Consider the following 72,089-nt stretch of genomic DNA (forward strand, 5'->3'; position numbering starts at 1 on the left):
CGAGTTTTAGGAAACTGTCTTCTTCTAGTTTGTAAGTTCCTGTGGTATTATTTTGTCTCCAGCTATAAATAATTTCATTAAATCAACAGCCGGCCGGTGTGGCCGAGCGGTTCCAGGCGCTACAGTCTGGAACCGCGCGACCACTGCGGTCGCAGGTTCGAATCCTGCCTCGGGCATGGATGCGTGTGGTGTCCTTAGGTTAGTTAGGTTTAAGTAGTTCTAAGTTGTAGGGGACTGATGACCTGAGAAGTTAAGTCCCATAGTGCTCAGAGCCATTTGAGCCATTAAATCAACTCAGCTTCAGGCGCTTCTCCTTTTCTCATACAGTGAATGGCATTGCTTCCAGAATGTCGTTATTTTCGTTATTAAGTATATCTGTCCCTGATTCATCTTCTGCAAGTATCTAAAGCAATCTTGGAATGCCCGCACAGGTTTCTGATTTGTTGTAACAGTGACGTCTGTCACCTGATGTATCACGTCTACAAAAGTTGTTTCTACTTCATCATCCTCTTACACTGATCAGCCAGACCATTATGACCACCTTCCTAATAGCCGTTATCTCCATTTTTGGCACAGATAACAGCAGCGACGCATCGTGGCGTGGAATCAGTGGGGCCTTCGTGGGTCGCTGGAGGGAGCAGGCACCATGTCTGCGCACACGCACACACACACACACACACACACACACACTAGTCACCCAATTTCTTTAAATTCCGGGGAGTGGTCTATGAGTTCCGAGACCACGGTCAATCACATCCCAGATGTGTCTGATCGGGCTCAGATCTGTCGAATTGGGAGGTCAGAACATCAGTTAGAACTCGCCACTGTGTTCTTCAAATTACTCCACGACACTCCTAGATTCACAACACGCCGCAATATCTTGTTGAAAAATCCCAGTGCTGTCGGATCACAAGATCGTCATGAAGGGGTGTAAGTGGTCTGCAACCAGGGCACGACACCCCTTGGTCGTCATGGTGGCCTGCACGAGCTCCACTGGACCCATGCGTGTCCATGTGAATGTACCCCAGAGCATAATGTAGACGCCGCCATCTTGTCTCCGTCCCGTAGTACAGTTATCAAGAGGTTCTTTCCCTGGAAGACGACAGATTCACGCCCTTCCATCGGCGTAATCAGGCCGTGCAAAGCTCTGCCACTGAGAGGAGGAGGAGGAGATTAGTGTTTAACGTCCCGTCGACAACGAAGTCATTAGAGACGGAGCGCAAGCTCGGGTGAGGGAAGGATGAGGAAGGAAATCGGCCGTGCCCTTTCAAAGGAACCATCCCGGTATTTGCCTGAAGCGATTTAGGGAAATCACGGAAAACCTAAATCAGGATGGCCGGAGACGGGATTGAACCGTCGTCCTCCCGAATGCTAGTCCAGAGTGCTAACCTCTGCCACTGTGTCATCGTCCAGTACCAATGGTCACGTGTCAATTTCAGTCGTAATTGCCGATGTCGTGGTATTAACGTTGGCACATGCGTGGGTCGTCAGCTGCGGAGGCCCATGCCGTTGATCTCTGCTGATTCTTCCCCCTTTCAGGGGCAGTTTCCCACCTCAAGGGCAAGAGAGTGCTCCGAACCTCTGTCCGCCCCTCCGCCCTCTTGGACAAGGCTGTTGGCGGGATGACTGAGATTTCTTATGTCGGATGTCTTTGGTCGCCATTACTGATTATTTTTATTCAAAATTTAATGAGCGGCGGGGTTCGAACCCGGGACCATGGACGTTTTGTTTACTAATCAAAGAGGACACCCATAGCCCACTATAAATTACAAAATGGTTTAGGACCGCACATTTTAAGCGAATTCTTTATTATTTGATAAAATTTGGCCCTTTGCAACTCCATTTTATATTTCTTTTTCTTGTAGGATGCCTTAAAAGGAAACACATCCAACAAATTTTGGTAATGTATGGCCGTCACATCCGAAATTACCCACTGTAGCCGGCCGTTGTGGCCGAGCGGTTCTAGCTGCTTCAGTCCGAAACCGCGCTGCTGCTACGTCGCAGGTTCGAATCCTGCCTCGGGCATGGATGTGTGTGATGTCCTTAGGTTAGTTAGGATTACGTAGTTCGAACTCTAGGGGACTGATGACCTCAGATGTTAAGTCCCATAGTGCTTAGAGCCATTTGAACCATTTTTTACCCACTGAAGAATTCTTCCTTAGTCTTTCCCCTACAATCACATTCTTCTTATTCTTATTCGTCTTAGGTCTCTAACAGTCAGGTTAGTAAGCAGCAGTACGCGTGGCATTTCTGTCTTCGGCTTTCCTCTTGAGTGCGCTATAGATGGTGGAACTGGTACCCTCTGTGAACTGGTTGATGTATTCTAGACTTGGTCTGCCTCTTGTATTTTTCCCTTCTGCTGTCCCTTCAATGAATCTTTTAATGATACCATCAAGTCTCAGCAAATGGCCGATCCACGTGTCCATTTTGCGTTCGATTATCTTCAGGAGACAAGGATTCTGTTCTTCTACTCTGTGTAGCACCTCTTCCTTTGATATCTTTTCTACCCAGAAAATCTTGAGCATTGTGCAGTAACACCACATCTAGAAGGCTGTTATCTTGTGCTTTTCCGTTTCTCCGAGTGTCCATGTTTCACTCCCGTGTAGCAGCACATGTTTTGCCTGAGATGTTTGTCTATGGTGCTGGATGTGGGAACGGTTCTTCTCTTGTTAAAAGCAGCTTCTGCCTGATGGATTCGGCTTGCGGTATCCTTTCTTGACCTTCTGTCTAATTTTATTTTACTCCCTGGGTAGCCAAAGGATTCAATGGTCTCCAGTCGCACATCGTTAAGTGATCATTGGGCAGTGGTGTTTTGTCTGTTCACCACAGAGATTTACATATTATAGGAAGATGGTTCAAATGTCTCTGAGCACTATGGGACTCAACTGCTGAGGTCATTAGTCCCCTGGAACTTAGAACTAGTTAAACCTAACTAACCTAAGGACATCACAAACATCCATGCCCGAGGCAGGATTAAAACCTGCGACCGTAGCGGTCTCGCGGTTCCAGACTGCAGCGCCTTTAACCGCACGGCCACTTCGGCCGGCTTTATAGGAAGAGCTGAGGGTGGTTTCGAATTGGGCCAGCAACGCTTCTAAATGTTCTGTATTTTCACTTAACACTGTGATATCATCGGTAAAACTCAGCATGTTTATTTTTTTATCATGAATTTTAATTGTTGCTATGGCTCCTAGTTTCTCCCTAGCTTCCTCTACTGCCTTTTGAATGTATCCACAGACAGGAGGAGGTGAACAGCCGTGTCGTTCACCCTGCTTGGTAGTCGTTTGATGTCCAGACTTTACCACAGCCACCTCTTCTGTATACAGTCTCTGCATTATTCTTCTGTCGTTATGCTTTAATTAAATCTCTCAGCATCTTTAAATGCGAATACATTTGTCGCGACCCTTCTTTAGTCGTAAGCTGAGTATTGCTTCTCGTGTGCATACACCTCGTCTAACGTGAAACTGTTCTTCCGTTATCACTGTATCTGTCCTGACTTGTATCCTCCTTAGAATAACGGAGGTCAAGATCTTCGAGGTGTCTGTTACCAGACGGAGAGTCCTACACATCTCTCTGCAAGCGCTTTCGTTAGTATTGACACTTTGTACGTTTTTAAAGTGCGTTGGGATCTCCCCGGCTTCATACCGGGTGATCAAATAGTCAGTATAAATTTGAAAACGTAATAAACCACGGAATAATGTAGATAGAGAGGTAAAAATTGACACACATGCTTGGAATGACATGGGGTTTTATTAGAACCAAAATAAAAACAAAGTTCACAAAATGTCCGACAGCAAAACGTCGGTGACTGCACATGACAATCGTGTATAAAAGGAGCTGTAATGAGAGAGAGAATCAGATGCGGCAGCAGTCGCAGCATGTTGACGTTACCTGAAAAGGCGCTTTTAGTGAAGCTGTGTTATCAGAATGGGGAATGTGCTAGTTCAGCGTTACGATCCTATCGCCATGGGAAGGGGATTCGAACGGATAAAGGTCCATTGACAAATGCAGCTTTGGCGAGAATGATTTCGAAGTTCGAAGCCACGGGTTGTTTAGACGATAGACTCCGTAGTGGCCGACCGAGCACAAGGCGTAATGCTGCTGAGACAGTTTAGGAAGAAATGGAGACTGTAGCGGGTTCGTCTATGCACGGGGAAGTCAGCGCTCGTGCAGTCACACGTCGCACCAGCATTCCATACACTACTGTTTGGTTGGCACTTAGGCGTACTCTCGATGCAATCCGTACAAAATCCATCGGCATCATGAACTGTTACCTGGCGATTTATTGAAGCGGAGGGCATTTGCGGTGTGGCCGTTGCAAACGTTGGCGGAAGATGACGATTGGTTGAGTAACGTGTTGTGGACCGACGAAGCTCATTTCACGCTCCGAGGGTCTGACAACGCCCACAACTGCAGAATTTGGACTATCGAAAATCCTAGAACTGTCGTGGAAACTCCATTGCACGACGAGAAAGTCACGGTACTGGTTGGATTTACCACATCTACCGTTATCGGGCCTTTCTTCTTCGAGGAAATCCGTGATTCTGGTTTTGTAACTGTTACCGTGACGGGTGAGAGGTACGCCGATATGTTACAGAATCGCATCATCCCCAGCCTGGCTGATAAACACCTGCTGGAACGTACGATGTTTACGCAGGATGGCGCTCCACCCCATATTGCTAGACGCGTGAAAGATCTCTTGCGCTCGTCGTTTGGTGATGATCGTGTGCTCAGCCGACACTTTCGTCATGCTTGGCCTCCCAAGTCCCCAGACCTGAGTCCGTGCGATTATTGGCTTTGGGGTTACCTGAAGTCGAAAGTGTATCGTGATCGACCGACATCTCTAGGGATGCTGAAAGACAACATCCGACGCCAACGCCTCACCATAACTCCGGACATGCTTTACAGTGCTGTTCACAACATTTTTCCTCGACTGTAGCTATTGTTGAGGAAAGATGGTGGACATATTGACCATTTCCTATAAAGAACATCATCTTTGCTTTGTCTTACTTTGTTATGCTAATTATTGTTATTCTAATCAGATGAAGCGCCATCTGTCGGACATTTTTTGAACTTTTGCATTTTTTTGGTTCTAATAAAACCCCATGTCATTCCAAGCATGTGTGTCAATTTGTACCTCTCTATCTACATCAATCCGTGATTTATTCAGTTTTCAAATTCATACTGACTTTTTGATCACCCGGTATATAACTTAAATATGGAACAGTTCTTCGAGTAGCTGTTCCGCAGAGGCATTGATGGGCTATGCTGGTATATCATCAACTCCAGTAGCTTTCCCAGATTTTAGCTACCTGCGCAAGATATAACTTCCCTCTTAGTCTGGATCGATGTCCCCAGCGTTCTCCAGTGCCACATCTTCATTATCTCCTGAATGCAGTTTTCCAAGGTATTGTTTCCACCTTCCTACTACATCTTTCTGGTCATATAATACTATTCTGTCCTCATTTTACACTCAATTTTATTTGTCTGTTTTCGAAGAACATCCCCATTAAAGTTCCAATATTCTCCTATAATAAGATTTGCTGGTCGTTACCAGCTTCTTTAACTCTTCGTAGAGGTCTCCCACCTCCCTATGGCAGTACGAGCAAGTTGAAACATTCACTTGAATGACTTTTACATAGTATTTTTAAACAAATATTTCTGTAATGTCTGATATTACTTCAATATCTGTGAAACTTTTTCCATATTTAGAATAAAGCCTATATCCAAATTCCGTTTCGGCTATGTTCCCCCATAGCAAGACAAACGCACTTTCTTTCATTCCATTTTCTTTCCATTTTTCGCTTCTGTTGCAACAACACTACGATAACCCATTTTTATATTATCTATTTCCCATTCGAATACTATTAATTACTGGAGCATAGATTTTCGCAATTTATTGCCCCTACTGAAAAGTACGAGAAACATAAGAACAAAAATTCACCTAAAAACTTGAGAATAAAAAAAAAGTTTTTCCTCTAGCAGTAAAATTAAAAATACATGGAGCAAGTTACATCAAATTGTCCACTAGAGAAGTCTGGTGTTCTCAGACCCTCTCCACAGTTCTTAATAGATTACCTTTGTAACTTGGTAATCATGATCCAGAGCACTAACTGTACAGGAAACTGTAATCTCATAAGTATATTTATTAATGCTCCTTTTCCTGTGTATATGTGTAGAAAGATAGATTATTCTCAGAGAAAGGGATGAGAATATTTCACGACTTATTGTTAAGTTCTTCCAGAAAAGTCTACATCGGTCTGTTTCTCACACAAATTCGTCCCGTGCTCCAGTAGACTTTTGGCCTCGATTTTTGGACGAGTCAGCACGCCGATGACAAAACATACATTAAAAAATTGGAAGTATTCAAAACAAATATTATTTGTAGTATTTACAAGTTAGCAACACGTTACAGCCTCAGGATCCAAAGCATTAAGAAGAATCTTATTTATATGCGGGTTTACAGCCTCCAAATATTTCGGAGAAGGAAACATTACCCAATGTTGGCTGTATATTTATATCGTTTATCTGCTGTGCTATTGGTCAGTTTCTGTTGAACACATATACTGCAACATTACACAATGTCACACGAGATTTGGCATTCAAATCAAATTATCGATCCACGTATAAAGCCACACATGAACAACAGCTTGCTTCGTATCGAATACGATCGAAAGGACAGAAAATATGTTAAACTTGAGGACGAAGGTACCGTCCATGCGCTACAGAACCACGTCGTATCAGCGAACCACTACTAATACGATTAGTATTAGTTTCGGTTCGCGCGTGTTACGACACCTGGTTCTGTAGTGAACGAACAGGATGTTCATTCTTAAGTTACACGGTTCGGGATCTTTTACATATTAACTGTCCTTTAGATCGTATTCGATAGAGAGCATGCTGTTATTCATGCGTAGATTGAAATCTGATTTCCGTGCCATATCTCGTGAGACATGGTGCATAATATTAAAGTATATGTGCTTTGTAAGGAGGTGGTCATCGAAACTGGCCAATATCACAGCAAATAAGCGGTATACAGCCTGCTTCGATGGGTGGTACCGTGCTCGCCTCCCGTGCAGCGGGCTCTGGTTCGATTCCCGGTCGGGTTGGAGATTTTCTCCGCTCGTGGACTGGGTATCGTCCTCATAATCATTTCATCCTCATCACCGGCACGCAAGTCGCCCAATGTGGCGTCGACTGGTATAAGACTTGCACTTTGCTGCCGTACTTCCCGATTGGGGCCTCCCGGCCAACAATGCCATACGCTCATTTCATTTCATACAGCCTACAGTGGACAATGTCTTCTTTTACGAAATATTGTGAAGAACTCACATGTTTCAGCAACACAGACAACGGCACCGTCGAAGACAGAGCGGCGACCGCGAAGCAAAGAAGGAAGACTTCCTCGAATGGCTCAAATGGCTCTGAGCACTATGCGACTTAACTTCTGAGGTCATCAGTCGCCTAGAACTTAGAACTAATTAAACCTAACTAACCTAAGGACATCACACACATCCATGCCTGAGGCAGGATTCGAACCTGCGACCGTAGCGGTCACGCGGTTCCAGACTGAAGCGCCTTTAACCGCACGGCCACACCGGCCGGCGAAGACTTCCTCGTTTCTCCACCACTCGTGTTGTCAACTACCCACCAGTTTCCCTACATCCATTCAACTTTTATTACTTCTCAAGTCTTGAATCATTGGTTTGCTCGATTACATACGTTAGTCATTAAATCTACACACGCTGGAAACAAAGCCAATTTCTGTTTGTTGTTTACCGACAGAAGCTTCTCATTGGTACTGGATTCCTGCCCATGCATGGGTTAGGTAACCAATTCCAAATTGAACTGATTTCTATGCTTTGTTATTGGATCGTACCTACAGATTCTGCAAAGCTTTCTGTTCAATGGTTAAGCGAGTGTTCCATAAATGAATATCGTTTATATGTCTACTGTCACGTGATTGTTACGTGAGCTGAAGATAGTTTCGTATTGCGACAATTACAATTTTATAGCCGAAATTCGCTCACACATAATTCTCTCTGTAATAGTCGTTTAAAAGGATTCTTTTTCGGTTTGCATTACCAGTCAATGTTTCACGTCATGTCCATTGCCAGAGCCAAAAACATAAATGCACAACGAGGTATACACGTCGCCGGAGTCCTAGAAAGAAAGCTGGTTGTCGCCGATAATCTGTCCGTAATCGTAGTGGAGCTGACATTCATCAGCCTGCCTGTGGCAGGAGAGCGCTGTTTATGTGGGCTGAAAAACATGGAAAAGCGGCGATGGGGCTCCAACACTGTCATGGACTCGATGAGGTTAAGTAAATATCAGTGTGAAAGTCAACGTAAATGTGACCAGTTATTATGGATCAGGGGACACACTGCTATCTCATGTAACGAGATGGAGGACCACCTGGAGAAAAAGTGTGACTGACTGCCTGTCTTACTAAACTAGCCTTCCACATACAGACTATTTTGCTGGTTTAAGGAAAAAGGTCTGTTAAGAGAGATCACAGACGTGGGAGATCTCACAACAGTCCGAACGAAGACATTACGCCACAATACAGCCATGTATTCCGCGAAAAACTTGGTTCTGCCAAATAAAGCTAACTAGACGTCATACCGCTACTATATCGCTGCTATCCTTCACATCTTTATAGAATGAAAGTTCAGCCATTTCCCTACTGCGAAGCCCACTAAACTGAGATTGCAGTCATCAACCATGTGATACTAGGGTGTTCGAGCTATGACAGACAATGCCGCAAGCTTCCTAAGGCCTTGACCAGAGCAGGTATTCTGTGACGGGCCTGTCCCGACAGCTGTGTACAACGGATTATGTCAGTATTGTTTTTTGTTTTTTTTTACTTTATTGTTATTTTAAAGCCTGTACAAATCAGGTAGGCTGGCAGCGGCACACTACGCCGCTCTTCAGCCATAGCGTTTTACAAGAGTATAAAAAATGGTGAATGACAATGAACAAAATGACGGGCAAAAGAGAGAGGTCACAGAGACACAAAAAACACGGAGTCGTTCACATGTGACGATAACAACACTGAAAACACGTTGGCACGGCGCACAAAACACTGATGAATCCGACGGCACAAGTGAACGTAGTAGTGGGACGGCGGACACCAAAAACACTATACGACGTCACACACACGAGACACAGAAGGCGACGATGTCAGTATTGCACGGTTCCTGCAATAAGCTGATATCCAGTTATAAGCCCCACGCGAAGTATCCAGTGGGAGAAGTTGTGATATATGGACTTTATTGAATGTGGGAATGAAAAAAGTGTACTACGAAGTTTACCTGGTATTAATGTGATTTTTAATACTATTCTGTATATCATATATGTAGTTACTCACTGCTCTAAGCGCACTTTATCTGAAGCCTTGGGGGGCGTGGCCTGTGAAACGTGGCAGCGGCACTCGCAACGTTTCCAGGTGGCACCTCCCGTGACAAAACAACAGTGCGCTGCCCATCAAGATGCGATCGACCGATCGTTAAAGTTTCTAGGCGCTGCTGTCTGGAACCGCGAGACCGCTACGGTCGTAGGTTCGAATTCTGCCTCGGGTGTGGATGTGTGTGATGTCCTTAGGTTAGTTAGGTTTAAGTAGTTCTAAGTTCTAGGGGACTGATGACCTCAGATGTTAAGTCTCATAGTGCTCAGAGCCATTTGAACCATTTTGATCGTTAAATACTCTAGGAGCTGCAACATAACATACCTCTATTCCTCCAGATAGTCGGTACAGTTATTGAATATGACATGTGTGGTGTTGCTTGGCTAGACTGCAGAGAGATGTCGGCCTTGTCCATGCGTTGTTGAATGCAGGGGGCGTGTGTCTCTCTGCGTCGCTGCATACGCCCCTTTCTTCCACCCAGAGAGGGAGGAAGTGGCGGGAACGCGCATGACCTTCTTGGCGACCCTTACCTCTATCCTCAGCCCTTGCAGCTGTCGGTGGACAGCGATGAGTTTCTTCTCCATGGTGGCTCTCTCTTTCGCAATCGCTTCGTCGTCTTTGGCAGTGCGTGGCGAGTCACTTACCTCACCTTCGTGGCAGCGCGGCCCGCTTCCCTCTCTTGATAGGAGCCGCAGCTGGTAGTCTCGCGGTCGCCTTCTTGCTTCCCGAGCACGGGGTCCCGGGTTCGATTACCGGCGGGGTCAGGGATATTCACCTGCCTCGAGATGACTGGGTGTTTGTGTTGTCCTCATCATTTCATCATAATTCATGAAAGTGGCGAGATTGGACTGAGCAAAGGTTGGGGATTTGTACGGGCGCTGATAACCGCGCAGTTGATCGCCCAACAAATGAATCATCATCATCTCTTGATTGGGTAGGGAGTTGGGGGGGGGGGGGGGGAGGGAGGGAGGCGGTGCGGCCACCGAGTGTCCTGGGATCGTCTCTTCACATGCGGCGGCCTTCTTTTGATTCAGCCAGCTTTCGCGCATTTCAAAGGCCGGCTATGCCCCTGCAGGTCCTGACTCCATGTCCCATCTTTTGGCACTGGTAGCACTGCTGCGCTTTCTTCTTCGATTTCATGTTGCCGTCGAGATCGTTCTCGACAGCTTCCAGCAGGAACTTGAACATGGCAGACAACTTTCCTCGCTACTCCGTCCCGACATTTTGGTTAGCGAGAGAGAAGCAGCGATGAGATCCGAGCGAGGCTAGCAGCTGAATAAGGGTGGAGCTCCTCCACAGCCATACCGATGTGGTGACCATCACAAAAGTTCTACTGTCGCCTCCCTCTTGTTATTTACTAACCGAGGACGTCTTGGGATGTGGGGTCGTGGTGTTATCCGTACGTCTGGGTAGGATTACTCACTAATACGTTCGCATCAAGGAGGTAGGTAGTGGATGAAACGCGAACGAAGGGTAGCAGTTTGAAGGGTAGACGAGAAAATGCCAAGGCAAACGCCAGGGGTAGTAAGAGCAGTAGCGGTATTCTTACTATCTGCGAGAGGTCATGCAAGGGTGAGGCTGTTGTTAGTTTCGATATTGTGCAATATTCGGTACCGGTGTCACAGCTTAGGTTATCATAAACAGTGTCAGTGTTGTCGAGGAGGGATAGTGCTGGGTTGGGCACCTGTGTGTCTCCTGGGCCAGCTGCAGGTCTGTACCTGTAACAAGCCAACGTCGTTATATAAACGGTCGATTGGTCATAAATCGATTGCACTGTGTAAAGGTTTTTGTTGGGTTTGTCTGTGTTTCAGAGTGCAGTACGGCTTACCTGTGTTGCCGGTTGGTCCTCTGGTTTACAACAGGTAGTGCCAGGTAGGTTAGCTGTGCTGCAGGAGATCACCAGTATTTGCTATGTCTATGTGTTGCTGCTACCCACAGGTGTTTAATTGTCCCTAACTAGTGGTGGTTTTGGACGGTTATGTTTCCACCCATGGTTGTGATCGTAGTTTCCCAGATTAAGGATGAAAGGATAGTTCGAATGTTTCTTTTTCCTGTACAGTCGTGTGGGGAGTTTTTTGAACACACCTGTGAGAGTCTCAAGGATGTATTCACTGTGAAGGTCCGCGGTGCGTATGTATCGTAGAGCACTGTTTATAGTGTTTATAGGTTGTATACGTGGAAGCGACCTGGAGACACTGGTAGGTTTCAGATAGATTATATAATGGTACGACAGAGATTTAGGAACCAGGTTTTAAATTGTAAGACATTGCCAGGGGCATATGTGGACTGTGACCACAATCTATTGGTTATGAACTGTAGATTAAAACTGAAGAAACTGCAAAAAGGCGGGAATTTTAGGATATGGATGAACTGAAAGAACCAGAGGTTGTAGAGAGTTTCAGGGAGAGCATAAGGGAACAATGACAGGAATGGGGGAAAGAAATACAGTAGAAAAACAATGGGTAGCTTTGAGAAATGAAATAGTGAAGGCAGTAGAGGATCAATAGATAAAAATACGAGACTAGAAGAAATCATTGGGTAACAGAAGATATATTGAATTTAATTGATGAAAGGAGAAAATATAAAAATCCAGTAAATGGGGCAGACAAAAAGAAATACAAACGTCTCAAATGTGGCTAAGCAGGGATAGCTAGAAGACAAATGTAAGGATGTAGAGGCATCATTAGGGGTGAGACAGGTACGCCCTACAGGAAAATTAGAGACCGCTTGTATGAATATCAAGAGCTCAGGTGGGAAACCAGTTCTAAGCAAAGAAGGGTAGGCAGAAAGGTGGAAGGAGTATATAGAGGGTCTATACAAGAGCGATGTACTAGAGGACAATATTATGGAGATCGAAGAGGACGTAGATAAAGATAAAATTAGGGATATGATGCTGCGTGAGGAGTTTGACAGAGCACTGAAAGACCTGAGTCGAAACAAGACCCCAGGAGTAGACAACATTCCATTATAACTACTGAGAGCCTTGGGAGGGCCAACCATGATAAAACTCCACCATCTGGTGAGCAAGATATATGAGACAGGCGAAATACTCCCAGACTTCAAGAAGAATATAATAATTCCAACCCAAAGAAAGCAAGTGCTGACAGGTGAGAAAATTACCGAACTATCAGTTTAAAAAGTCACAGCTGCAAAATACTAACACGAATTCTTTAGAGACGAATGGAAAAACTGGTAGAGGTCGACCTCGGGGATGACCAGTCTCGATTCCGTAGAAATGTTGGAACACGTGAGGCAATATTGACTCTACGACTTATCTTAGAAGACAGGCAAGCCTACGTTTGTAGCATTTTTAGACTTAGAGAAAGCTTTCGACAATGTTTACTGGAATATTCTCTTTCAAATTCTGAAGGTGGCAGGGGTCAAATACAGGGACCGAAAGGCTATTTACAGTTTGTACGGAAACAAGATGGCAGTTATAAGAGTCGAGGGGCATGAAAGGGAAGTAATGGTTGGGAAGGGAGTGAGACAGGGTTGTAGCTTATTCGAGATGTTACTTAATCTATATATTGTGCAAGCAGTAAAACAAATAAAAGAAAAATTTGGAATATGAATTTAAATCAATGAAGAAGAAATAAACAATTTGAGATTTGCCGATGACACTGTAATTCTGTCAGAGATAGCAAAGGACTTGGAAGAACAGTTGAAGGGAATGGACAGTGTCTTGAAACGAAGATATAAGATGAACATCAACAAAATCAAATCGAGAATAATGGAATGTAGTCGAATTAAATCAGTTGATGCTGCCGGAATTAGGTTAGGAAATGGGACACTTAAAGTAGTAGATGAGTTTTGCTATTTGGACAGCAAAATAACTGATTATGGTAGAAGTAGGAAGGATATAAAATGTAAACTTGGCAATGGCAAGGAAAGCGTTTCTGAAGAAGAGACTTTGGTTAAGATCAATTATAGATTAAAGTGTCAGGAAATCTTGTGTGAAAGTATTTGTGTGTAGAGTAGCAATGTATGAAAGTGAAACATGGACGATAAATAGTTTAGCAAGAGGACAATAGGAACTTTCGAAATATGGTGCTACAGAAGACTGATGAAGATTAGATGGGTAGATCACGTAACTAACGAAGAGGCACTGAATAGAATTGGGGAGAAGGGGAATCTGTAGCATAACTTTACTAGAAGAAGGGATCGGTTGGTCGGACACGTTCTGAGGCATCAAGGGATCACGCATTTAGTACTGGAGGGCAGCGTGGAGGCTAGAAATCGTAGAGGGAGGCCAAGAGGTGAATACACTAACTAGATTCAGAAGGATGTAGGTTGCAGTAGGTACTTTTAGATGAAAAACTAGCAGGGGATAGAATACCGTTCAGAGCTGCATCAAACCAGTCTCTGGATTGATCACAACAACAATAACAATCCCTTGTGTTACCCGAGGAGTTCTGCTAGCCATCGTCTTTTCATCTACTTGATTCTCTGATGCCTTCACTATTTTATCTCTCAAGGGTACCATTTCTTCTTCTACTATTTCCTTTCCCCTGTTTTTGTTCCCTAACGCTCCCTCTGAAACTCTGTACAACTTCTGGTTCTTTCAGTCTGTACAGATCCTATCTCCTTAATTCCTACCTTTTTGTAGTTTCTTCCGTTTTAATCTACAGTTCAAAACTAATAAATTACGTTCACATTCCTCATCTTTCCCTGGAAATGTCTTACAATTTAAAATCTGGTTCCTAAATCTCTCTTACCATTGTATAATCAATCTGAAACCTTCCGGAGTCTCCAGATCTCTCCCAGGTAAACAAACGTCTTTCATGACTCTTAAAGCAATTGATAGTCGTGTTAAAAATTATACTGTGTATTCTACCAGATGGCTTCTTCTTTCATTTCTTTCTCCGAGTCCATATTCATTTACATTTGTCTCTCTCTATCTTTTACTGCTGTCGAATTTCAGTCCCCCAAGACTATTAAATCTTCCTTAACAATCTGAATAATTTCTTTGATCTCTTCATACTTTTCTTCAATCTCTCCATCATCTGCGGGGATAGTTGACATATAAGCTTGTACTACTGTGATGAGTGTGAGCTTCGTGTCTATTTTGGTTACGATAATGCGTTCCTTATGCTGGTCATAGTACCTTACCCGTGTTCGTATTTTTTATTCATTATTAAACCTACTCCTGCATTACTCCTGTTTGATCCGGAACCGCGGGACTGCTACGGTCGCAGGTTCGAATCCTGCCTCGGGCATGGGTGTGTGTGACGTCCTTAGGTTAGTTAGGTTTAAGTAGTTCTAAGTTCTAGGGGACTTATGACCTAAGATGTTGAGTCCCATAGTGCTCAGAGCCATTTTTTTACTCCTGTTTGATTTGTGTTTATAATCCTATATTCATCTAACCAGAAGTCCTGTTCTTCCTGCCACCAAACTTTACTAACTCCCATTATATCTAACTTTAACCTATCCATTTCTCTTTTTAATTTTCTAACCTATCTGCCCGAGTAAGGGATCTGACATTCCAGGCTCAGATCCGTAGGTCGCCAGTTTTGTTTCTTCTGATAATGACATACTCCTGATCAATCTCCGCCCGGATATCCTAATGCGGGACAATTTTATCTCACGAGTATTTTGCGCAAGAGGATTCCATCGGCATTTAACTCTACAACAGAGCAACATTCCCTCGGCAAAAATTAAGGGTGCGGTTTCCCCTTGCTTTCAGCCTTTCGCAAGTTCGTTTTGGTTGATATTACATGGCCCCTGCAACTACTGAAAAGGCTGCAGCCCTTCTTCAGGAATCACACGTTTGTCTGGCCTCACAAGAGTTAACTCCCCATTGTGGTTGCACCTTTGGTACGGTTATCTGTATCGCTGAGGGATGCAAGCCTCCCCACCAGCGGTAAAATCCTTGGTTCATGGGGAGTGGAGTGGAGGGCGTCCATCTATATAATACCAAAAATACGACGCTATCGGAGTGTGCTGAACTAAAGTCACAACACTGTCAAATAACAGGAGGACAGATCTATAGTATCTTTGATGGAGTTCATATTGTTGTTGTCCTCATTCTTATTGCTGTTCCCATTGCGATGAAATATTTTGGAAGATCTTTGTCGTATAGTACTGTGGTCAAAGCCTTCACCGTAATTTTGGTAGTTGGAGATTGACATTTGGCTAATATATGGGATATATGAGAGGACAATGATAAAGATCAGCCTCTTGCATTTGAAGAAAGCTCGTCAAAGTCAAGATAGATACGTTCTCAGAGTGACGTGGTGTGAGTCACTGGGTGAAATACTAAGGCCGTATGGCCCGATGTGCGCCACACTAGCTTTGATATCCTTGTCCAAGGTAGTGCAGGAGACGTGAAAGTTATTACCTGATGTGACCAATGACCAGGAGATCTTGATGTAAAAGCTGCAGAATATTTGCCATAGCGCTACAGCAACCATTACACACGTGACGTCCGCTTGCATGGTGCAAAGGAGAATATCCTGAAGAACACGAAAAACGGGTTTGACTGATGAAGTACGAATACGCAGGTGGCAACGACGGTTTTGAACAGGCTACTCGCGCTGTATATATGCTGATAAGCAAAATCATTACGACTACAGTCTGCTGCGAGATCTAATGTCGCCTAGTGCCGTGTGAGCACGTGACGCAGTTAGAACTGTCGATAGAAAGGGGGTCAGACTTGGCAGTGATGGCGGAAAATCATGAAGAATGTACTGGAGCTGCTCCCGCCACCACAATGGGGGAACACAGCAAGAAAGATACTAAGCACAGAGCAGAACACAGCTTTTGTTTTAGCTCTGGGAAAGCTTGCTCACACACTCCGCAACCCACCTCAAAGGAACTCGTTTTTACCCCAGAGGCTGTAACAGGAATGTACTTTGAGCCACATTGGAAATAAATTTGTCGCAATAATCATCCTCCCCCAAAAGGAATAGATGCTCGATAATGTAGGTAAGTTATTATGTGTGGTCCATGGCGTCGAAATTGTAGCTGCACCACCGCTAAGATGGGAAAAATGTTAGCTTTGGTGCAATATTTTTGAGCGCACAAGTAACAGCCAGGCGTGGGCCTGTTGACAGTAAGTTACGCTACCAGCGGTTGCGAAGTAGAATGGAAACCACAGGGCCCTAGAATCGCTGAAAAGAGGAAATGCAGCGGTTTGCATGGCGCAAGTTACAGGCAGAATGGGACCATTGGCCTACCTAGGTGTTACGAGTACATGACTCGAAGCAGTGCGTTAGCAAAACAGAGGTGCACAGCCGCGTATAAATAGGTGCCAGTTTTCTGACAAGGGCATTCAAGTGTGACAGATCTCCCAGGCGTGTCACACCACCGGCTACATGCAGCAGCAGATGGGGCGCAAGCGTTCCAGTCCACGGCCGGTCGCTGGTTCGACCCTGTCAGGCCACTGCAGGGTCCGCAGCCAGCCAGTGGCGGGCCATGCCAAGGCACGCTACTGTGGGCAGTCTTGTTAGCCCCAATACATGCTGGAGGCATCCTGAGGCGAGGGCCGCATATTCGGACATCGGATCGTGGGCACTCATTGTTGCCGCGATCTTAGCTATACTGCAGAGGAAGCACGCCACAAGAGCCTTGCAGCTTCCAACAAGCGGCGCTGAGGCAACAGGGGTGAAGACAGCTGAGTCAACTGCAGACGCATTCTGTTGTCATCAAAACTCCGTGGCCATATACGGCTGAAGCACAGCTGTGCGTTGCACTGGGCGCTCAGACAGTCGTTCTGCGCCAAGCCATTTCACAGACAGTGAAGTGGTGTCCTCAGCATTGCGGGACCCGATGATGCAGACCAAGAGGAATGGGGGCACTGTAGCTGGAAATAATAAATCACGTGGGAAACTCAGCTGAGTTTTAATACGACACATCCTGACAGCCCATCCTCTTAAGGCCATCAGTCCCTAAGCTTACACACTACTTAACCTAAATTATCCTAAGGACAAACACACACACCCATGCCTGAGGAAGGACTCAAACCTCAAACCTCCGCCGGGACCAGGCGCACAGTCCATGACTGCAGCACTTTAGACCGCTCAGATAATCCCGCGCAGCATCTCCTCTACAAAATGATGTTCTATCGACATATGGCTATCTTCGCCAAGGATACGTTACAGCGCAAGCCAGAAGCTTGCAGAGGAGAATAAAGAAGCTGAAGATTGTTTAGACGTTCCTACTGAGTTTTGCTGAAATCAGTAGCACTAGCCCAGAAATTTGTACAGTATGGAATATCAGCAATTCGTACGATGTTGCTGTGCCTGTGTTATTCCGAATTACGAGGCAACGTTCCTTCGGACATGCTCGTCATTTCATTAGACAGCTGATGGTTGTCCATGTTCGCAACTACGAATACATTTCGTGTATTCCATAATGGCTGTAGTCGTCGCAGTGCCTGTTCCTTTGGACATGCAGGCACGGTCGAAGGAACATTGCATCGTAATTCGGAATAACGCAGGCACTGAAATGTCGATTATTCGCCGACAGTGGGCAAGCAACTTTCAAGTAAAAAGTAAGGGAATATACATAATTGATGTACGAATACGGGTTGTAGACAAAGAGCTGACGTCATGTGGAAGTTTGTTACTGGCCGTGAGTTGCGCTCGAATAGTTAAATGTAAAGGAGACTGCTCGCGATAAGCGAGAAGTCCGGGTTCGATTCCCGATCTGCGACATGTTTTCACTGTCGTCGCACCATTATACAGCTGATGGTAGTCCATGTTCGCAACTGCGTACACATTTCACATATATCAGCAATTAGTTCTTGCAGATAACGTTGACAACGGCTGGTGCTTATAGCAACAAAATCCAAAAGCTGTATTCAGAAAAGATGTTTAGACTGTAAATTCAATGTTAGCTGTAGGTAAGCATGGTAACGGCCTTGCCCTAGTGGATACACCGGTTCCCTTGAGATCACCGACGTTAAGCGCTGTCGGGCGTGGTCGGCACTTGGATGGGTGATCCCGGGTTCGATTCCCGGCGGGGTCAGGGATTTTCTCTGCCTCGTGATGGCTGGGTGTTGTGTGCTGTCCTTAGGTTAGGTAGGTTTAAGTAGTTCTAAGTTCTAGGGGACTGATGACCACAGCAGTTGAGTCCCATAGTGCTCAGAGCCATTTGAACCATTTTTTGGATGGGTGACCATCCAGGCCGCCATGCGCTGTTGCCATTTTTCGGGGTGCACTTAGCCTCGTGATGCCAATAGAGGAGCTACTCGACCGAATAGTAGCGGCTTCGGTCAAGAATACCTTCATTACGACTGGGAGAGCGTTGTGCTGACCCCACGCCCTTCCTATGCGCATGCTTCTCTGAGGATGACACGGCGGTCGGATGGTCCCGATTGACCACTTGTGGCCTGTAGACGGAGTGGTGGTGTAGGTAAGCATATGCCAAGTCAGTTTTATAAAAGTGGTGTCAAGATGTCAGTTCAGAATGTAGATCCTTGCGATTGCAGAACACTACAGGAAGTAACGATGTGACATTATCCTTGTAGATGCACAGCTTACCCTAATTTTTTTTTGTAGGGCTGAATTACTCCAAATTTCAGGAATTTATTAAGTTCGGCTGTAACAGCATGTTTAAGCTCGAAAGTTACTGTCTGCGGGCTTAATATTTGGGGAGCTACTGCAGGTTTGAGAGAGGTGCGTGCAAGGACGTTATTGGCGCAACGTAACACAGAATCAAAAAAGTATTCATATTTTCGAAAGGACGATCGAAGATTCATAAACAGTATGGTGTCAGGCACCAAAATGACGGGGTCACAGGTAGTGAAATCAATGAGCGGAGAGATGTCTAGCCAAAGATGTTTGCAGTTGACGTTGTCCCGAGGACTATTAAGTCGAGAGAGCGTTCCAGTTGTTGCTAAACCCTCGTGCAGTAATCATGCCGTGTACAGGAATAGCTTCTTTGTTACATGTGATGAACTTGTCGGCTTATGGGTAATAGAGCGATTACACTGCCTGCTTAAAAGTATCCGGACACACATTAGTGGACATTAATATGACGGTTCGAGCCCGGTTGCGGACACTTTTGATATAATGTTGGAATGTCTTTGGAGGAATGGCAGTCCTTCCTTCCTCTAGACTCGAAACGAGAGTAGGTAGCGATGTTGGACGCTGGGATCTGGAGCGAAAACGACGTTCTAACTCATCCCAAGGGTTTCCAGTGTATTAAGGCCAGTATGTTTCAGGAATTTATTCATCACAAAACATTGCCTCACCTATGCCGCATTACGACAGGGTGCACTGTCGTACTGTTGCAAATAATTTTCCTCTACTGCATAAAATACACAGTGTTTTAAAATGAATTCATATCCTTCCGCACTTAGCGTTCTCTTAAGTGGAATAACGGCACCACGAAGAACACCCTCATACCGTAACACCACTGACTATTAAATTGTGTTTTCAAAAACTGAAAGTGTCAAAAAACTTAGCTGGTAACTAAATATCACCATTATTCAATTACAGATAAATATCCTGGATAATGACAAACATCAGTTTTTTATTTCCCATTCAATGAATTTTTCCAATATTCGCTTTTTTTTTATTTTTGTTACTGGTACATAATCACTAACCTACACTTTATCGAGATAATATTTTTAAAGATGATGAAATTAGTAGAGCAATATTAATATATTATATATAGGCCAAAAAATTTTGTTTGCAAGAGAACTAATGAAAAGAGTTAAGCAAGGTTTCTTATTTCTTATTAGGATCCCAGAACTCAATTCATTTAAAAGCAAATTGAGTTATATAAGATTAAATAAACTCTCTTAAGTAATACAATAAAACAAAGTAACTGAGAGTAAATGATTACTGCTTAGTTATGAACAATCTGATTTTTCTTAATTTGACATCACTACTTCTTTACAAGCTTGGAGGACGAGAGTCCAAATAACGTTAACTCTAATTCTTCCATTTCTTCGCCATTCATATCCTGAGTGGGATATATTCTTCCTTCATCAAAAGCCTGACTTCAGTTAAAAATGATAGGATACAAAGGCGCTGAAGCGGTCAGGATCACAAGAAGTCGGTGTCCCTCCCCCCCCACTCCCCACCCCCCCACCCCCCCCCCACCCAGCGACAACAACGCAAAGCGCTGAGGAACGTTGGCAGCAGTATTCGTTCCTACATGTATCGGCGTCCTCAGTAGCTTGCTTAATATTGATCACCTTCAAGGTGTGCAAGCAGTGACGAAATGACACGCTGTTTATTTTGTTCGTTAGACAGAAAAAAATCTTTTGCCGCGGTTACTGACTTCGTTTCATTAAGCATTACGGTTGGTGCAGTTCTTTCGATAATTCTCCGCAGTCACTTGATTTCGTGCCCTTGTCAGTTGTAACATCGTGGTATCCATCAAACACAATCGTGACGTTTCTGTCATACCAATGCTTGAAGCAACCTACATACCTTGTAGTTATGAAAGAAAATAGTTCTTTTGCCTCCCATGCCACTTTATGGAAGAGAAATCCATCTACAACGAACCCTCCGTTTTCGAAGGTTTTTGTCTCCCGTGTCACTTTACACAACTGAAATCCATCTACAATGAACTCTGCCTTTTCGAAGTCAACTGGGTCTTCAAAGGCATCAAACGACTTGTAAAACGCAGCTGAGTGCGTTTTCTACAAACTTACGTAGTCGGAGAAGTAGTGTACTGAAAAGTGAACGAACAAGAGTGGACATTAGAATAAACCTTTCAGCTGAAACCTATGTGATTTAGATATACTTCAATACTGGCAATAATTACTTACCAGCTAAGTTTTTTTGTCACTTTCTTTGTCTTTTTGAAAACACAATTTAACGCTGTTCAACTCCTCTCCTATAACAATTTGCGTAAAAGTGGGCAGTTCTCAGATGCTACATGGTTTATAGAGACAAAAGGAATATTTTTCGAAAAGTGTGAACAATTGCTATTTTCTGACGCAGTTTAATAAAACATCAAAGATTTGATGTTAAATACATGCAGGATTTAATGTTCTACATCTTCCGAAGATGTAGGAACCACATCGTGGCATTCGCTTCAGAAGTGTTCCAGAGATTCGACTGGCAGTAGACCGCTCCATTCGCACCATCAACAGAACAGTCTCTGCTAACGGTATACTACGTCTTACACATCGCTGGCAACGGGTTCTACACAACGCTGGTGACTACTCTGAAGGACAGTAACAGGTGCAAACATGTAACTCTTTTGTATCGGTTGTGAATAAATAGTTGCCACTATTTAAGTTCTAGCCCTCTTATATTCCGTACAGGTGAGACATTTTCTTGAAAGTCGCTTTCCTGGTGTTGGCAGATGAATACGGTATTTCAGTGCCTGTGTTATTCCGAATGACTATGTATAGTTCCTTCGGACATGCATGGATCGTCATTCAGAATAACACACGCACTACGATATCGTACGTATTTAAAAGATTATTTTCATGCATTTGAACTTGTGGATCAAGCACTTGGTACCCTTGAAAGTACCGATGCAGCCGTTCCCATAACATTTACCATTTCCTCTCGTCCTCCAGAAAGGATATGAGTGACGTGAATGGGACGACTTGCATCGGCTGATGCCGTTGCAGGAATGCCTATGGCGCCTGAAGCTACTCCTGCTAATGATTAAAAATAAGTACCATATGTTGTTGTTAACGATCCCCTTGCTTTTCAAAATATTGTAAATGCTGCTGATTCATGGTGATGCGTTCAAAAAAGGTGTAACTCGTACGCCACACAACAGAGCTCGCCACGTCGTCGCCAAATCTGAATTTTGACAGTTAGAACTTTATTACAGGAGCTCCGTCTCTGAGTCACTTAAACAACACCTACTGGACCTGCAATACCAGTCAATTATTTAAGTCCAGTCAACAGCCAGGATTCCCAACCGAAACGCAAACCCAAGTATCCACCTCGTCGGAGGCACAGAGAGATGCCAAGTCAACGTCGATAGTTAGTCCGTACGCGCAGTCCTTCCAGCATCCGTGGGGAAGTGAGCTGATCCGCGAGTAGCGTTGTTTACTATTGAGCATCTGGAGGCGTGGACACTGACGCACGGCGGATGTACACTCCTGGAAATGGAAAAAAGAACACATTGACACCGGTGTGTCAGACCCACCATACTTGCTCCGGAAACTGCGAGAGGGCTGTACAAGCAATGATCACACGCACGGCACAGCGGACACACCAGGAACCGCGGTGTTGGCCGTCGAATGGCGCTAGCTGCGCAGCATTTGTGCACCGCCGCCGTCAGTGTCAGCCAGTTTGTCGTGGCATACGGAGCTCCATCGCAGTCTTTAACACTGGTAGCATGCCGCGACAGTGTGGACGTGAACCGTATGTGCAGTTGACGGACTTTGAGCGAGGGCGTATAGTGGGCATGCGGGAGGCCGGGTGGACGTACCGCCGAATTGCTCAACACGTGGGGCGTGAGGTCTCCACAGTACATCGATGTTGTCGCCAGTGGTCGGCGGAAGGTGCACGTGCCCGTCGACCTGGGACCGGACCGCAGCGACGCACGGATGCACGCCAAGACCGTAGGATCCTACGCAGTGCCGTAGGGGACCGCACCGCCACTTCCCAGCAGATTAGGGACACTGTTGCTCCTGGGGTATCGGCGAGGACCATTCGCAACCGTCTCCATGAAGCTGGGCTACGGTCCTGCACACCGTTAGGCCGTCTTCCGCTCACGCCCCAACATCGTGCAGCCCGCCTCCAGTGGTGTCGCGACAGGCGTGAATGGAGGGACGAATGGAGACGTGTCGTCTTCAGCGATGAGAGTCGCTTCTGCCTTGGTGCCAATGCTGGTCGTATGCGTGTTTGGCGCCGTGCAAGTGAGCGCCACAATCAGGACTGCATACGACCGAGGCACACAGGGCCAACACCCGGCATCATGGTGTGGGGAGCGATCTCCTACACTGGCCGTACACCACTGGTGATCGTCGAGGGGACACTGAATAGTGCACGGTACATCCAAACCGTCATCGAACCCATCGTTCTACCATTCCTAGACCGGCAAGGGAACTTGCTGTTCCAACAGGACAATGCACGTCCGCATGTATCCCGTGCCACCCAACGTGCTCTAGAAGGTGTAAGTCAACTACCCTGGCCAGCAAGATCTCCGGATCTGTCCCCCATTGAGCATGTTTGGGACTGGATGAAGCGTCGTCTCACGCGATCTGCACGTCCAGCACGAACGCTGGTCCAACTGAGGCGCCAGGTGGAAATGGCATGGCAAGCCGTTCCACAGGACTACATCCAGCACCTCTACGATCGTCTCCATGGGAGAATAGCAGCCTGCATTGCTGCGAAAGGTGGATATACACTGTACTAGTGCCGACATTGTGCATGCTCTGTTGCCTGTGTCTATGTGCCTGTGGTTCTGTCAGTGTGATCATGTGATGTATCTGACCCCAGGAATGTGTCAATAAAGTTTCCCCTTCCTGGGACAATGAATTCACGGTGTTCTTATTTCAATTTCCAGGAGTGTATAATGCAACGTTTCCTAGTGGCACCTCTCTTGGGAGACAACAGTGCACTGCGGTCGAAGCTGCGGCCAACTGTTCGTTAAATATTTTGCGACCTACGATGTAGCAGTCAATCCAGAGGGACAGCCAAAGCCTGGTAGCAGCACAGTGGAGCCGAGTCTGCAGTCAGTATCAAAGTATAGGAAATGTCATCAAGGCAGGAAGTGCGTCGGGCTGTAATACGCATTTCCCCATTATACGCGGTTAACTGCAAGCAGCCACTATGGCACTCTTGACCCTTGTGTCCCAACAAAATTTAAAAAAATATATATATTATTTTAAAACTGTTCAGAAAATTAAACTTTATTATCATCGTAAGCAATGTATACAAGAAGAAATCAGCAAACAGTAAACAATGAATTGTTTTAAGGATGTTATTTAACATTGGAATAAAATTTTTAAATTTTTCACAAGATTAAGCTTTATTATTGTAAAAATCATTTCAATCCATCTTGGCGTGGTAGAACAGCAACCTTCTATTGCCACTGTTTAAAAAACAGCCTGTAGGTTGCACAGAATTCTTTATTAACTTAACAACAACGCGTATCGCTCGGATAGGGCATCATCAGGTTTCTGAAAATGTAAGAGGACGATAACATTACAATAAACCCTTGCTCTTTTTTTGCTACGTTTTATTCGGTATCATGCCATGTTGACGGATGCTCTTTGGTCGAAAATTTCTGATTTTTTATCGTGTGTTATATTACGTTTCTCCATTAAATTTATTTGGTCGGTTTTTGAAGCCTGTTTTGCTTTTGTAGTAGTCCAGGATAGACAACGCCGGATTTATTGAAGTGTCGTCGTCCTCTTAAATTTTCAGATAACCTGACGATGCCCTATCCGGGAGAAACACGTTGTCCTTAAGTTAATAAAGAATATTGTGCAACATACGACTGTTCTTTTAAACAGCTTTAGTATTGAAGCAAGCAATGAAGAAATTGGCAAAAGTAAACAATCAATTGAGGCACAAGGGCACAAAACAGAGAAAGTTTTGAGAAAAATGTATTTTTATATATTATATATTTTGTATTATATATTTTTATATATTATATATATTATGTTTACGAAAACCATATTTATAGACAAATCACGTCTCATAGGTCTTAATTTTTTTAACCGTTCCTCAACGTCCTATACTGCCAAGAAAGAAATAATGTAGGCACTTCATTTTATGAAATACCAATCAGTCTCATAGGTCTGAAATGTTTTTTAACCAAATCTCCACATCCTAGAATGCGTATGAGAAAATAATACACCCACTTCATGTTATTAAATATAGAGTAATATTTCAAATTATATTTATTTGTAATGTTAATTCACAAACTTTCCATTTATAAACAAGTGACGACAGTGTCTTTTGGCAGATGTAAAGTTTTTGATTAATACTCACTACATTGGCTGTCAATTTCTTCGGCCTGCCTGGTCATGTTGGAAAATGAAAACTACTCACTCAGTAAATGCTGGAAGTCTCTACTTCGCCCAATAAAATCGTTCTCTCCTCGAAGATACCAATTTACAATTACGATACAGGTCATACACTGCTTGATGAAAAAAAAAGTGAAGCCCTCAGGAAACATGGCCGGATATCAATCTAACTTCGTACGCCGACACACCATCGGCTGGTGTATAAATGATTAGCATTACAGTTTTCTGTAATAAGCAGAACGGCCAACAGAGTGCGTCAGCGTTATTCATGTTTAGTGTTGTTGCCGCGCCTGGTGCGGTATATAACGGGCTTAAACAGTGTCAGACCTTGAGCAGTCACTGTGAAGGACACGGAGATGCAACCTTTTCTTTTGAGGCAGCGTTATCAGCACCTTACAGAGTCTGAAAGGTACGTCACTGTGTTTCTCCATGTCACCAGCTGGTCCAGTTGTAGCATATCCAGATTTGCAGGGTATTTGAGTCTGACCGTGGCTCGATAGCGGACTGCATTGGAACGTGAGGGCAGTCATACTCGTCGTCAGCATTTCAGGACAATCGTTTTGTGCGCCAAGCACATAGTAACTTCTTTCCGCACGAACCTGCCATGCAAGAACACACAATGAGCTCCCCGCAACGTTCTGTGTCATCCCGGACCATTTGTCGGAGACTAGCACCACTCGGGCTAGGGGGTTACCGACCTATGCGTTGGCTGTTCTTAATACCACACCAAAAACGGCTGCGTTTCAGAGGTGCGGTGACCTTTGAGGCAGGGACTGATCATGAAATGCGTCGCACTGTGTTGAGCGATAAACTGCGTTTCTGCACTACCCCAGATGACTATCGGCGTGTATACGAGGTGTGGCTAGAAAAAAACCGGACTAGTACTGGTGAAACAATAAAACGAATTCAATAAGGCTGAAAGTCGCGTGGCCTGTCACGTGACTCTCGCTCCGCCTACTGCTCGAGTTTCATCTGCCTCCTGCACTCAGTCTGTCCGTGGCGTCTGTTTTAAGTAGTTGACGTTTTGTCTGTGCGTCGGAAAATGTTGAGTGTACAGAAAGAACAGCGTGTTAACATCAAATTTTATTTCAAACTAGGAAAATCTGCAAGTGAAACGTTTGTAATGTTACAACAAGTGTACGGCGATGATTGTTTATCGCGAGCACAAGTGTTTGAGTGGTTTAAACGATTTAAAGATGGCCGCGAAGACACCAGTGATGACACTCGCACTGGCAGACCATTGTCAGCAAAAACTGATGCAAACATTGAAAAAATCGGTAAACTTGTTCGACAAGATCGCCGTTTAACAATCAGAGCAGTGTCTGAGTTAACAGGAGTTGACACGGAAAGTGTTAGGCAGATTCTTCATGAAAGTTTCAACATGAACAAAGTGTGTTCAAAAATGGTTCCAAAGTGTCTCACAATTGAACAGAAGGAACGCCGAAGAATGATTTGTTCTGACATCCTGGAAAACATTGAAAGTGATCCCACCTTCTTACAAAATGTTATTACTTGCGATGGTTTTTTACTTACGATCCCGAAACTAAACGCCAATCCTGGTTCTCCACGACAAAAAAAAGCACGAATGTCAAAATCGAAATTCAAGGCAATGATGATTGTTTTTTTTTTGACATCAAAGGGATTGTGCACATTGATTTGGTACCAGAGGGACAAACAGTGAATCGGCATTACTACATTAGCGTCCTGGCTACCCTACGTGAGCGAGTACGGAGAAAACGGAACGATTTCTGGAGAAAAAAGTCATGGATCCTTCACCAAGACAGTGCCCCAGCTCACAGTGCGTTGTCAGTGAAGACGTTTTTGGCAAAACACAACATTCCCATCTTAGATCATCCACCCTACTCACCTGATTTGGCCCCCTGTGACTTTTTTCTTTTCCCTAAAGTCAAGTCAGCTTTGAAAGGAACTAGATTTGAGACTGTTGAAGCAGTAAAAGAAAAAGCGACGGAAGTAAAGTATGGACTTACCGAAAATGATCTGCAGCATTGCTATGAACAGTGGAAAATTCGTATGGAGCGGTGTAGAGACCGAGGAGGAGAGTACATTGAAGGAGATAACATGAAATTGTAAATAATTGTAAATAAATGTTTTTTCCAGCATCAGTCCGGTTTTTTTTCTAGCCGCACCTCGTAGAGGCTGTTTGGAGAAAAGTTTCATTCTTCGAATGTTTTGGAGAGACACAGTGGTGTTACTCGGGTGTCTTGGTGTGGTAAACCACCGGGTACGACCTCAGGTTACGGCTGGTAGTGGCTGAGGGCTCTGACGGCACAGCTGTACTCCGCAGATATCGTGGATCCTCACGCCTTACTTCTCAGGCGACAGCATTTTGGTGACATTTTTCAACAGGATATTCCTTGTCAACGCACGGCACGTGCCTCTATGAACTGTCTTGCGTAATGCAGAGGACTCGTGGGGCCACCAAGATCGACAGACATGTTCCCAACAGAACACGTATGGGATCATCTCGGACGTCAAATCTGTCCCCGTGTCAATATCCACGATACCAAGGAGCACTTACAACAGTTGTGGGCCAGCTTCCCTCATGAGAGGATAAAGTGGCTCCATGACCCCTCTTCTTGCCCGGCAGCCTCGCGCAGCGGCTAAGTCCCGCTCAACGTCACCCGCCTTAGCCAGCAGTCTACAGTATATGCACACAGCAGCGGCTAAATGAAGACAGCCATGCATGAATACCCACCCACCTCCCCAGGGGTCGGAACCCCTGCAACCCACAGATTGATTATAAGATATAAACAATTAATTAAAAGATAAGAATTTTCAAATTAAACCAGAATTATACATTAAACAATAATATACCAGAATAACACAGAGAGCATCCCAGAGTGCCCCAGTGAGCTAAAACACCAAGAAGAATCGCTTCTCGGCTTTTGGCAAGATCAATGTGCAGTAGTGTATATTAAACAATTAAATAAATAAAGTATTACTAGACCCATGTTGGTGGCGTGCTGACTTCCTGCCACGCCGTTGTTGCTTGATAACAGACTACACAGGCAGCTGCATGCTCAGTCGACTTGTGGCAGCCGCACGAAGCACACAGCCATGCCTTACCATCGGAGAAGATACTACAGGAGGCAAAGGATGCCAATATATAAAACCGTGGACACTTTTGGTTTTGTTCCTAATAATGTTACCTTTCCACTTTTCTCCATAATTTCTCAGTAGTTTGAATACGGATGTTTTCAAACTTCAATATCCCCATCCGCTCCCAAGTAATTGCTCCTATGTCACAGCTGTCATATTTTCCCAATCATCAAACCAACAGCGGCATAATAACAGACATTCGAAATCTATAAAATCACCCTACCATTACAGTCTGTCTACATTTACGGCGCAAGCCCTCGTTACCATTATCACAAAATCGACGTAAGTCGTCTCCTCTCTTTTAAAGCACACTATATGAAATCGACTCACTATATTGTTAAACCACAAACTGGTTTACACGTATTCTAAGAAAGTCAGTTATTTACAGCTTGTTGAGTTCCAATTACTGCTGCGTCCACTTAGTCAATAAGTAATGCAACACTTTTTTAAGCAGATTGGCTTTATTCAAGATTCCAAAACACCATATTATTCCCCACTCCTGGCTACAAAACTGTGGTTTTCAGCATATCCCCGTTCTCTGCGATGGCTTCAGGCCACCTTACTGCGACGGCCTGTATGCTAGCATGGTACCACTCGAGGTCGATATCGGAGCCGACATTTAGCTGCATCATACCCTCTCCATCTTCCACATACTGCTTCCCGAGGAGTGTATCCTTCATTGGACCAAATAAATGGACGTCGGAAGTTGCGCGATCTGGGCTGTAGGGTTGATGAGGAAGAGCAGGCCAACGAAGTTTTGTGAGCTTCTCTCGTGTGCGAAGACTCTTGTGAGGCCTCGCGTTGACGTGTAGGAGAAGTAGTTCGTTACTACACTCCTGGAAATTGAAATAAGAACACCGTGAATTCATTGTCCCAGGAAGGGGAAACTTTATTGACACATTCCTGGGGTCAGATACATCACATGATCACACTGACAGAACCACAGGCACATAGACACAGGCAACAGAGCATGCACAATGTCGGCACTAGTACAGTGTATATCCACCTTTCGCAGCAATGCAGGCTGCTATTCTCCCATGGAGACGATCGTAGAGATGCTGGATGTAGTCCTGTGGAACGGCTTGCCATGCCATTTCCACCTGGCGCCTCAGTTGGACCAGCGTTCGTGCTGGACGTGCAGACCGCGTGAGACGACGCTTCATCCAGTCCCAAACATGCTCAATGGGGGACAGATCCGGAGATCTTGCTGGCCAAGGTAGTTGACTTACACCTTCTAGAGCACGTTGGGTGGCACGGGATACGTGCGGACGTGCATTGTCCTGTTGGAACAGCAAGTTCCCTTGCCGGTCTAGGAATGGTAGAACGATGGGTTCGATGACGGTTTGGATGTACCGTGCACTATTCAGTGTCCCCTCGACGATCACCAGTGGTGTACGGCCAGTGTAGGAGATCGCTCCCCACACCATGATGCCGGGTGTTGGCCCTGTGTGCCTCGGTCGTATGCAGTCCCGATTGTGGCGCTCACCTACACGGCGCCAAACACGCATACGACCATCATTGGCACCAAGGCAGAAGCGACTCTCATCGCTGAAGACGACACGTCTCCATTCGTCCCTCCATTCACGCCTGTCGCGACACCACTGGAGGCGGGCTGCACGATGTTGGGGCGTGAGCGGAAGACGGCCTAACGGTGTGCGGGACCGTAACCCAGCTTCATGGAGACGGTTGCGAATGGTCCTCGCCGATACCCCAGGAGCAACAGTGTCCCTAATTTGCTGGGAAGTGGCGGTGCGGTCCCCTACGGCACTGCGTAGGATCCTACGGTCTTGGCGTGCATCCGTGCATCGCTGCGGTCCGGTCCCAGGTCGACGGGCACGTGCACCTTCCTCCGACCACTGGCGACAACATCGATGTACTGTGGAGACCTCACGCCCCACGTGTTGAGCAATTCGGCGGTACGTCCACCCGGCCTCCCGCATGCCCACTATACGCCCTCGCTCAAAGTCCGTCAACTGCACATACGGTTCACGTCCACGCTGTCGCGGCATGCTACCAGTGTTAAAGACTGCGATGGAGCTCCGTATGCCACGGCAAACTGGCTGACACTGACGGCGGCGGTGCACAAATGCTGCGCAGCTAGCGCCATTCGACGGCCAACACCGCGGTTCCTGGTGTGTCCGCTGTGCCGTGCGTGTGATCATTGCTTGTACAGCCCTCTCGCAGTGTCCGGAGCAAGTATGGTGGGTCTGACACACCGGTGTCAATGTGTTCTTTTTTCCTTTTCCAGGAGTGTATTTTTGTAACGACGAACACTCTGAAGCCATTTCTTAACTTACTGAGAGTACCACAATACAATTCCGAGTTGATCGTTGCACCATGAGGGAGGACATCAATGAGAATAGCGAGATGTCCACCCATCTACGACCTCTCCTCCCAACAACACCTCGTCATCCCTACACACGCACGCAACTATATGCCATCCAGTCTTCTCCTGAGGCAGGCAAAAGATAAGGAAAGTTTACTTACAGATCTATGGAACTACTACGTGAGCAGTAAAGTTGTTTAAAGATGTTGACGTCTGGATCGATAACCGTAGCTAAAACTACCTTCCAGATTAAAGTTGGGTGCCGGACTGGGACTCAACCGCGAAACCTAGTCTCTCGCAGCCAAAGCCCTTATCGACTGAGCTATCCAGGCGCTAGTCACGACCCGTTATCACAGCTTCATTCCTGCCAGAACAACGTTCCTGTTTCCCAAACTTCACAGATGTTCTCCAAAATACAATGTTGGAGTAACGTTCTTGGAAGAAAAGGTACTGCGGAGAAATTTCTTATTTACGTACTGAAGCATGACTACAACTTACATTTTACATTTGCATATAGTAATGTTCTTCTGCTATAGTTTTGAAGAATGGTGAACGCAATGTATGCTCAAAGGGTGAAATATGTCTTCATGTAATATGATTACAATATAACAACTATCAGATTTTTTACGTCCTTGTTATGTAAAACATTGCTTCTTGCCGAATTTCAGGATTGCAGGTCAACGTGAAGTACATTTTAGTTTTAGACGAGTCAGTTTTCGAGTATCATAATACGTAACACAAATGACCAAACCATTTGACTGCATGGACTTAGAAACTTAGATGCTTTACTGTGAAAAGGGATCATAGACTTTAATATATGACATACATTTGAACTTGATACGCCAAGTTAGAAAGAAAAAATTGTATTAAAAGACGGACAGCTACAGACAGATAAAAATGAAAAGAAAAATATTTTTTCATCTGATATAATTACAGATGAAAAGTATTCGGATTTTGCGTTTACTTGATTTTACCCAAATTTCGTGGTTATAGGTGAGAAGAAGCACCCTATAGCTTTTGATGAGTTAGTTTTCGAGTTCCAAAATACCTGACATAAATGGTCGCAAATTTTCATTTCATTGACTCAGACGTTTACAATTTTTGCATCGACAAGAGACCATAAACTACAGTATGTTGCATAGATTTGAACTCGATAAGCCAAACTGTTCCAGAGAAAAAGAGGCTTAACAGAAAAGCAAAGAGACAGAGGAATAACAAAATTATAAAAAAATATTTTTCGTGGTATATAATTACAAATCATTTTCTGATTTTTCCCCTTTCTTGTATTGCAAAATTTTGCTTCTTGCCAAATTTCGTGATTCTATGTCAACGGGAAGCACCCTATTCGTTTTGATGAGTGAGTTTTCGAGTATCAAAATATATGACGTAAATGGCCGTATCTTTTGACTGAAGTACCTTAGAAGCTTAAAATTTTTACACGTTGACTTAAGTTGAAGCTTGATATGTCTACCCATTCTTGAGAAAATGGATTCGTAACAGTCGGAGAGACACAATGACACGTGGACAACAAAGCGATCGTATAAGGTTTCTGTTTTTACAGATTGACGCACGGAACCCTAAAAATATTGAAAGCATAATAAAGATAAAGAAATGTCAGTGAAAGGTACGTAAGATTTGCGAGTTCTGGGGAAGAATTCGTATGACCCAGATAAGGCTACCAACGGCTTGACGGGTATGCTCTGGAGGGTAGGTTTTGTGCCATTTCATTCATGCCAAGAAATTAACCATCCAGTCTTGCGGCTCTCTTTAGCGCAAGGAGAAGTTCGTTAAGCAATAATAACTATTGGGGATGAAGGAGATTTTAGCTGAATGAGCAATGTATTCCACCAGAGGTAAAAAGACAGAAGGAGACGAGAACCGTAGACTCGAAGTTGGCTTAATGAAGTAATTAACACCGGGCAGAAGGGGTGGGGGTAAGACCAGAATCCGCTTCCCTCGCCCTTCCTCCGACCCTTCAGCTACATTTCATTACGTCTGTTGCGAATGTCGGGTGCTCAGTCATTGTGTCGCTGTCTCCAACACCTAGTCGCTGGACCGGACGGAAAACTTTTCTTGGACCCTTCTTTTATGATGCGAATGTTATTTTGAGACACGACAGCCAGCTAGTCAGAGACACGAAATAATGCAGCGCAAGGTGATATTGTACTTGAGACTAAAGAAATCTCTGGCTGCGTTACTGCGTGACTACACCTTATTTGCAAATATTTATTGCTTTCTAAGTATCTGTGTGTAACACTCTATAGCAGACCAAACAGCCGGTAAGAAGACAGAATTATATTTTTGTAATTTGTAAAGCTGTATTTATCGCTATAGAATTCTCTGGAAACAGTAGTTGGATCACGAAGAACCGAAGTTCTGTGCAAGTCGGTACGAATTTAGTTTTGAAAATTGTGTCTGACGTACAGACAGTCTGACGAAAAGCAAATACAGAAATAACTAAAATAATCTTCACGAGCTATTAAAACAAGAAAGGGGTAGGTACAAAGTAACTGTACAAACACTGTATGAGTTTAATGTTTGCTTAGTAACAGACGTCATCTCTTGCACCCCTGCAAAATGTGACGAAAGCGAAGAGAGGAATATTTCAAACATATCCTAATATTTGTACCGAACAAAGTACCAGATGATACAAAAGAGAGAGGCCGAAATGGAACAAAAACATTCATTGCTGGAATACTCAATGTTTATCCAAAGCAAATGAGTTCAGAGGTTCCGTGCTGAAAGCTTACGGCACTTGGTTTTCTGTATTGTCAATACCGCAACCAGAACTGTAGTGGAACAGAAAATGAAGTAGCTGAATTTGGGCTGATCTGAAACAAGAATGAATACAAACAACTATCTGCAGATGAATTTCTTCTCATTTGCGTCGTGTTCCAGATCGTAAAACGGCTGTTAATGGAATTTCCTGTACATTTCTATCCTGGTGGAAGTAAAAAGGATTGCCTGTAACTGTGTTCTAGATACTTTTGACAACAGTATCATTTTGTTTCCTCATTTTCAGATAAATATTCCCATGATATTTTATGAATAAATATGCAAATGACCCTTATCAGTACCCCTAAAATTTTTCGTTAGTAGTGTATCTTACATTCCTTTTTTCTTCATTCGCTTTTGCATTATAAGTTAAAGACGGTTTAAGCAATGTTATGTTTCGTTGACGTACCTCGTAAACTTTCTCAAGCACAATACTTTATTGTCACTGCAACACTTCTTTGACTTCGTCACTTTTGACTATGCTTATATTATAATTTCACCTATGAGAAGAATCAGTTAGAACGTTGTTACATAAATGAGTTGCATGTATCGTAGCACCTCTATCCAGAAACGAGTTAACTTGTGCCACTGTAATATCTATAACCGTGTTATGTTTACTTGTAGCTCATTCTTTTTTGGTTTCTTCACAATGCATTTTTTACTTTCATGTAACGTTGTGGTTTCAAATGCATAAACTTATAAAGTTATTAACTGTTTACAAATATTTGATGCCAGTAAACCTCTTTGGTGATGGACATCTTTGTCAGACGAGCTACTCTGACCCTAAAGTCTGACTTTATTGTCCATTTACTCTGAGTTAGCATGTTTTTATGTACGAAGGTCATTTTAAAAGTACTGCACACTGTGAGATAAAATGGAAGGAAATAATTTATTATAGGAAGCACCTTTATAGGCCTTCAGTATAATCTCCATACTTGCTTGTAACAGCTTCCCAGTGTTTTGGCAATTTCTGTATTCCGTATAGGGAACTTCTATTGTTAAGCTGTCTGATTGCTCAGGGCACCTGACTGGAAGCTTTATCAATTGTATCAAAACGTTTACCAAGGAGTTTTCCAATTTGGGAAACAAATAAGTCTGGTGGGCTGATATCAGGATTGTGTTGTGGGTGGGGAAGTATCTCCCAGCAATATTTGTCGAGCTTTTCTCTCACTGGTAGGGCAACATGCAGCAGTGTTGCAAAATGACACCAGCTGCAAGCATGTTAGGCCTTTTTTGACGAATTTTCGGGGGCGAAACATTATCCAGAAACAATCTGTAGCACGCGGCTGTTACAGACGTCCGTTTATGACTCCATTCGTGGCATATGCAAAGATCATCATCAAAAAATGTTCAAATGTGTGTGAAAAGCTGCTAAGGTCATCAGTCCTTTAAGGTTACACACTACTTAACCTAAATTATCCTAAGGACAAACACATACACCCATGCCCGAGGAAGGACTCGAACCTCCGCCGGGACCAGCCGCACAGTCCATGACTGCAGCGCGCTAGACCGCTCGGCTAAACCCGCGCGGCGATCATCATCAGCTTCTCCTTTGAATGTTGGCCGCGGAATTTTTTCGGGCGTAGAGAGTCGGAACTTTTCCGCTGTGACGACTGAGACTTCAGTTCTAGCTCAAAATCTCTTATGCATGTTTCATCTAGCGGAACATTCCTTTCCAAAAACTATTCTCCTCCTGTTCGATGATGCTGAAGCAATTCTTCTGCGATTCTTTTGCTACCTGCTTACTGTCTTCACTCAGATCATGCGGAACCCATCTGGCAGCAACTTTTCTCATCTTTAACTTATGAGTTATGATTCTGTAATCTCAAGGGAAAGATATTCTGGCAACATATACTATTCCCTCACATGTCTTTCGTCGGTCTCCCCCTCAGAATGTCATTAAGAATAACGTGTGTGGTTTAGTCAGCTGCAGATGAGGGCCGTCCACTTCCTGGCTTGTCCTCAGTGCTTTTCCGACATCCACGAAACGAGCCACACCACTGCGACGCTGCGTTACGGTCCATCACGCTATTCCCACACACCTCTCTCAGAGTACTCTTAATTTCCTTCCGCTGGGTTCTTTCCACGTAGGCATTCGATTTTCATATAGGAGCGCTGGTCAGTAGGTGTAATCCGACATGACTCCGTTTCAGATTCCATTTTAAAACAGAATTACTCACTACACAGCCACACCAATCTACAAACACAAATACGACCGTCACTCGCTCACAGCTGTCATGAATTTCAACTTGATCGCACCACCGTACTGGTCACGCATACGCAGTGTGTAGGGCTTTTGAAATGACCCTGATATTTAGCAAGCTGCAAGTCTCGTTTCTGCTACTATTATTGTACGTTTTTCCAAGACGCGATTATTGAGACAAAGTATCTTCAGCATAAGAAATCTACTGTTTCTCTTTTTGCTTGCTATGTGAAAGGCAGTGTTGTAGTCGAACTTTGACATTAGCGTATGTTCCTCCAGCTTATCTATTCGTACCATAAACATTTTTTGTCTCTTCGAGATCCAAAACATTATAATCAGCTGTTTAATAGCGTGTTGGTCCAACTTTGGAAAGCAATACACGAACGATTCTGTGCGGAATGAATTCGGCAAGTGCTTACAAGGGAACCTCCCCATCGCACCCCCCTCAGATTTAGTTATAAGTTGGCACAGGGATAGGCCATGAAAAACTGAACACAGATCAATCGAGAAAACAGGAAGAAGTTGTATGGAACTATGAAAAAAATAAGCAAAATATACAAACTGAGTAGTCCGTGGCCAAGATAAGCCACATCGAGGTAATTGTACACTGATGAGCACCGTTGTCCCGTGGTTACCGCGAGCAGCTACGGAACGGAAGGTCCCTGGTTCAATCCTCCCTCGAGTGAAAAGTTTTAATTTTTTATTTTCAGACAATTATCAAAGTTCATGCACTCAGACATGATCAACTTCGCTCTCCAAAATTCCAGGACATGTTCAGATTTGCTTGGACACATGCAGGATTTGACGGTCTACACACGGAAAAACTTGAAAACGTCAAAAACGTATGCTTTGACAGAGCACAGGGAAAAATGTGCGACTGTGAAACTTGCATTCATTTGTTGCAGTTTATGTGACAAACTCTTATGTCTTCATCCCTTTTTTGGGAGTGATTATCACATCCACAAGAAAACCTAAATCGGGCAAGGTAGAAGAAACTTTTTACCCATTCGCCAAGTGTGCAAGTTAGGTGGGTCGACAACATATTCCTGTAATGTGAAGCACATGCCGTCAACAGTGTCGTATAGAATATTTCAGACGTGTTTTCCTGTGGAGGAATCGGTTGACCTATGAATTTGCGATCAAATGTTTTCGGTTCCTATTGGAGAGGCACGTCCTTTCGTCTACTAATCGCACGGTTTTGCGGTGCGGTCGCAAAACACAGATACTAAACTTATTACAGTGAACAGAGACGTCAATGAATGAACGGTCAGATCGTAACTTTGGGAAAATAAAGTAAGTAAAATTTTTACTCGAGGGAGGACTCGAACCAAGGGCCTCTCGTTCCGCAATTACTCACTCTAACCACGGGACCACGGCGCTCCTCAGCTTACACAGTCCTTGATGTTGCATATCTTACACTTGGACTACTCAGTTTGTATAATTTGCTTATTTTTTCATAGTTACACACAACTTCTTCCTGTTTTCTCGATTGATCTGTGTTCAGTTTTTCAAGGCCTATCCACTGTGTCAATTTATAACTAAATCTGAGGGGGGTGCGATGGGGAGATTCCCTTGTTAGTATGTTTCCGGAGGTACGTGGCACAGGTGGTTTGAATGCACCACCGGCCTCAGATCAGGAGAATATGGTGACCCAGACATCAAGTCCGCTATCATGATGCTCAAACCACTGCAGCAGCATTCTGGCCTATTGATAGCCTGAATGATGACATACCTTGATACGACCATCGGGCTGGTGCAACAAGAAAGTGATTCGCTCGAACTGGTGACACGTTTCCACTTCGGTCCAACCTCGATGATGATGTATCTGCTGCAGTCATAAATGACGATGTTCTTGTGTCACCTTAGTAACACGTAGTGTCGTCTACTACGAAGCCTCATGTTTAATAGTGTGCGCCGAACGGTGTGCCCCGAAACATTTGTGCCTGCACCTGTCGCCAGATCAGCCATAGATCGCCGCGTGTCCTGCTTTACAGAGGGGGACAAGCTTCCGACATCCACGTTCTGTGACGAGGTGTGCACTTCCAAAATCTTGTCACCTACTTCTGGTTTCGCCGTCCCTTAACCACTTTCTGTAGATACCCATGATAGTAGTACGAGAACAACTATCTAGAGTCGCTATTCCCTAGATCAGTGGTTCCGAACCTTTCTTACAAGGGAGCCTCCCCATCGCACCCCCCTCAGATTTAGTTATAAGTTGGCACAGTGGACAGGCCTTGAAAAACGGAACACAGATCAATCGAGAAAACAGGAAGAAGTTGTGTGGAACTACGGAAAAAATAAGTAAAATATACAAACTGAGTAGTCCATAATCAAGATAAGCAACATCAAGCATAGTGTCAGTTCAGGAGCGCCGTGGTCTCGTGGTTAGCGTGAACAACTGCGAAACGAGAGGTCCTTGGTTAAAGTCTACCCTCGGGTGAAAATTTTACTTTATTTGTTTTCGCAAAGTTATGATCTGTCAGTTCGTTCATTGACGTCTCTGTTCACTGTAATAAGTTTAGTGTCTGTGTTTTGCGACCGCACCGCAAAACCGTGCGATTAGTAGACGAAAGTACGTGCCTCTCCAATGGGAACCGAAAACATTTGATCGCAAGGTCATAGGTCAACCGATGCCTCCACAGGAAAACACATCTGATATATTCTATACGACACTGGTGACGGCATGTGCGTCACATGACAGGAATATGTTGCAGACCCACCTAACTTGTACACTTGGCGAATGGGTAAAAAGATTCTTCTACCTTGCCCGATTTAGGTTTTCTTGTGGATGTGATAATAACTCCCAAAAAAGTGATGAAAACATAAGAGTTTATCTCACAAACTGCAACAAATGAATGCAACAGTTTCACAGTCACACAGTTTTCCCTGTGCTCCGTCAAAACATATGTTTTAACGTTTTCCAATTTTTTCCGTGTGTCAAATCCTGCATATGTCCAAGCAAATCTGAACATCTCCTAGAATTTTCGAGAGCGAAGTTGATTGTGTGAGTGCCTGAACTTTGATAATTGACACACGTCAATTGCTAGAAAATAAAAAAGTTAAAGTTTTTACTCGAGGGAAGACTTGAACCGAGGTTCTCTCGTACCACAGTTTCTTACGCTAACCACGAGACCACGGCGCTCCTGAGATCACGTTGTCCTTGATGTGGCTTATGTTACACATCGACTACTCAATTTGTATATTTTGCTTATTTTTTTCATACTTCGACAAAACTTCTTCCTGTTTTCTCGATTGATCTGTGTTCAGTTTTTCAAGGCCTATCCACTGTGCCAACTTATAACTAAATCTGAGGGGGATGCGATGGGGAGGTTCCCTTGTTAGACCATTACCCCTGAGTGCAATTAGAAATTAACTAGTACTCTCCCATATTATCATCAACTTCAGCACCAGACTAAACTTTAGAATGAAAGACTTTTCTTGGAACACATTTATTTTTAAAAAGATGAAAGATGAATGATATTTAGTTTGTGTCTGTGTGTGTGAGAGAGAGAATGAGTGATGAAGGAATTCGTGGTGCATCGCTAGTGCTGAACACAACTACTTCTCAGTTAAGAAAGCTAACTATGCACAATGAGTGTAGACACTCGTTACAAAACATACTTCCTGCGCATTACTCTTCTCCTTTGCGGCACTTGAGTGACCTGCACACTCCAACCCCATTCAAAATCAAGCAAGTTTGGATGTGTGCGCTATACTTAGAGTTCGTAAATCACTGGGTTGCTGCACTCATTACTTCTGAACTGGCAGAAAGTGGAAGACCTCAGGCTGTTGATGCTTTGCTTCGTAACACAGCTATTAATAGTAACAGTAGTAGTAATAATAATAATAATAAGAATAAGAAGAAGAAGAAAAAGAAGAAGAAATTCACGATGTGCAAATACGCAGAGGTGCAAATATCGATCGGATCTTTATTTAACCAGAATAAAAATTAAATTCACACCCAAGAAGAAATTCAAAAGGAAAACACCGCTGATCCCAAAATTTGATCTACACAAAATCAAAGACTCCAAAATCAATGAAAAATGGGAAGAACAACACGTAGAAGACTGGGAGAAATTTCAAACTAAAATCGTCAGATCAACAAAAGAGCTGGTCCCTCTTCACAAACAACCAAAACACCCTTGGTGGACTCAATAATGCGAGAACGCACTAGCAGAAAGAAGAAAGGCATTTCAAAATTACAATTGTAGCAAATCAGAAGAAACACAGAAGGAATTTTTCGAAATGCGCAAACAGACTTCCAAGGTTTTAAGACAAATCAAATGAAAATATGTCCGTGAGCAACTGCATTCAATCAAAGAAGACTTCAAAACTACAATACGCCCGATTTCTTTAAGAGCTTCGCAATCCAGGTCAAAGGGTATTCACCACAAAACCTTTGCTTTCGAAAACAAGATGGTAAATTGGTCCTGAAAAATAACGAAAATTGACAAGTACTAGCCACATATTTTTCACAGCTTTTAAATTGTCTAGAAGCCAAAGAGACATTCCCGAACGTGCTGCCAGAACTCTCAACACAGAACTCGTCACCACCAACACAAGGAGTAATTTATGCTCACATCAAGAAACTTGAAATCAATAAAGCATCAGGGGAGGACGGAATTGTAGCAGAGCTCTTGAAGAATTCAGTCCCAAATTCACTCAAAGAAATTACTCAAATAATCCAAAACATCTGGCAAACCGAAAAAATGCCAGATGACTGGGAGATTGCTCTGATTCATTCACTACATAAAAAAGGTAATAAATCAGATGTAAACAGCTATAGAGGGATATATCTATTACCAGTCACCTACAAAATTCTATCAGCTTGTCTCTTGAGTAGAAGACAACAGCAATTAGAACCCGAAGTAGCAGAACAGCAAGCAGGATTCAGATTGAACAGATCATGTCCGGAACAAAGTTTCAACCTCAAAACCATACTCAAAGTGCGAGCTCTCAGAGGAAAACCTGTAGTATGGGCATTTGTAGATTTCAAAAATGCATACGATTCAACAGACAGGCCCTCACTATTCCAAATTTTAGAAGAGAGAAATAATAAAACAAACACTAATTGGTACGAAATCTAAAGTAACATTTATGGGGGAGATCTCAGAACCCTTCGACATTCAATCAGTTCTGATACAAGATGGACACTCTCCTATCCTATTCAACGTAGTTCTAGACAAAGTTATGGAAGAATCGGAGAAAGAACTCAAGAAATATGGGGTTTGGAAGTCAATCCGACTGGGCGTTGCCAAAAACAACATCTACATGCCATATCTTGCATTTGTGGACGATCTGGCGATACTAACAGAGGATGAGCAGACTGCAGTCAAACTGCTGGAAACGTTCAAAGAATGTGCAGAAAAAAACAGGTTCACAAATTTCATTTGAGAGAAGAGAATTTGTTTGTTCACGAACAGAAATTACAAGCTTGAAAACAAAATATTGTAAAATTAACAGGGTCCCATACTTTAAATACCTTGAAGAATTCATTGAACCGACAGGTACTGAAAACATCTCACAGCAACATTGCCAACCAAAAAACTAAAAAAGGATGAGGGTTAACGCATAACCGCTACAACAAAAAATAAATGTGAAGAGGGGCAAAAATTCGATTCTACAATACTGCCATAAAACCAGCAATCCTCTACGCAAGTGAAACACTAACCCTTAACAGAAAAAAACAACTTGAAGACGTCAAAACAGAAGAGAGAAAGATCATCAGGAAAACTCTGGGAGAAAGACATACCCAAGACGGTTATAAGCTAAAATCAATTAAAACAACAGAAAAGTTTTCAAACATCGAAATTGATGTTAAGAAAAGGCGAATGAAATTCTTTGACCGTATCAGCCGACTACCAGAAAACTGATTGACTCAAAGAATAATATATTATGTAACCTCACTTTAGAATTCCACACCTTGGCTCGATGAAATTCGAAAGGACCTAAATAATGCAAACGCAAGACCAGCTGACATTCTAGAAAGAGACACCTTCAGACACAAAGTAGGTAAATGAAAAGTTATATCAAAGCAACCAAAAGAAAAACAGTACATACTAAAGTGGTCGGATGAGCGTAAACAAGCCTCTTCGGAAAATATGAAAGCCTATTGGAAGAACAAGAAGAACTCAAAGAAAAATTGATCGAGTTATTTTCTTAACGTCTTCAATTTTTGGGGAGAATTCGCCAATAATAATAATAATAATAATTTGTACAGCACTATAGTAGCCCTTATGTGGTGGTGGTTAGTGTTTAACGTCCCGTCGACAACGAGGTCATTAGAGACGGAGCGTAAGCTCGGGTTAAGGAAGGATTGGGAAGGAAATCGGCCGTGCCCTTTCAAAGGAACCATCCCGGCATTTGCCTGAAACGATTTAGGGAAATCACGGAAAACCTAAATCAGGATGGCCGGAGACGGGATTGAACCGTCGTCCTCCCGAATGCGAGTCCAGTGTGCTAACCACTGCGCCACCTCGCTCGGTAGGCCTTATGTATTTACTATTGTGTCGTGCTGTCGATTAATTCATGAAGAAATTCTTCATTAATGAAGAAATTTTTGGACTATCTACAACTTGTAGAAGACATTTTCTTGGGATATTTAGCATTTTTTACTTACATGTATCACTTTTCTCATAAGTAACGTACAAGCCAAAGCACAACATATGTGTGCAGTGGGTGACCTATTAATGCTACTAATTCAGAAAAAGTGATTATTGATGACTTATATAATCAGTGTTAGAGTCTTTCTAAATTGTGATAATAGTAATAATATTTAGAAACTAATTTAATTTCGTGACTGAAATAGAATCAAATCGATTAGTTTTTACCCGTCAGAAAATTGAATTTTACCCCTCAGGGTGTAATTACCCCCACGATGGGAACCAATGTGACCTAGATGTTCGTTCTCTGGCGCCGGGCCACAACGATCTGCCCTTTCCGACGTCGTTTGTCTGAATGGATTACCCCATTTTCGGCCTTTATCGTCGTTAGATGATTCCCCATTTGTCTCTGCCCCGCTTATATACATTCCTCACCACGTAATGTGCCCGTAATACCACCAGGTGGCATTCATCTCACGGTGGACACTAGACGTAATGTTTTGCCTCGTCAGCGTACGTTAAACAACAGTAGCGGTGATCTGCGACACTGCGTTACGTCCTTCCAATACAGGCAGTTTTCCACAGTTAATGAGCCAAAGCTGATACTTAGCTGTTGTGGATTCGTCATCTGTTCTTCTTTTACTTTAGCCTCACTCTTTTCAAGATATGAAACTCGTTATTTTTTCCTACGTTGACGATGGCTTTCTCATGGCTTCCGTATTCCATTAAGGTATTCTTGCTTCTAGCAGTAAGCGTAATTGTAAAAAAAAAAAAATAGTAACAAAAAGTTTGAAGAAAGTGTGAGAGTAGGACTCAGGCTGTGAAGGTTCAGTACCAACTTGTGTGTGTAAATAATAATTTCGTGTTGATTATGGCCTGGTGAGTCTCTGCATTCCACCCCAGTTGGGCGACATGCATTTCGCTAAACTGCCCCAGTGAGCCGACCAGAGAAACGGGACCTGTAGTTTAAGGTGGAATTCGAGCCACGTATGTTGTTTCTGGCGACTCCTCACATCGTTGACAGATGAAGGCTAGGTTGATGCGAAGACTGAAAAGTGAGTGATGTGACCAAAATTCGACAGCGCGATCTCTCGATTTCCAGGAATGCGCTTTACCTCCCTCCCCCTCTTTCTCTCTCACTCTCACTCTCTCTCTCTCTCTCTCTCTCTCTCTCTCTCTCTCTCTTTCTCTCTCTCTCTTCCCCTCCTCGTCATTTGGTCTTCTAGTACGTCAGAAGACACCCCTTCAGGTTTATCGTCGAATCCTTCACTAAGTTTTGTTTATTACAGAGAGCACCCTGCATACTCGCCGAACACGATGGGTTACCGTGCCGGCACCTCTAGACCGTAAAGGCCGACATGTATGTAAACAGTTCACCCACAGTCTTTGATGAGTGACTTTGCAGGTACCAAAATATATGGCAATATGGCCGTGTTTTCGACTGCATTGACTTAGAAGCTTAAATTATTTACCCCCGCCAAGGGACCGTATGCCTTACTATCTCACATAAATTTCAACTCGATACCTCTACCGTTCCCGAGAAAAAAGGGTCTTAACAGACGGACAGACATACAGACGGGCAACGAATGGTATATTAATAATAATAAAAAAAAACTACAAAAAATTAAAAGAAGTCATGGGACATAATTGCAAATGAATAACTTTCGGAATTTTCCATTTCTTGCACTGTGAAACCTTGCTTCTCGCCAAATTTTTGATTCAACGTAAACGGGAAGTACCCTACAGGTTTTGATGCGCGAGTTTGCGAATACCGAAATATATGAGGCAAAGGGCGTATCTACTTGTTTTGCAAATCAAACTGCCTGTTCCTGCTGCAGAACCAAACACAAACACGCAGTCCCATAACAACTACACATGATAATCAGAAAAAGATGAAAGAAAACACAAGAGGATACACAATGACATACAAACACAAACTCACCCATAAAATCTCCAACATTTTCAAAAGACAGGGAATAAACATAGCATACACAACAGACAATTCTATACAAAAATACACCCCAAAACTGACAAAAAACAGAGACATATACCAGAAAGCAGGTATATACCACTTACAGCGTAACACTTGTGAAGGCACATACACGGGGCAAACAGGGAGAACATTTGGTGTCAGTTACAAGGAACACATGAGAGCATGGAAATATGGGACAAACCACTCCACATTTGCAGAACACATAAGAGAAAATGACCACAAACCAACCACTAGAGAAGATGACATGAAAATAATTAGAATCAACAATAAAAAGCATCTTCTAACCATGCAAGAAAATTATCACATACATAAAACCAAAGCAGAGGGGAAAATTCTGTTGAATGATCAAGTACACATGCCAAGCAATTCATTATTTACACTAATAGATAAAAGAATAGAATAATGTTCGCAAAAAGGCTAAATATAGTAATACTGTCCAATGTAATAATAATAGAACCCAACATCTTTACAATCACTCGTCCATGACCCCTCCCCTGAATATTGAAACGAAAAGTCAAAACAGCTTGTTACCAAAGTTTTCAGCAACTCGCTAACAGATAGTACAACCGCCACCCCTCCCCCACCCCCCAAAAAAAAGTCGGCTCTATTGCCCCCCCCCCTCTCTCAATCATTCACACATACACACGGTATAAACATCACAAATAGTAGTAACGAACATATACTTCGTTAGGTTGGCAACAAACAGGTAACAAATAGGTAAACATACCAAAGAAGATGAAACACGTAATGGAGTCGCAATATTTAAGCTATGATAAGAGGTGTACGACGAAATAGTTGTATCGAGTGACAAAAGAACAATAGTCCACCACAAAAAAGAGTGAGAAAATTGGTGAACAGTGTGTGGATGGTGAGAACACAAAGATATGAATGTATGGCAGTGATAAAAGTGGTAGTGCGACCTCCAGACCAGATGTGAGGAAACGCAGATCAGCAAATCATCCCACTGATGACGCCTTAGAACAGGAGAAGGCGAAACGCCTATGGGATAAATAAAGTAACTAGCAGCAGGAAAAGGCAGTTTGATTTGCAAAACAAGTATTTATATGCTTGCTGCGGAGGATGGCCACACAAACAAATTTGTTAAAGGCCGTATCTTTTACTTGCATTGACTTAGAACCTTAAAATTTCACACTGCCAAGGGACCGTAGACATTAGTACAAGACATATTTTTCAACGTGATTTGTCTAGCAGTTCCTGAGAAAAGGGTGTCTTAATAGTCGGACAGACAGACAGACAGACAGACAGACAAACAGACAAACGGACAACAATGAGATCCTGTAGGGGTACCGCTTATATCCATTGAGGTACAGAACACTAAAAACATCTCGTACATTTACCTATTAGAATAGGACGTTTATCTCAGTACAGTAGCTTTATTTTTAATTTTTTTGTATATTCCACCAAAAAGGGATTTATATGTGTCTGATGTACATTAATTGTTCGCAAATTCCTATGGTTTCTTCAATCATCTGGTAATGGGTCTTAAAGAAAATAGGCACTGAGGTTAGCTGAATTTAAACAACTCATAAAATAATTTACGTTGCTGGTGGCAAATAATTATTTTCCTATTACTAACTCAGGAATTGGAATAATGTAGTAATTCCAGTTCCAAAGAAAGCAGTTGCTGACAGGTGTGAAAACTATCGAACAATCAGCTTAATAAGTCATCGCTGCAAAATACTAACAAGAATTCTCTAGAGAAGAAAGGAAAAACTGATAGAAGCAGACTTCGGGAAAGATTAGTTTGGATTCCGGTGAAATGTAGGTACAGGCGAGGAAATACTGACCTTACAACTTATCGTTGATGATAGGTTAAGGAAAGGCAAAGCTACATCTATAGCATTTGTGGACTTAGAGAAAGTTTTTGACAATGTGGACTGGAATACTCACTCGGAAATTCTGAAGGTAGCAGGAGTAAAATACAGGGAACGAAACGCTACTTTCAACTTCTACAGAAGCCAGACGGCAGTTGTAAGAGTCGAGGGGCATGAAAGGGAAGCGATGGTTGAGAAGGGAGTGAGAGAGGTTTGTAGCCTATCCCCCATGTTATTCAATATGGACATTGAACAAGCAGAAAGGAAACCAAAAGAAAATTTTGAGTAGGAATTAAAGTTCACCGAGAAGGAAAAAAAAAAAAATAAATTGTAGTTTGACAGTAACATTTTAATTCTGTCCGAGGCAGCAAAGGACTAGGCAGCGCACTTGAACGGAATGGACAGCGTCTTGAAAGGAGGACTTAAGATGAACATCATCAAAAGCAAGTGTGTAGTCGAATTCAATCAGGTGATGCTAAAGGAGACAGATTAGGAAACGAGACACTTAAAGTAGTAGATGAGTTTTGTTACTTAGGGACCAAGTGGCCGAAGAAGAGAGGATATAAAATGTAGACGGGCAATGGCAAGAAAAGCATTTCTGAAGAAGAGAAATTTGTTGACATCGAATGTAAAAAAATTGTTCAAATGGCTCTGAGCACTATGGGACTTAACATCTGAGGTCATCAGTCCCCTAGAACTGAGAAACTACTTAAACCTAACTAACCTAAGGACATCACACACATCCATGCCCGAGGCAGGATTCGAACCTGCGACCGTAGCGGTCGCGCGGTTTCAGACTGAAGCGCCTAGAACCGCTCGCCACAACGGCCGGCCATCGAATGTAGATTTAAGTGCTAGGAAGTCTTTTCCGAAGTTATTTGTGAGGAATGTGGTCATGTATGCAAGTCAAATATGGACGAGAAACAGTTTAGATCAAAAGAGAATAGAAGCTTCCGAAATATGGTGCTACAGAAGAATTCTGAAGATGCGGTGGGTCAATGACGTAACTAATGAGGAAGTATTAAATAGAATTTGGGAGAATTTGTCGCACAACTTCGCCGAAAGAAGGGATCGGTTGATAGGACACAATCTGAGTTCTGAGACATCATCAGATCATCAATGTAGAATTTGAGGGAGATGTGTATGTTAGGAAACGTAGAGGGAGACCAACAAATGAATACAGGAAGCAGATTCAGAAAGATGTAGGTTACAGTAGTTGTTATTCGAAGATGAAGAAGCTCGTACAAGATAGAATAGCATGGAAAGTTGCATCAAACGAGTCTTCGGACTGAAGACCACAACGAAGACAACAACAACAACAAAACAACAACTCAGAAATAAGAGATTTCGCTTCAGACTCGTAAGTACCTAATCAAGCCTCTGCCAAGTATAAGAATATTTGGCGGATCGGTTGTTAGCCTGGTGTCTCAGAGAATAGCTGTCACGCTTCACCTGTGTCCTTTCTAGTTTTCACTCTGGTTCTCTGTTTCTGTTCAGCTTGCACCTTAGTATATAACCATCTCACATCGAAATTTCTATAAATTGGTTAGAAATTGCTACATTATGAGGCGATAGAAGTTCTCTTGACATGCGTCAAAGGTAAGGGGACTGGTTCGTATCGGCATGAAGTTGTTTGAAAAATTGTCAGTGTGATAAAAGAGCGTAAATATCGAAAGCTAATTCAGAACTTTAGCGTTTTCTGATGACAAAATTCTGTCTGAAACCTCAAGGAAGTTGGAAGAGCAGTTGAACGGAATGGATAGTGTCTTGAAATGAGGTTACCAGATGCATATCAACAAAAGTAAAACATGTCTGATAGAATATAGTCAAATTAAATCCCGAGAGATATAGATTAGAAAATTGTGTTTTGCGATTTTGGCAGGAAAATACCTGATGATGGCTGAACTAGAGAGGACATGAAACGCAGACTGACAGTAGCAAAAAGTAAATTTATGAAAAAGATAAATTTTGTTAACATAGAATATAAATTTAAATGTTTGGAAATCTCTTCTGGAGGTGTTTATCTGGAGTGCAGCCATCTAGGATAGTGAAACGTGGACGATGAACACTTCAGACAGCGAGAAAATAGATTTCGGCAGGTGTTACCGGAGAATGCTGGAGATTACACGGATAGATCGTGTAACTAGTGATGAGGTACTGCACTGAATTGGAAAGCGAAGATATGAAAATATATGACTAAAAGAAAGGATCTGTCGATAGAACACGTCAGGAAGCACCAAGAGGTTTTCAGTTTGTGACTAAACCAGCATCGAATCAGTCAACAACAACAACAAAGAAAAAGAAACTGCATCATCTAGTCGTATGAAAGATTCGCGCCAGAGGTGATAGACGTAAATATCATTCAGTTTAATCCATTCCCTTAGTTACACGCCCCGTCCACCTCTTTGTTATACCTTTCACTACAGTCTCTTAATTCATTTGCATGTCCTCCCATCATCTTCTAAAGTTTCCACCCGTCATTCCGTTGCTCATCGACCATCTCCCAGTCTTTGCGTTTTTCGCATTAAAGGTATATATCTCGCTGTCATTTGTTAAGCCTGATAATATGCAATGACTGTATAATTTCTGTTGCAAACACTTGGCAAACTCACTTTTGAAAACTGATTTTAGTTTCCCAAAAGCAATAAATGTAGACATCAAACAATGACTGAAAAATTCTAGTTCTCGCTCAGAGTTTTTCATTATTTTTTTCAAGATATGCAAAGTCAAATCATCAACTGCAATAGGTAAATAAAAGAAAACTTAGTTCGTTCACCATTCGCTGCTTTTCTCAAAAATTAATGAGGAGTTGAGTTTTACAAAAGATCACCAGTGTTCTATTTATTTTAATTTTGCTGAAACTTTGCTTAAAAATCATGTTGTAATCAATGATCGCACCACTATTTGGGCGTTAGGGTAGTTAGTTAGGGTAGTTAGGTTTGAGAACTCTATTTTTCGTGTTAAGTCGTCCGTTTCCACTGCCTAAAAGCAGATGTAGGCATATTATGCAGACGAAGAATGATTGAATTGCTAAGTTTCTAATTTACTGCAGTTGCCATAACATCGTTTATCTTTTATTATTTCGTAGAAATGTTAGAAAAACAGAAGCTTTGGTGTAAAATTTATAGCGTTGTTTTTCTTTAAGTATTTCAAATTAAAAAACCCCTTTTTGGTGTCAAATATATTTATTCACTTTTCAACAGGAATTCGAATACAACGGATTTTTTCTGACAAAATTAAAAATGCTTTTTTAAAAACTTCAAATGGACAATTTATATAGTAAGCAAAACGTAGCACTTACAGGAACAATTACATGACAGCAATTAACATTTCTATATTTAATTAACCCACTGGATGGTATTTAGTGTTCTATCTGTTCATAAATACTCGTTCTATAATGCGTTAATCTGCAAGACGACTTCTTTCATCAGATGCAGTGTCGTTAGAAGACGATATGAATCTTTCAGGAACGATAAAACTTCATTTCAAAGATAAATATTTTTGTGCTACTAATGACAAGCCAGTCATACACCTTTCACGCTGCTCCCAAAAACCGAAGGGATCACTGCTTTTGTGTAGTAAAGGATGCTGAAAGTAAAGCTCTGTTTCGTTCGGAAACAAACCCTCAGGCTCGTATAGACGACTCTAGACTACTTCCAGATCATGTGATGACCAAAGACGGTTTGCAGTTGTTCTCACCTCTTTTCTTTGAAGTAAAGGCGAAAGTTTACCGACTTCGTCCAAATAGTTATTCACCCCTTAAGTCAATTTTGTAGTACTGGCAATGAGAGGGTTCATGTGCATTTTTTAAACTGGGTTCATGATAACATACAACTGTACAATAGAGAGTTATTTAATGCTTTTGCAATTCTATGTTTAAGGCTGATCACAAGCTTTTGAGATAGGACTTTGGTTGCACTTTATTCAGGATCCAGCTTTCTTAATGCTTTTTCGCGAAGGGGAATAACAAGACTTTCTGTAATGTACTTAGTTCCAGAAATCTCCTTCGTGTTCTCACCGGAAGCCATTAAAATATCCTGTATTTCTGGCAACAATTCACGTCTGCACCAGAAATGATCGTTGGTGCATTTTTTATGAACGGATTGGCTAACATTTGAACAATTAATGGTGTCCGTTTTACGAAGCTTTTCAATATGAGGTAAGTGATATTCCGCTTTGTTTGTACTGACTCAACAAACGGCATTACGTTTTCATCTACTGTGCCCTCCCATTCTTACTCCATCTTAAGCCTCTCCATAAATTCATTACTCTACCTTGCAATTGAGGCGAATGCTTTTATTTAGCTTCTTAGGCTTGTTAAAATTTCATTATTATCTTCCTCTATGCCATCTGTTGCTCTCAGTGTTAAAGAGAGGCAAAACAATAAAACAATGCTGTATCGATGTCATGTTGTTGCTTTCGTTCCTAACAGTCGGCGTTGTTATACAAATAGCACTGGTCATTTTTCCAGTTTCTTTAATAATCCAACATTTAAAAACAATATTTTAAAAAAATTATATAAAAACCTAAAATTTTCACACTAGTGCTATGACAAACTGATGTAGTGGTTTTCTACCTGGTGATTAGTAAAAAACAAAATAAAGCCTGTTATAAACGGGACCAATAGCGAAAAATAAAGGTTACTCAGAACTAAAATACCGGTTTCGGTTTTAACCAGCCAGTGATTCTTACCTCTCCCAGTAATACACGATATTTTGTGGTCAATACTTCAGTCTAATGACTAATTTTAGATAACACGAAGATATCCGTACTAGAGACCGCCATCAACATTTTCTTTAATTTTCTACAGTTTTTGTTGTTGGACATGCGGTTGTGTGTTATGCTGCATTCGTAAATATTTTGCGTTCTACACTTTTAAGTGCTGTATAATAAATTAAATATCTTTGGAATATATTGTTATTTCTTCGGTTACGATGCTATGGTGAGTGAAGAACTATTTAAGTAACATGGACAGTTACGATGTACATCGTAGGTCGTCTATCATTCTGCGTACTTGCAACTGGAGTGAGCATCTTTAACGCCTTAACAGTTTTACTTGTCTGGAAAGTGGAAATGTATGTTAGTTTTCAACAGCTTCTATTTCAAAACGTAATTAGCTTGTAACTGGTTTCTGATAATTCTTCTGCTTAGTTTGATTTCACTTACTGATTGTTCGTTTGTGGTAGAGTAATAATGTAACAGGCAGACGATTAAATACAGCACTGGCAAGACTTTATCATTTCTAACACTTTTAAACTTAAATAAAATATTTTTCCCTGGTACATGACCAGTTTTTGAGACTTGGAGATAACTTAATTCATAGAGTAATTATTTTAGTTTCAGGGAAGACTGCAACGCATATAAAGTGAATGCCAACATTTAAAAATAGAATAAGAAAATGTATGAAACTTCTATTAAAGAGCTGCCTAGAGGAGAACGTCTGAGAAATATATCAAGGTATAAGACTAACCCATATCAGATAATATCCTATTGAAAACACTTCTGATCATTTTTGTTTAATGCGGCATATTCTGTCGTGTTCCAATTACAGTTTGCTTGAAACTCTCATGTTCACTATAATAGCTGCCTTGTTCAGTTTGAGTTTAAATTTCTTTTGCTTTCTTCATACCTGCAACATTTTTGGACTTTGTTAGCACAACTACAATTATTAATCAATTGCACCTTTCGTCTACGTCTCTATATGTCTAGATACTGAAATTGTTGATTAATTTAATCTGGTATACAAAACCATTCTCAAATAAATTATTATAATCCACGTCTCAGAATTTTATGCTCTTTCTGGCATAGTGTGTATTTTAGTCTTCATTTGAAGACTATAAGATCACTTACAATTCGAAAGCGTTTCAAGACGTTCATGTCTTGCACAGTTCCTGCAAGGCTTCATACAACAAAATCAATTTTATTTTTAGTTCCATTTTGTCCTTGCGAGGAACGTTTTGTGATTCTTGCCTGCCCAAGCATCCAAGGCTGCCTCTAAATATAAACATTTAAAGAAGAAACTACTAAGTACAAGTATGGCCATTCATTTTAATAAGCAATGTCAAAAAAGGGGACTAGTTCCTACTTACATGAAAGCCTATATTAATTTCGCTACTTGTAAGAAAGATCCCAAGTTCTTCAGACCTATTATTAAAAAATCTCATTTCCGATAATGTTAAAAAGATATATGCTAAAAAAGCCCTTCTTAACGAAGAGGCATATTACCTTCACTCAGAACTCACAAATATTTTTCGTATTAATTATAATTTTAATATTGACGATCCCTGGATATAGATTAATGAACATCTAGAAATTTGTAAACAGAGCATAATGTGTAAGCACGAGAAGAAACTTTTGTCTGTTTCCTGGTGAAAAATGTCCTCACAGTACGTTTAAAAAAAGTCATGTTTTTTATAAAAGAATTCTAAACAAAACTAACATTAATTTTACACAGAATGTGACTGTCTTACTAGATTATGCATGTCAAACTAGAATTGCTTATGATGTAGCTAACATTCTTAGCAAAAATACAGCTGCTCTTCAGAATGTTACGCATAACGACAGAAAATTGGTTAATTCCATTAATAATAACTAATAACTAATAACTAAATCTGACAAGGGTTGCTCTATAGTTATCGCCTCCAATTCTGAATATATTTTCAAAACCTTAGATTTCTTTAGCAAAAATAATATTTCGGAACAGCACGAGGATCCGACTCCAGAATCAGCCATCAATAACGCAAAATTTCTAATCAAACCTTTTCAGAAAAAACTGCTCAATAACATGAACCCTGAGCCCCCAAAATTGGCCTCAATTTAAAATCCACAAACCTAACCATCCTATACACCCGATATCTAGTAGTATGAATAGCGCATACCATGATTTGGCCAAATTTCTACATGAAATACTGAAAAAAATCATTCGTTTTCGAGAACAATTATTTCGTCCCCAATAGCCACGCCTTAGTCCAAAAAATAAAAGATTTAGAATGCAGTTCCGACAACAAGTTGTTTTCATTAGACATCAAAAATCTTTATACTAATGTCCCTGTATAGAAAACGCTTACAATCGTAGGAAAAAATTTACGTCATTTCAGAAAAGATCTTTCAGATTAAAATATCACTGACTCGTAGTAAATTACTACTATTTTGAATTTAATGAACATCTGTACCAGGAATCCGACGATTTCGCTATGGTAAATCCCTTAGCTGGTATCCTTGCCGATATTTTCATCAACTCTCTAGAAGAAAAGTTTTTAAACTGTTTTTCAGCTACATCACTAGGCGTTCTCTCCTATTTCAGATACGTTGATGATATTTTAATCATCTACAGGGGACCCGCTGATGGCATTCACAATATTTTTACTCTCTTCAATTATCTTCATGAGAAAATATCTTTTACCTCGAACTTGAAAACGAGGCTCGCTAATTAAACTTTCTTGACTTGACGCTTTCAATAGAAGATAATAAAATCTCATTCAATATTTTTCGTAAAGAAATATATACTGATCAGATCATACCTGCGCCCTCCATTCATCCACAGTCTCATAAAAACGCCTTCTTTCATTCTGCTAGTCACCGAGCTACTTCCATTCCACTTTCGAAAGAAACGACGAAATAAATTTACTCAAAACGATAGCAGTTAATAACGAGTATAAAGCTAACATAGTAGATGACATCCTTAAAAAGAAAACTACTAAAAGAGTTACTGTAGTGGACTGACAAGGCAGCCAGTCCACAGTGACGGGTAGCCGAAAGGGCACACGTACACACACGCCGACTGGCGCGAAGTCTGGAACAGGATTCGTAATGAATGCAATAAAGAAAAGAACGTAGCTATGGAATATACTTAACTTTTAATCCTTATTTGTATACAGCATTCTTGATGATACAAGTGAGACTATCTTGAGATACATGCAATGTTACAAATGGCGCCTTGCTAGGTCGTAGCCATTAACTTAGCTGAAGGCTATTCTAACTGTCTCTCGGCAAATGAGAGAAAGGCTTCGTCAGTGTAGTCGCTAGCAACGTCGTCGTACAACTGGGGCGAGTGCTAGTAAGTCTCTCGAGACCTGCCGTGTGGTGGCGCTCGATCTGCGATCCTGACAGTGGCGACACGCGGGTCCGACATGTACTAATGGACCGCGGCCGATTTAAGCTACCACCTAGCAAGTGTGGTGTCTGGCGGTGACACCACATTCCTCCCCCGCAAATCGGCGAACGGTCGTGTGATAAGGCTTCCGCCCGCCGCGGGGAGGACCCCATGTTGACGTATGCAATGAGGTGGGGAGCCTAACAACAGGCGAGGCTGTGCCACCCGCACCCTGCCATTCGGTCCGAGGGGAGCTAGGAAACGCCTGAAAACCTAGTCCAGGGTGCACGTCAACATGCGGTGTATGCGCCCGTAATGAGACAGGAGGGGCCGAAGGGTCGACCTCCATTGCGTCGGGGCACCCGACGGCGAAGACGACATCTGGTCCGGAGCGGGCAATAGTTTCATGGCGGATGACAGCTGGTCACGGGAAGCGATCGGCGGCGCGTGACCCAGGGAGGCGCCCGGCGGCAGCAGCGACGCGTCCGCTGCGGGCGGCGCCGGCGGGAGAACGGGCGGCGGCGGCGGCGGCGGCGGTGCGTCGCCATGGGGCAAAATGGAAGGCATCGTCGGTAACACCTGGGGATGAGGAGAGCCAGTAGATGGGTCCCCAGGGCGCTGACCGGACGGCACCGTTGCTGAAAGCAGACGGGGAGCGGCAGAACCCAGGCGACGGCAGAGGCGCAGCTGATAGAGATGCCGACGCACCTCACCAGAGGCCCCCAAAACCAAATACATCACATGGCCGAGGCAGCGAAGAATGCGCCCTGCGAGCCAACGCCGTGAACCGCGAAAGTTGCGATAGAAGACAACGTCGCCAGGAGCAAAAGCAGGAGTCTGCCGCTGCACAGGAACCTGATGCGGCGGATGCAGCAAAGACATCAAGGTTCGATGAGGACGACCATGGAGCAACTCAGCCGGCGAGCGACCATCTCGGGGCTGAGAGCGATACGAGGACAAAAAGAGCAACAATGCGGCCTCCCGAGAATGCGACTCTTTCAACTTCAACATCTGTGACTTGAAAGTCCGGACCAAACGTTCAGCGGCACCGTTTGACTGAGGCGAAAACGGCGCGGATGTCAGATGTTTAATACCATTGGCCTTGCAGAATGACTGAAATTCTGCAGACATGAATTGTGGACCATTGTCGGAAACAATAGTCTGTGGAAGACCTTCAATGCAAAAAATAGCAGATAACGCTTGGATGGTGGCAGATGACGTCGTGGAAGACATCCGGACAACAACAGGAAAATTACTGAAAGAATCGACCACAACCAACCATCGAGCATTCCAGAAGGGACCGGCAAAATCGATGTGCAAGCGTTGCCAAGGGGAAGTGGCTTTCGGCCATGCAAAGAATTTCCGCGGCGGCACGGATTGTTGTTCGGCACACGCCAGGCAAGAAGAGCACATATCCGTAATCGCAGCATCGATTCCGAACCAAGTACAGTGCTGACGAGCAAGTTGTTTCGTGCGCACTATACCCCAATGTCCTTGGTGAAGAAGCCGTCAGACAGAGGACTGTAACGAACGTGGGACCACGACTCTGGACTGGTCATTATCAGAACGCAACAGCAAAACACCACGTCGTACAAAAAGTCTCTCCTTTTGAGCAAAAAATCGGCGAACCAGCGGATCCGCGATCCGCGACTTTGACAAGGGCCATTGCGTAGCAACAAAACGCAAAACAGTAGCAAGGACAGGGTCAGCAGCTGTGGCTGTAGCCACACGACGAAAATCAATCGGAAACGATTCGACCACGTCATCGGTTTCCGAATCAATGAACATGCAAGCAAGTTCGGAAGAATCGAATGCTCTATCCTCAGCAACAGGCAAACGGGACAACGCATCAGCGTTGCCGTGCTTAGCAGTGGACCGATACAAGATATCGTAGCGGTACTGCGAGAGGAAAATTGACCAGCGAATGAATTTCTGCGCTGTACGTGGAGGAACAGGCTTGTTCGGATGAAAAAGCGATGTCAAAGGTTTGTGGTCCGTGATGATGGTAAAATGACGACCATACAAGAAATCATGGAACTTAGTAACACCAAAAACGAGAGCCAAAGCTTCTTTCTCTATCTGTGAATAATTTCTTTGCGCAAGTGAGAGCAATTTGGACGCAAAGGCGATAGGGCGATCATGCGATCCATCTTTGTGCGCAAGCACAGCACCGATCCCGAAATCCGATGCATCTACCATCAACAAAAGGGGTTTCTGGGGATCGAATGGCGTAAGGCAAGTATTTGAAAGCAACGCCGATTTCAACTGTCGAAAGGCGCGTTCGCATTCCGTCGACCAGACGAACGGCAGTCTTTTGAAGCGATACAACCCAAGATGCGTGTTAACCACCAAGACGCGCTGGGATTCTTCGTCCACAGGTATTTGCAAGTACGCATCTGCTAGGTCCAACTTAGAAAAGTATTTACCCGGGCACAGTTTATCAAAAAGATCTTCCGGGCAGGGTAAAGGATAAGTGGCTATCACCAGTTGTGGATTCACTGTAGCTTTGAAGTCCACACAAAGTATCAGTTTTCAGGAAGGTTTTGGCAAAATTACTAAGGGTGAGGCCCAGAGAGAAGCTTGCACACGTTCAATGACACCTTGTGATTCTAAGTCGTTTAATGTTCTTGCGACCTCATCACGCAATGCGTGGGGAACATTGCGCGCTCTGAAAAATTTCGGTTGCGCGTTGACTTTCAGTTCCAAATGTGCTTCATAGTTCTTAGCGCAACCAAGGCCCGGTGCAAAAATGTCTGCAAATTCGTCACACAGACGCGAAACACTGTCTGAAGGCACAGTCTCGTTCACTGATAGGACCTGATTTACTATAGACATGTGAAACAACTGAAATAAATCTAAACCAAACAAGTTCACTGCAGTAGAAGAACGAAGAACGTAAAATGACACAAGTTTTGTTTGTCCCTTGTATGTTGCAAGAAGAGTGCACTGTCCTAACACAGGAATATTCTGTCCTGAATAACTCGTGAGCTGAACATTTGCTGCACGCAACGGAGGTGCGCCCAGTTGTTTGTACGTGGCGTGATTGAGCAATGAAACTGCAGCTCCGGTATCGAGCTGGAACGGTATCACTTGTCTGGCAAAGTCCAAATCTACAAAAAGTTTATTGTCCTGCTGACGACAAGAGCTACTGTTTTGTGCAACTTGAACAGACACTGGAACAGAATCACGCGCGACGTGATGGGACTTCCGTCGACGTCGACGCACACTTTTTGTGGGACGAACACAGTCACTGTTAGCGAGAGGAATACTGGGCGGAGTGGCAGTAACTACATGAATGTCCATGGGCGAAGGTTCCCGAGCCTGAGTGTCCTTGGTTCGATTCCGGCGCGAAGCAAAGGGCCTGGAATGGTTGTGATTGTCTGATCTGAGCTTTTTCTGGCAAATACTTTGAACATGTCCTTTCTTATGACAGTAAAAGCAAATAGCTTGGCGTGACGGGCAATTGTCACGCGAATGTCTAGTCGCACACCGCAGGCATGATTTCACTGCATTTGCGTGCCTACGCGGCACACGTGTGTGAGAGCTAGGCCGCAGCTGCGCGGACGTGCATGAGGGCTGATTAGCGGTCCGTGCAGCGCGCCCGGCGGGCCGGTTAATGTGACACATGGCTGGCGAAGTTTCAAATGAGTCCTGAGCAAAGTCAAGTGTGTCTTGCCGATCCAATATGTCTATCACTTGTTGAAGGGAGGGATTAACTAGTTTCAAAATCTGTTCCCTTATGCGAACATCTGAAACGTTCTGTGCAATTGCGTCACGCACCATAGTATCTGAATAAGGGAGTCCACATTCACATTCAAAAGCTCAATCCCGTGTAAGGCCTTGCAAAGTTGCAACCCACTCCCGATTAGTCTGACCGGCCGTACGTTTTGTACGAAAGAACGTATACCTTTTTGCAACGACATTTACTGTTTCTTTGAAATAGGCATCTAAAGCAGACAAAATTTCTTCGTATGACAGAGTTGCTACGTCGCGCCGGGGAAACAATTTCACTATCACACGGTAGGTGGACACACCTACACGCGAGAGCAAAAACGGCTGCCGCTCATTACCTTGAATTCTGTAGGCGGCGAGATGAAATCCAAATTGTCGTGACCATTCCGTCCAAGACTCCTTTATACGGACGAAACGGTGGTGCAACTGCGTGTTGTGGCTGCGGTAGCGATGAAGCGGCGGTGGCCGCATCGGTTTGCAGCGCACGCACAGAGATGAAGAACAAGCTTGGTATGGCGAAGGATCGGGAACGAATTAGGCCGTTCCCTTTCAATGGTATCGACCCTGGAATCGCCTGAACGTTTCTCGTTGCAGCGGGGTCTCCTGAAGAAGTTAGGATCACCAACTTTCTCCTTTGTATGCGAAAATATTTTGTTGGGCAGACCTTCATAGGGAGAAACGGTTATCATAATAAAATACGGGAAATCAGAGCTCTCACGGAAAGATATAGATGTTCGTTCTTTTCCCGCGCTGTTCGAGAATGGGATAATAGAGAATTAGTGTGAAGGCGGTTGGATGAGCCCTCTGCCAGGCACTCAAGTGTAATTTGAAGAGTAGCCATGCAGATGTAGATGCAGAAAAGCGATTGGGAACATTGTACATACAGAGGTGACAGAAGTATGGATACCTCCTAATAACGTGTCGTGCCTCCTTTTCTCCAGTGTAGTGCAGCAATTCGGAGTGGCACAGACTCAACATCCGGCTGAAAATCATTTCTAGGAATAATGAGCCATGCTACCTCTTTAGCTGTCCATAGTTCGGAAAGTGGTCCCGGTGCAGAATTTTGCAGAATTTTGTGCACAAACTGAGCTCTCTATTAAGTCCCATAAATGTTCGACTGGGTTCATGTTGGGCCATCTGGGTGGCCAATCCTTTGGCTCGAACTATCCACACCTACGTGATTACTCTTGCTATTCAGAGCACTTAAATTTTTCTGTGCGAGCCCTGATTTCTCTTACATTATTGTGATTACCATTTCTCCCTATGTAGGTGGGTGACAACAGAATGTTTTCGCAATCGGAGGAGAAAACTGGTGATTGTAAGTTCATGAGAAGATCCCGTCGCAACGAAAAACGCCTTTGTTTAAATGATTACCACTCCAGTTCACGTATCATGCCTGTGACACTATCTCCCCTATTTTGCGGTAATACAAAACGAGCTGCCCTTCTTTGTACTTTTTCGATATCATCCGTCAGTCCCACCTGATGCAGATCCCACACGGCACAGCAATACTCCAGAATAGGGCGGACAAGCGTGGTGTAAACAGTCTCTTTGGTAGACCTGTTGCACCTTGTAAGTGTTCTGCCAATGAATCGCAGTCTTTGGTTTGCTCTACCCACAATATTATCTATGTGATCGTTCCAATTTAGGTTATTTGTAATTATAATCCCTAAGTGTTTGGTTCAATTTACAGCCTTCAAATTTGTGTGACTTTTCGCGTAATCGAAATTTAGCTGATTTCTTTTAGTACTCATGTGAATAACTTCTCATTTTTCTTTATTCAGGGTCAATTGCCACTTTTCGCACCATACAGATATCTTATCTAAATCATTTTGCGAGTCGTTTTGATCATCTGATGACTTTACAAGACGGTAAATGACAGTATCATCTGCAAACAATCTAAGACGGCTACTCAGATTGTCTCCTGTCGTTAATATAGATCACGAACAATAGAGGGCCTATAACTCTTCCTTGGGGAACGCCGGATATTACTTCTGCTTTACTCGATGACTTTCCGTCTATTACTACGAACTGTGACCTTTCTGACAGGAAATCACGAATCCAGTCGTACTGCTGAGGTGTTACTCAGTAGGCACGCAGTTTGGTTAGAAGACGCTTGTGAGCAGCGGTGTCGAAATCCTTCTGGAAATCTAAAAATATGGAATCAATTTGACATCCCCTGTCGTTAACACTTATTACTTCACGAACACGATATTTTCTGAAACCGTGCTGGCTATGTGCCAATAAATCATTTTCTTGGAGGTACTTCATAATGTTCGAATACAGTATATGTTCCAGAACCCTACTGTAAATCGACGTTAATGACATAGCGGATTACTCATACTTACGTTTTTGAGTATTGATTTGACTTGAGCAATTTTCCAGTCTTTAGGTACGGATCTATCTGTGAGCGAATGGTTGTACGTAAGTGCTATTTTATCAGCATACTGTGAGAGGAACCTGACTGGTGTACAATCTGGACCGGAGGCCTTGCCTTTATTAAGTGATTTAAGCTGCTTCGTTACACTGAGGATATCTACTTCTATGTTTCTCATCTTGCAGTTGTTCTTGATTCTTTGGTGAAGGAGTTTCGGAAAACAGTGTTTAATAACTCTGCTCCAGAATGTCCTTCAAACCAATCGCGAACAATTGCGGCCCAGTGACATGGTGCATCATTGTTTGGGAATATGAGTCCATGAATGGGTGCAGATGGTCTCCAACTAGTCAGGCATAACCATTTCCAGTCAATGATCGATTCACTTTGACCAGAGAACCCAGTCCATTCGGCCGGCCGTTGTGGCCGAGCGGTTCTAGGCGCTTCAGTCTGGAACTGCGCGAACTCTACGGTCGCAGGTTCGAGTCCTGCCTCGGGCATGGATGTGTGTGATGTCCTTAGGTTAGTTAGGTTTAAGTAGTTCTACGTTCTAGGGGACTGATGACCTGAGATGTTAAGTCCCTTAGTGCTCAGAGCCATTTGAACCCAGTCCATTCCAGGTAAACACAGCCCACAGTGTCATTATAGAGTCACCATCAAATTGCACGTCTTGTTAAGTACTTAGGTTTATGGCTTCTTGGGCGGAGGGGGGGGGGGGGGCGGTCCGTGCCACACTCGAGCCCTACCATTAGCTCTTACCAACAAAAATGGGGTCTCAACTGACCAGTCCATGGTTTTCAGTCTTCTGGGCTCCAATCGATATGGTCAAGAACCAACCAAGCAGAGGCTCTGCAGGCGATGTCGTGCTATTAGAAAAGGAATTCGCTTCGGTCCTAATATAGCGCATTAACGCCAAATGTCGCCGCGCTCTCCTAACGCATATGTTCGTCTCACGCCCCGTATTGATTTCTGCGTTAATTTCTCGCGATGTTGCTTGTCTGTTAACACTGACAATTCTAGGCAAATGCCGCTGCTCTCGGTCGTCAAGCTAAGGACGTCCGTGGTCAGAGATAATGCCTGAAATGTTTTATTCTCGGCACACTAACTGTGAATCTCGGAATATTGAATTCCCCCAAAATTTCCGAAATTGAGAGTCCCATGTGTCTACTTCCGACTACCATTGTGAGTTCAGAGTCTATTAATCCCAGTCGAGAGACCATAATGGCGTAGGAGACCTTTCCACATAAATCAACTGATACATATGTCAGCAGTTCACTGTTCATGTACACATATCGCTATCCCATGAGTTTTGTGACCTCAATGCAAGTATTTATCTGCGAGACACATCAGTTTCACCCACTGATGTGTTACCCAAGGCTGGGTGAGTTTGTGCAAGTGTTTGGGTCGCGCCTCTCTTCATTTAGCGGGGGGTGGGGGAGAAACGCCACAGCGGACACAGCCAAGTGGGCGAGAGACTGCACGCAACAGGTGGCGCTGCCATCGATCACCCGCCGCAAGTAGCCGAGCCGGAGAGACTGCAGCCGGGGAACCTCCATATGCGACTCTCCCATGTTTCTTTGACCGTGAAAACCCGCTGACTGCAAAACACTCTGGACGGTTTTACAGCATATCGTTCGGTGTGCGAAAACCTTTATGGAATCCATGTCGTCAGACAAATGCACTTTAATTTAGTTTTAAGCGTAGGCCAGTCACCAGAAATCCGCTGCTTGCGGTAGCGTTCTCGCTTCCCGCGCACGGGGTCCCGGGTTCGATTCCCGGCAGAGTCAGGGGTTTTTAGTGCCTCGAGATGACTGGATGTTGATGTGTCGTTTTCATCATCATCATTCATCCCCATTACGGTCGGAGGAAGGTAATGGCACTGGAATGTATAATTTTATAGGACTTATATCCAAGGATTTCCACCCAATAATATCCAAACAGCAGACTCTGTACACAATTTATTAAATTGCCAATACTAAACTCTTTTCATTAACAACAAATTCATACAACTTACAGAACTTAACAAATGGTTAAAAGAATGAGCTTCAAAAACAATAACGGCGGCTTGCCACCATAAAATCAAATAACCTTTTACAATAGTGCTTTTAGACTTTTTACCCAAGAGACAAAATTCAATAATAAGTTAACTGGGCAATACAACTTAAGGTCATTTACAAAACCTGTCAGAATGATAATGACACTTGGCACCATAAAATCGGAAAACATTAAGAGCAATAATAAACAAAAAAATAATAATGGCCACTTGGCACCATAAAATAAGAGAAATTTCTTCTGCAGGAACAAATTACAACGGTGCTTTAGAAGATTTTACTCCACAGCCCAAGATCCAATAATAAGTTAACTTGGCATTGCAATTTAAAATCATTTATATAAAAAAACCTTGAGAAAGATAATGGCAATTGGCACCACAAAATCAAAGAAATGCAACACACAACCAATAAATATAATAAAATAATAATTTGATATAACCAACGGGCAAGGGCAACTCCCAACGCAATCACAGACGAGCGAGCTCTCAACACTTCGGAGCCTTCCCACTAGAAACCGTCCCCGAAATAAACCGCTGAGAGCTCCCCGACATGCCTCCCACAACTGCCCATCACTTACGCAACTTGGTTATGTTCTGCAACACACGACAGATAATATCAACACAAGATAAAATTCAAAAATCAAATAACAGTATAACATCCCGACAGCACATGATGACCACGGCGCCGTTAACTCGGGCGCTCTTAACGAGTGCCAGAAGTCAACACACACAAATCTTAATAAACAATTCTCGCTTCTTAAAACAAAACAATAAAAGCCAAGCGCACATGAATAGTCAAACCACAGTTTTAAAAGCGCCTTAACGACACCAAACGCGACTATTCCACCAAGTTAATAATAACACAGGGAGATAAAAATACAGAACATACCACTAAATGCTGTTACACAAACCAAATTAACGAGATCGTGTTGTTCAGGTCCTAGAAGACCACAGATACCAAGCAGCAGTGATTCACTATGCTTATATCGTCCAAAACCGCCTTTCTTAGACAGACTATGCCTAACACATCAAGTGCCAAATATACCATACATGAACGCAATTCCGGGCAGGTAACAGGAACTACCTACGTGAATTCCTTCAAAAAGGAATAAACAGGTACCACTAAAGGTAACGCTGAGCAGACCAGGTGGGCAACTACCCACTCAGCGGGATAACGAAAAGATACTCCAGTTGAGCGAATAAATTAGTACCAACAAATATCGTACCGTGCCACACACACACACACACACACACATACAGCAAAAACTACCAACAACGCCGTCCCATATCAGAATGAAGTTCAGAAACCACTGCTGGAGCTTCCAGCGGAAAATCTGACTAGCCAACCGAGCCCACGCCCTAACCTGGCAGACGACTCGAAAATCCAGCAACTAGTTGTCTCCGGGCCAGAGTATCACAGGACCCCACCGGACCTCCACATCAGACAGGCAGGCAGAACAAGTACGCCGACTCCAATTACTCACCACCGCATGGCCAGCACAGCGACGAGTCACGTCCGCCCCAGACCACTCTGCTCATATTCCGAGGCACAACGACATTAGCGCTAGCCACCAGCAGGTCAGGCAGAGCGAACTTCACGTTCCGTGCTATACCCGGAAACCTCCTACCCTCTCGCTTTCCGCCGGCCACCGCAAACACACGCCAGCGACGTAATAGCAAATCATCACCGGAGCGCCACCCGCTCCAGAACAGCGAACTATAATCCACTATAGAGCGCGCTCTAAACAAGATCACAGGATAGCGGCGCGCGCCATATCAGGCACCTCCACCAGGACCTTGCCTAGTACAGCGGTGCGGCTCTCCCGCGTCGTCCCCTACGCTCCTCGGAGTATGGGACCTCATCATCATCAATCACCAAATCAGCTGTTACAAGTGGTTGATGACATCAAACTATACATTGCTTTCTACTGTTTTTTTTTTTTTTTTTTTTTTTTTTTTTTTACACACACGAGTAGCAACTCGTGTGTCGGCACAGAGTATGCAAATACCTAAGTAAATCTTCCAATCTGTAGTAAAATTGGCCAGCCGAAGTGGCCGTGCGGTTAAAGGCGCTACAGTCTGGAACCGCAGGACCGCTACGGTCGCAGGTTCGAATCCTGCCTCGGGCATGGATGTTTGTGATGTCCTTAGGTTAGTTAGGTTTAACTAGTTCTAAGTTCTAGGGGACTAATGACCTCAGCAGTTGAGTCCCATAGTGCTCAGAGCCATTTGTAGTAAAATTCTCACTGTAATGAAAATTTCTGAACGAAATTCTGTTCTAGGCTGTACTTCAATCGCAGCCCTTCACTTTCAAAAGCGATACTGTTGCCACATGCACTATTTAACCAAGTTTCAAGAGCTCTCCCACCCTAAATCCCACCCCATCCCCCACCCCCACTCCAATACACTCTCCGCCACCCTCCCTTCATTTTAAAGCTTGTAACCTCCCAGTAGAATATTGAAAAATGATAATGGAAAATGGAACCAAGTGTAAACTCCCCACACGAAAATTAATGAATGATAATTGACCATGAACCCACATAATAATATCAATTAAATAATGAACCGTGAACGAAATGTAACCTCCTAACAGAAATGATAATACCTGGTAAATTTTGTAAGGACAGCAGCGCTGTCCTTCGGCCCTGTATTCTGAATAAAACAAGCAAAAATTCTTACCTCAATAAAACTGCAATTATATCTGCTCTTAATTATACATTCTTCGACACAGCTTCGTGCAATGCTGGCGTATATATATTTTTTGATTCTTGGAAGCAATGATAATGCATTAGAAATTGAAATTAATGCTTTTCTTTAAAAGAGTTACTTTATAAAAAAAAATATTATTGGGGCATTTTTTCTGAACAAATTAAATTACAATTAACATACATTATTAAATATGCGCAAGACTGCTTCTTTACCTTCTACAACAATACTCATCCTCCAGAGTCCTGACCAGAGTCGCGAGCAGAGCACACAGCCGACGCATGCCGACTCCCCCAGACTACTACTGTCGACTCGCTACTAATGCCGACCGACTACTACTGTATCCGACTGACTACTCTATCCGACCACTCGCGCAGACTAGTACTGTCCACTCGCCCAGACTAGCGCAGACTCGCGACAAGCAACAACTTATAATAAACTACTCTCTGGTCAGAGATTCTGTCATGCCTCGCCCATCGCCGGCGAAGCATACGCCTTACAAGCTTCAATCCGTCAATATTTCTCGTCCTATTTTCAACTACTGACTAAAACACTACCACAGGATTCACAAAACATGTGGGTCTCTGAGAAGATACTTATGGATACCACAGAAAAGCTGCACCTTCATGGAAAGATAATCATAATTTCTAGCATGATTGTGGTCTTATTTTTCATTCAAAGCACATACAGTAATTTACGTGTATAACGCGAGATTGTAACGTGACTACTATTTTCTCAGTATACTGTGTGTTTCAAAGTCTTTGCATTGGACGTCTAGGGGTGATAGACCATGCCACGGGATAAAAGTTTTCTTAGAGAGAAAATGTTCGCTGATGCTTCCAGGCGACGCTAGGCGTCTTTTTCTTATTTGTTATGCCCATGAGAGGCGAGGTGTAAGCACTCTGCGGCATGTGTATGCATTGTGTCTTGCCTATAATCCAGTCATCTGCTCGGGTAGACCGAGAAAACTTACAGATGTTGACTCGCTTAAAAAATATCTTTCTTCGTTCAGACACACACAATCTTAAGATTTTTTCTTGATGAAAATTACTATCTATTTACGGATATAGGCTATACGCAGATTTATCACACCTAGTTGATAGACCCTGCTACTTCGGTGGAAATATTATCGTCTCAGGGCCGGAAAATTAAATGAAAAAGCACATAACGTCGTTGAGAAGCGTCAGCAAACATTTTCTCCGTAACAAAAGTGATCTATTTTAGATGTCCAGTACAAAGACTTTGTAACGTCATATTATAAATGACGAAGTGGATATCATTGAAAGGCCTGTTAGGCTATCTGTAAACGAAGCTGTTCAACACAGGGAATTTCAGACACTAGAACACTATGGAAAAATGAGCAAGATCTACAGAAGATCAACACTTGCTAAAGCACAGGTGACCATTAACATCAGCAGATATGATGTATGAGGCATAAATTGGCGGATAGGAACACAATTGAGCCGCGCGGAGTGGCCGTGCGGTTTGAGGCACCATGTCACAGGCTGTGCAGCCCCTCCCGCCGGAGGTTCGAGTCCTCCCTCGGGCATGGGTAAGTAGTGTGTAAGTCTAGGGACCGATGACCACAGCAGTTTGGTCCCTTAAGAACTCGCACACATTTGAAAATTTTGAACACAATAGAAGATGCAGTGGAAGGAGGCACGTCCACTAAATTTCTGCGAGTAAGCGTAAGAACTTAAGTATCTTAAGTGGAACGACCACACAAAGGTAATATCAGGTAAGGCACATCTCAGACTGAAATTCATTGGAACAATCCTCAGAAAGTGTAGGACACACGCAAAGGAGCTTATAAAACACTGGTTCGAGTGTTGTTTGAACGGTGGTCGTCAGTCTGGGATTCGTATCAGATTTATGGAAGAAACAGAGCAGATCCAAAGAAGAGCAACGCACTTCGTTTCAGTTTCGTTAAGTAAGCGCGAAAGCGTCCCGGGGATGCTCAACCAACTTCATCGGCAGACGATAACAACCGAAAAGTTGTCCTTCGCGGTGTTTACTGTCAAACTCATAGAGCGTAAGGTCTTACAAGAGTCTACAAATAAAGGATGTTTCAAAAACAAATGCGTATTACAAAGTGTTATGTTGTCAAAGCTATTGATCACTGCGCGACGGTTCTGTTATTCGAGGCACGAATACACCTTTTAGTCTACATTCGTTGTCGCTAGATATCGATTGTCTTCTTTTTGCTTATTTAGCATCGCTTGGTGCAAAATAGCTACTGTGCAGCAGAAATCACTCTGTGTTCTCGGGTTTGCGAAGTGCAGTTCCGTGATTACAGTGCAAAGACGTTTCATGTCGAGGTCCTAACTAATCCTCCGAATGGATGGAACATTTGCAGATCGTATCGACAGTTTGTAGAAACGTGTGTGTAAAGGAAAGAGACCTGGCCGTTGTTATGTTTCCAATGAAAATTGAGCCGTGGCTGGCTCACGTTATGCGTTGGATTAAACCTTGATTGCTATTCTGTGTTTAGTCTCCCGTGGTTATCGCGATTATGTGTTATCCTCTCTCTCCGCGAGTGGCAGCAGCGGTGTGTATCAATTTTCGCACCTTGTACTGTCTTTGGCCTGGCGCTTATAGTTTCCAGCTGGGCTGTGTGCGAGCAGTTGGTCGGTTTGCGTGGAGCTGCGAGGAAATCTTGGCGGCGCGTGGTTTGGCTGAGACTGCTGGCGGCGTCCACGCGCGGTCGGAGTGTGTGGTGCTGTTCCCATTGCTACGAGGTCCGTGGCTCATCGATCCAGGACACGGGGCGTAGTTTGGCCGGACCGCTGGCGGTCTCTACGCAGTGTCGGAGCATGTGGGGCTGTTCTCATTGGTACGAGGTCCGTCACCGACGCTGGACACGAAAGTTGAGTGTGGATTTAATTTATCAATAAGTCAAGACTGTTCACATTATGCCGTTTGGTTCTCGTTGTTGGCTGTTGGGACATTCCTGCGAGCAACAACGTGTGTGTTCGAGTTGGCGAAGGTTTAGCCACTGTCCGGTGGAGTCTAACTGTATTTGGTTATTTGCAATTGAAGTGCACCAGCGGAATTTTCTGCCTTGTGGCCGTTAACGTTCCGGTTACCTGCCCTGGCAGTTGACGTAAATTCAAGCAGTGTCCTTTCCTCACCGCGTTGTAGCTTGAAAGACGTATGCGTCGCCGGCGATGGGCGAGGCAGGGCAGAGTCTCTGACCAGAGTTGTTGCTTGTCGCGAGTCGGCGTCAGTCGGCTTTGGTCTTCTGTCCGCGCTAGTAAGCAGTAGTCTTGAGTAGTCGACTGTAGTCTGCGTGAGTCGGCGGTAGTCGGCGCGTGTCGGCTGTCTGCTCTGCTCGGGACTCTGGTCAGAACTCTGAAAGATGAGTATTGTTGTAGAAGGTAAAGAAGCAGCCTTGCGCATATCTAGTAATGTATATTAATTGTTATTTTATTTCTTTAAAAAAATGCCCCAATAATAATTTTTATAATATAAAGTAACTTTTTTAAAGAAAAGTATTCATTTCAATTTAAAGAATATTTCCAATGCATGATCATTCCTTCCAAGAATAAAAAAAAATATACGCCAGCATTGCACGAAGCTGTGTCAAAAAATTTCTACATAAGAGCAGATATATTTGCAGTTTTTATTGAGGTAAGAATTTTTGCTTTTTTATTCAGAATACAGGGCCAAAGGGCAGCGCTGCTGTCCTCATAAAATTTACCAGGTTACTATTTTTTTTATTATTTTTGTGCTTAGGAATTTTTCTGTTTCGAACTTAACATTAAATGAGAAAAGAATTTTGTGGGAACATTAAATGTGAATGCATTTCTGCACACAGATTATAAATGGGAGCCAATTTTGTTCTGAGGTTACATTATTAACAAATTAATTTAATTATTATTTTTGTGGGGAGTTTACGCATGGACAATTTTCATTATTATTATTTTTCTGTGGGGAGGTTACAAGCTGTCCAGCACAATGTGTACTTTGACAGCTTCATGTATGCTTGGTTGTGGGCATCCATGCCTTTTACGTTTTGCATTGAACTCCCGGTTGTGTGCTGGTCGAGTGGAGCGGAAGTTACCTTGTCGGTGGGTCCGTTTATTGTCTGTTGGTTGGGTTGTCGTCAGATCGAGAATGACTGGGCCGACTGCCTGTCTCACCTAAGTGAACGTTAGTATTTCTAGTGCTGGCCGACCCCCGAAACTTCGACAACAAATTAAATACGTGCGTTAGTGTATCGTTTAGTCTTGCCATTAAAGGTTTGACTTTTCTTTGCGTATTTTTTCAGAAAACACGAAAAGATCGTAACTTCGCGAAGTCGCGCTTAGGCTTAAATTTTGTAAACGTGTTTGTTTATTGTTTCACGGTAATTTAACTATTTTCTCGGTAACAAATAAGTAAACTACCGTAAATAGCGTATAACTTCATTTTTTTAATACAGATTTCAGAAAAACAGCGTAACTCTATATCAGAAACTTGCCTATATACATTTGTTTATAGGCCTAATTCTCGTAACGTTTTTGGAGAATCAAAGTTAAAGTACCTCGTTTAATTGTCCTTTTTTCATTCAATCGAGTGAAATATATAATAAATAGCGTATACCTTCATTGTTTTAATACAGATCTCAGAAAAACAGCGGAATTTTAAATCAGAAACTTGCTTATATACATTTGTGAATAGGCTTAATTCTTGTAACGTCTTTTTTGATTTTCGGTAATTTAATTGATTTATTGTAGCTAAAGTATTATTTTTGCCATGAGTGAGAAGTGCCTGACTTGCCGTAGAATTGTTAGTTCCGGGGTTTGGTGTGATGGATGTAGTAGTTTTTTTCACTGGGGGGATTGCAGTGGCGTGGGTGTTGGGAAAGTGGATCAGGCTCATCAGTGGTTATGTAGGATTTGCAGCAGAGATAGGAAGATAGTGGAACAGGAGGGGAAAATTGCTGCCCTTCAGGCTGAGCTAGATCAGGCTAGGGAAGATCTGGACGGGTTAAGGAGGGAGAAGGGCAAAGAGAGGTGGGAAGTGGCAACAGGTAGCAGAAGGAACAGGCCTAGAACTAAGTCTGACAGTTTTGTGGTGAATGTCAAAAATAAGTTTGACCTGTTGCTTCAGTTAGAAACTGATGAGCCTCAAGCAGAGGTAGGTGTAGACAGGACACAACAAACTTTCAATAGGAAATTGGAAAAGAATGTAGGAAAGTCATCGAAAAGGAAGAAAGTTTTGTTGTTAGGCAGTTCTCATGCCAGAGGTGTAGACCAACTTCTGCAGGGGGAATTAGGACCAGAATACCAGGTCACAAATTTTTTCAAACCAAGTGCTAGTCTGGATCAGGTGACAGAGGATTTAGGTTCACTCTGTAAAGGATTTACCAGGGAAGACACCGTGGTTATTGTGGGAGGGCCAGGGAACAGCATCGACAGAGATCCTGGGTACAGTATAGAGTGTGACCTGGTAAAGATTGCGTCGGCATCGAGACACACCAATGTTGAATTTGTATCTGTCCTGAGACGCCATGACCGGCCTCATTTGAGCTCTTCTGTTGGGAGAGTTAATTTGGAGTTGGAACGGCTGCTTGGGTCGGGTGTGGGGGCTCATATTGGTGTGGTTCCTGTTGATTATCTCAGTAGGTGGGACTATACCAGGCACAGCCTACATCTCAACAGGAAAGGGAAGGGGAAACTGGCTGGGGTAATAGCAGGAAATTTAAGGGGGGGAGGCACTGCCATGAATGGTAAAATACTAGTGGTTACAGGTGTTGGAGCAGCACCTTTTTTAGGATAGGTAAGACAGAAAGATGTCAAGTTCTACGAGAGGTCAGGATTGAAACGAATCTTCAGTTTAGGAAAGAAATTAAACAGCACAATTCTAGCACATTGGATCACCAATCACAGCTATCAATTATAAATTTTCACCAATCACCAGAAATTTTATCTCCACCAAGTTGTATCTCAGTCCTAGGTAATTGCATTGATGAATTAAAGTCACCCAACCCAGTTGACATAATCTACCTCTCTGAACACCGTGTGACTACTGGTATAGGAACTAGGCCTTAGCACAATGAGAAACTCAGACAGGAGAGTACTGCAAATGTTAGAATAAGGAAAGGTTCTCATAAAAGTATAATTAAAAATAATGTAAGTATATTTCATCAAAACATTGGGAGTTTAAAGAATAAAGTAGATGAGCTTCTGGTTTGTTTAGAAGATTTAGAAGCTGAGAATGAAATAGATATACTATGCCTGTCTGAGCATCACATTGTTACTGATATGGATAAGGTAAATGTAAGTGGATATAAGCTCTCTGCACATGTAATGAGAGAAAATATGGAGAAAGGGGGAGTTGCCATATATGTCAAAAGTTATCATTGTGCAAAAAGTATAGAAACAAAAAAGTTTTGTGTAGAGAAAAATATAGAAGCATGTGCCTGTGAGCTTAAATTAAATAAAGGCACATTTATAATTGTAACTGTATATAGGTTCCCATCAGGAAATTTTCATCTATTTCTGAAAAATTTGGACTCCTTGTTGTGCTATCTGTCAGACAGGGGGAAGCAAATTATTATTTGTGGGGACTTCAATGTAGATTCTCTGAAAGAGGGTAATAGGAAAAATGACCTTGAAGTATTACTCGGTTCTTTCAATTTGACACCCGTTATTGATTTTCCTACTCGGGTGGTAAAGGATAGCAGCTCACTGATAGATAACTTCTTTATAGACCAAGATAAGTTTAACCAGATAAATGCTCAGCCTGTTGAGAATGGTCTTTCTGATCATGGTGCACAGCTAGTTACAATATATGACATAGCTCCATTCAGCAATACTAAACAGTCCTCCAAAGTAGTATGTTCAGTCAATGATTTAACAATTGCAAATTTCAGGGAAAGCCTACAGCAGTTAGACTGGGATGAGGTGTACCGTGAACCTGATGCCAATTTAAAATATAATTTATTTCATGACTTTTTGTAAATGCATTTGAAAACTGCTTCCCCA

Source organism: Schistocerca nitens, chromosome 4 (assembly GCF_023898315.1).
Source record: "Schistocerca nitens isolate TAMUIC-IGC-003100 chromosome 4, iqSchNite1.1, whole genome shotgun sequence".
NCBI classification, from domain to species: domain Eukaryota; kingdom Metazoa; phylum Arthropoda; class Insecta; order Orthoptera; family Acrididae; genus Schistocerca; species Schistocerca nitens.